The sequence below is a fragment of the Helianthus annuus genome, chromosome 13, assembly GCF_002127325.2.
Source record: "Helianthus annuus cultivar XRQ/B chromosome 13, HanXRQr2.0-SUNRISE, whole genome shotgun sequence".
In the NCBI taxonomy this organism is placed as follows: Eukaryota; Viridiplantae; Streptophyta; class Magnoliopsida; order Asterales; family Asteraceae; genus Helianthus; species Helianthus annuus.
The window spans coordinates 153,840,800-153,912,888 of record NC_035445.2 but is presented as its reverse complement, the minus strand read 5'-3'; the positions used below and the strand labels follow the sequence as shown (position 1 = coordinate 153,912,888).

Below are 72,089 nucleotides of genomic sequence, written 5' to 3'. Positions count from 1 at the left end.
GGGATTTCCCAAGAATAATCAAGGTTTTCATATCAGATCTATACACAAAAATGGTAGAAACAGAGCTTAGACCGACCTTCTACTCATTCTTAGTGTCGTGTTGGTCAGGGATCTGATTCCTACCGAAGAGACGACCAATTTCGGGTTAAACACGGAAAAACCGCCAAGAACGGCCAGTTCTGATGGAACGGGGGTGATTCCCGGCCGATAGGACAGGTCGGAATTGATGGAATTTCAGTTGTTCAACGCGTCACAACAACGTCTTGACCAAAAACACCGAAGAACACTCGAAAATCATCGAAAACAGCTGGACAGGCTGGCCGATCGAGCGGCCCAGTCGATCGAGCGGTCCATCCGAATGGGCCAGCTCAATCTAACTTTTCGTCCAATTGCACGTAATTCGATACCGTTTAACGCGTGACCCAATACTTATGTAATTAGTCTGAAATCAGGACATTCTCAGGCACCATCCCGTCAATCCAACCGAATACGCACTGTGAGTATACTTGACCCCTTTTATCGAATTTTGGGTGTAACATACGTTCCTTATAAATCGAACTTATCAAACGAATGATTCAAATTGTTAATCTATCACTTGCGAATAACTGGTTGCATAGATATACGTGATGCTAGTTGCATGTATGCTAGGACTTATACTCGTGACGTCCCACCCAAACTAGTATAGTACTATTGCGCCCGACGGGGTCTAGTTATGCCATCGAAGAGTCGAGCATCGAGGACTTAGCTGGTTGTATCAGTTTTGTGAGTATATATGTCGTGTATTACGTTTATGCATGTGGAAATTCGCAGCACTTTTAATCTATTATACTATTACATATCAAACCTGTATACTCGCCAATACTTTCGTATTGACAATATTTTAACGTATGTTGCAGGATTAGTCGAAGTCTACATCAAATCAAGCTAGGAAGTCTAGAAACACACCTAAATTCTAAGTTGACGGATTTGTATTGTTCGGGAGGATAAGAAATCTGTGATAACTTATGTGATTGTATTGTTTGTTAGTATGGGATGACAAATGTAATGGATATTATCGCAATATAGTTGTTATGGATTCTTTTGAGCAATCTGATTTGCCTAGTACCGCGCCCCGATGATTCCGCCATCGGTTGAGGTGTGATACAAGTGGTTCGTCAATGATCCAAATTTACATTTAAAAAAGTATAAATTTCACTACATATGTGTTTCCTAGATGTATAGCTACTAGATACAATCCATAACGCGAGTAATCAGGATAATTCATTTTGCTCTTCAATACACACAAAGAATAAAAATATTTATAAGTATTTAAAAAAACTAAACTAGTGAAGGGTCAATCTAAGTATAGTTTTATTTAAGTGTTATATATTTTGGAATTTGGATAATATTTTAAATGTTGATTATACGTCTACGCAACTAGCTTTTGTTGCAACGTTACAGATTGACTTATACCATTAGTGATTTAGTGCCGGTCAAACAATGCACTCCGATATTCTATCATTATTTGTGTTAGTTAATTACTACAATAGACTCCGATATACTTCATCTTGCAACTTCAGTCCTTTAGGAATTTGCATGTACTTTTACTTTAATTTTTGACTATTTCGTGACAATTAAGTATTTCATACTACTTAAAATTAAAATTTAAAAAAGTAATGTATATTAATAACACGAGAATACATTAAAACAATCTCAACTTAAATCCCCTATGATTCATATCTATTTTTTATGTTTTGAACGGCGCTTTTAAAAGGGTTTAAACACAAATTTTGATTGAAGAATACTATAACTTTTCTTATTAGTAGTATTAGAAAAAGGAACTAAAAATACCTAAACATAATTTAAGCATATACAATATAGTAAACCATAGGTCTAGGGTTGTTCACGCGATGAGTTTAGCTTAGTCAAGGTCAACTCGGTTCAAACTCGAAAAAACAATCTACTCGGCTCAAAACACTCAACCTAGTTAAAAACTTGAGCTTGAACTCAACTCGCATACACTCAACCTACCGAACCGAACCGTTGCTAAAATCGAAATAACCGAAACCATGCGGTTTTCAAAAACTGAAAACCGAAATTTCGATTACGGTTTTACCCAAAAAGAGAACGGAACCGTGCACACCCCTAGTGTCTGCTTACAACTCACCTTTATTTTTTCGCCCCTTTCGCCTATTAAATCAGAACTTTTTTGCTTACATCTGTTATTAAATAACAATAATATTAGATCATAATTTTCCCGCTTCTTTCCTATATATTTAGACTAAAGACCCCCTACAAAGTATCTTATCGTACAAAACTTACGAATGACATAGAAAAGTAAAAAAAAAGCGATGACATTTTCATAATTATTTTTAATCAAAATTACCCTAAAAGATCAAAATTACCCAATAAAATCACTTGTAGAGTAATAAAGATACTCTACAAAATTACCTTATAAGATCAAAATTACCCTACAACATCATTTTACAAAATTACCTTACAAGGTCAAAATTACCCTATAAAATCATTTGTAGGGTATAATGATAATTACCCTACGAGTAAAATAATTAAGAAAATGTCACCGTGTTTTTTTACTTTTTCACTCCATTCATACGTTTTGTCTATTTATTTAATAGTTCCTTATTTGTATTTGATCTTTTGTCTATTTACATTTAATATTTCATCAATCTAAGTATCTAACCCTTTTCATACACAGGTTTCTAACTTAGTTGTAAGGCTACTTGGTGTGGGAAATGGATGATGGGCCTCCACGTCAGTGCCACGTAGGATGGGTGTGAGGATGAGGCAAAGAGGATGGACTTAAGAAAATAGAGGATGGACCTAAATATATATATGTGTAGTATGTATATGTGTGTGTGTGAGAGGGGTTTTGTCATCCTCTGACCGTCCTCTTCGTCTACTCCCCCCCCCCCCCATCTTGACAACGACATGCCACCCGAAATGGTGTTTGGGGGCGTCGTCGGGCCTGGACGGCCCGCACCGAGTGGCCTAATATATATTTGATAGTTATGAGGAAAAGTACAACAAAACTTCTTAAAAGACTACGATTGTGCAGGGACCATTTTGTAATTCACTTATAAAGTCATCATCCGTATCTTTATGCTCTCAGTCCCTCACTTCTGGAGAAAGGAAAACAGAATCCTGCACAATTAAAAAATTTTAATTCACAGATTGAATCTCCAGTTCGAATATGATGCATATGCGATCGCTGATACTCCTCCTTTCAATCTCACTATCCCCCTTGTTTGGACTGAGTCAGGTGCTGTTTAATCTGATCCTTCAATTTCTATTTTATGCATAAATTACTGAACTTTTGCTCAATTCCTAGTTTATTTATTTATTTTACTAACATAAGTAATTGATTCTGAACAATAAACAAAATAATAATAATAACAATAATAATAATAATAATAATAATAATAATAATAATAATAATAATAATAATAATAATAATAATAATAATAATAATAATAATAATAATAATAATAATAATAATAATAATAATAATATTGGGTTATTGATTTAAGATGGGTTGGGATTTTAGGATTTGAAAATGGAGAAATGAGGTCAAGATATTGAGTTTTTGAATTTTTTTTTTATGATATTGAATTAATGATAATTGAATATGACAGATTTGTGAGTCTGGGATCGGGTATTGTGATTCGGAGAGTGTGTTATCGTCGAAGATATTGATCGCGGGTGGGACGGTTGTAAATGCTGATCATCAGGAGGTTGCTGATGTTTATGTAGAGGATGGAGTTATTGTTGATGTTAGACCTAATATTAAGGTATATAATCTTGGTTATCTATTTTTTCTGTAAGACCTTTGGATTGTTTAAAAAAAAGGAATTTTCATGCTATTTGAAGCATACTGATTCTCTTTCACAAAAATTAATAAGAACACGATTAACGTATTATTCCATACTTTGGGTATGTTTGGTGTAGAGCTTTTAGGAGCTTCTAGCTTTAAGCTTTTAAGAAAAAGCTCCTACTCAATAAAAAGCCTTGTTTGGTTGAAGGAGCTTGAAGCTTTTAGATTAGGAACTTGAAGCTTTTGGTTGAACGCTCCTACTAGTAGCGTTTAGAAGGAGCTACAAGCTTTTAGGGAAAAAATGACTATTTTAACCTCTAAAGATAATGAACTTTTTAATGCACAAACTTTTTAAATTTTAATTATGTCCATTTTTTTTTATACATTTTATTAAAAGCTCCAGTTACTCTGCCAAACACCAAATATATCTAAAAAGCTACAGCTACTAGCTACCAGACCAGCTTCCAGCCACCAGCCACCAGCTACTTTTGCCAAACATACCCTTTATCAGTCAGATTAGTTTATATACGTGGCATACGGTTTTGAATTTAACTTTGCTACATGGTCGGTTTAACCTTTTTGAGGGCCTAAAAGGAATTCCCAAATCGTAGCCCTTTCTGTAGAAATAATATATTTTTCGCTTAGGATCCTAACACGTGGAAATATGATGACACATATTTTTTATATACGATTTCTAAAAGGCACAAAGTCTATGTTACATACTTATGTATACTCAGTGTGACCATAAAAGGCACAAAATCTATGTTACATACTTATGTATACTCCGGGGTTAAGTTATTCTACAAAGACTCCTAAAAATAAGAAGTGTAAGAGGACACGGGGCGGGTGTGGTATAACGCGTTATACTAATTTTCAACGCGTGGATGTCGACCGCCGCCATAACGAAAACGCGTTATATCATCACGGTTTGATGATTCCGTGATATTTTCAACGGCGTGATGGTGTTTAATTGTGAGGGTAATTGTTGGTTGGGGGGAAATTGTTGGGTGTGGTGGTGAGTGATGACCACCCCCACTAAAAAAGCTTGTGAGTGATGGAAAAATGGTTCATGACATGGCGGAACTTGATTGGTGCTTATGAGTGATAAATTCTATCACTAGTGAACCACCCCTAGTCCCCTAAGAAGACATTATAGACTATAGAGTGACAAGTGTCAAAGAACCTAAAACCTAAACCCACTAAACCACCACCCAAAACCTAAACACCCCCCCCCCCCCCCCCCAACACACACACACAAAAAAAAAAAAAAAAAAAAAACTAAATGCTAAAAACTAAACCATAAAGCTAAAACCCACAACTAAATGCTAAAAAAATCTATTTTTTTTTTAATATTTTTGTTTAAAAAAATCGCTACTTTTCGTCACCCAATTTTTTTTTTTGGGTAGGTGGGGGGTTTAGGTTTTTGGGTGGTGGTGGGTGTTTAGGTTTTTTTTTTTGGTGTAGTGGGTTTATTTTTATGAGCCTTTATACACTTCTTATTTTTAGGAGCCTTTGTATTTGATCCTAAACCGTATACTCAGTGTGACCATATTAGTCCAGTACCTGATAAAAAGTAACTTGTATACTTGTGGTTAAAACCGTACGTTGCTTCCAGTATTTGTATTTCAATACGAGTTTAATATCTGCAGGTTTCCGATGGCGTTAGAATTATTGATGCTACAGGAAAGTTTGTTATGCCAGGTAAAGATTGTTCATCGAATGTCATTGTTGGATGATTATCTTTTATAGTTGAAATTTACTTACGGAAAAATATTGCATAATAATATCACGACATTACTCATTACGGGTTGTGATACTGCAGGAGGAATTGATCCGCACACACATTTGGCGATGGAATTCATGGGTACTGAAACGATTGATAATTTTTTCAGCGGTCAAGCGGCGGCATTAGCTGGCGGGACGACAATGCATATAGATTTTGTTATTCCTGTACAGGGTAGCTTATCTAAAGGGTACGAGGCGTATGTCGAAAAAGCAAAGTTATCTTGCATGGATTACGGGTTTCACATGGCCATCACTAAATGGGACGATACCGTTTCCAAAGAGATGGAAATTATGGTCAAGGAAAAAGGTTTGTATCTTGCACTCGTAAATTTTAGAAACAATTTTTTTTTTTTTTTTTTTTTTTGTAACGGGATGATGTATATATTTTATCAAATCCATCTAACCGTTAAAACAAATCTAGTGGCCACCCAAATATCATTTCGGTTTTGTCTATGCAATCCTGCGAAAAAGTTATCGGAGAATTGTAAAACGACAAAATGCCCCTAAACTTGAAGTTTTCGACATTACAGAGCTGTAAAATGACAAACGTACCCCTGAATCTACTTGAAATATATTTTGAAAATCTATATTGAGATGATTCTTTCAAGTAGATTAAAGGGTATTTTTGTCATATTTGGAACTCTAGATGTGACAAAACGCCTCTAAACTTGACATTACGGAGTTGTGAAATGACAAAAGTACCCCTGAATCCACTCAAATATGTTTTGACAATCCATATAGAGATGATTGTTTCGATAGACTCAGGGGCATTTTTGTCATATTTGGAACTCTAGATGTGACAAAACGCCTCGAAACTTGAAGTTTTTGACATCATAGAGTTGTAAAATTACAAAAGTACCCCTGAATCTACTTAAAATATATTTTGAAAATCTATATATAGAAGATTATTTCAAGTTGATTCAGGGGCATATCTGTCATATTTGGAACTCTGGATGTGACAAAATGCCCCTAAACTCGAAGTTTTTGACATCATAGAGTTGTAAAATTACAAAAGTACCCCTGAATCTACTTAAAAAGATTTTGAAAATCTACATAGAGATGATTCTTTCAAGTAGATTCAGGGGCATATTTGTCATACTTGCAACTCTAGATGCAACAGAAGCTTCAAAATTTTAAGCGCGTTTTGTCGTCTTATAAATTTTCTGGCAAGTTTCAGAATCCGCATTAATGACACGAAACTCATACTTCGGTGGCATTTGTATACAATATCCCCTTTTCGCATTACTAAAGTATTTGTTTGTCTCATAACCTACAGGAATAAACTCGTTTAAGTTTTTCATGGCCTACAAGGGCTCTCTAATGATCAGCGATGAGCTTTTGTTAGAGGGCCTTAAACAATGCAAGTCTCTTGGTGCATTAGCAATGGTTCATGCAGAAAACGGAGATGCGGTTTTCGAAGGACAAAAAAGAATGATTGAACTTGGTATTACTGGTCCAGAAGGACATGCTTTATCAAGACCCCCGGTGGTACGTGATTGATTATATATTATCTAAGTTAATATAGATCGTATTCACATATGTGATGCATATGTATTCTTGCAGCTTGAAGGGGAGGCTACAGCTCGAGCAATCCGATTGGCTGCTTTTGTGAATACGCCTTTGTACGTTGTTCATGTCATGAGCATTGATGCCATGGAGGAAATAGCTAGAGCTCAAAAATCAGGTTTGTGACTTAGAACTCGAAAAATCATAAACAAGCTCAAAAAAATAGGTGCGCCTCGCTGCGCCCGGGCGCCTATACACGCGCTTTTTGCGCTTTTGACAACATAGGGGAGTTAATTACTGTTTTCGTCCCTGTGGTTTGTCAAAAATCACTATTTCAGTCCATTAGTTTAAAAATTGCGGTTTCAGTCCCTGTGGTTTCACTTTCGTAACCATTTCAGTCCCTGTGGTTTCACTTTCATAACCATTTCAATCCATTATTCTGTTAAGTACAGGGACTGAAATGGTTACAAGGAGGACTGAAATGGTTGCGAAAGTGAAACCACAGGGACTGAAATAGTGATTTTTGACAAACCACAGGGACGAAAACAGTAATTAACTCCAAAATATAGGATGTATCTATGACTTACTAATCTTGATATCAAAAAATCTGATATGACAAGTTTATATGTCAATTAATTTTTTTTTGTTTTTTGTAATCTGTCATGTGATAAAAGTCCGCTATTATAAGCCTTGTAAAATATGAAAGTTTTTTTTTTATTTTTTTTATATATAAATAGCTCATTTAACAAACATAAAGCAGCATACCGGTTATGGAAATTTATTGCGTTGTGTATATTCATAGCGGGAGATTTGATGAATAGTTTGATCTTTTCTTCTGAACTACAGGGCAAAAAGTTATTGGAGAGCCTGTGGTTTCTGGCTTAGTTCTTGATGATTCCGTCCTATGGGATCCTGATTTTATCACAGCAGCAAAGCAAGTGACTATCTTTTTGTTCTTTTTCTATATAATTTTACGTTTCCTTATCAAATTATCTTTCTTTAAGTTGGTACGTTAAATAACTAATTTTTCTTCAGGTTCGTTATGAGCCCCCCGATAAGAGCACCGGGGCATGGTAAAGCACTTCAAGCAGCATTATCAACTGGAATCCTAAAGGTTCATTCACATAAATTGCTTAATGTCTGTATCTATATTTTTTTTTTCTTCTCTGGAGTGACCTTTTACTGGAGCTGGTAATTCAAATGGGTCAAAATGAATCAAATCAAAATATAGCTAAATCCTCTAAATCGTTATATTCAAATACTTTGACTATTTCGGCAATGATATTGCTTTTGGAATCATCACTAAAGTGTTTTCTGGTTCACCTAGCCTAGCCTGTTTCAATGCGCACATAAAGGACCCGTTACAGCCGAACACATCTTGACCCGACCGAAAGAACATATATATAATATAATCCTATATATATATAGGATTCGGTTCACCTGAGAACCACAGTGAGTTGCGAGAACTTGTGAACCACTGGTGGAAATCCTACGTCCCGTGCGAGTTTTTCCACCTTTTTTTTGCACAAACGTAGATGAACATGTAACTAACACATCTGTATAAAAAATGCAGAGCCAGCATATATTCGTCATTTACACTAACGTAAAAAATATTTACAACAGCACCTGATGTCAGCATTTACACACATGTAAATTTGTTTTACGTTGACGTAAGTCCACGCAGACGATTTGTTTTAACAGTTGATTTTATTAAAAAAAACCTTTTTAGCCTTGTTCTCTTGGTTCTCACTTCCATATATATATATATATATGTATATATATATATATGTATATATATATTCTTAGACCATGTTTGTCTGTGGTTAAACTTGTGTTCTATTTTTCCAGCTTGTAGGAACAGATCACTGCACTTTCAATTCTACACAGAAGTCTTTTGGAATCGATGATTTTCGGAAAATACCAAATGGGGTCAACGGTAAATATACATGTTCTACAACCTTGGTATACCAGCCTTTTCACATAGCTTCAAGATGCAAATCTATGTTACAATTTCGTTCATGTTTACACAGGGCTTGAAGAAAGGATGCATCTTGTTTGGGACACAATGGTGGTATGATAATATTAATATCAACTTTGTAGTTTGAAAAATAGTTTTTGAGTTCATTATCCACATTAATTGCTTTTCTAAGTCATAATTCAATTTGGTGATTACAGGAATCTGGTCAATTATCCGTAACCGACTTTGTCCGTGTAACAAGTACAGAATGGTAAAATATTTCCCTCCGATATGTAGTGTATCGACAATTTTTAACAAAGATGCCATTTTTCGTCCCTGAGGTTTGGCTACTTTTGCGACTTTCGTCCAAAGGTTTGTTTTTCCACATCTGGATCCAGAAGGTTTAAAATCTTGCCATTTTCATCCGACTCGTTAACTCCATTCGTTTTTTTTTTAACTTTAAGTGAAGGGTATTTTCATCCTTTTACCTGTTTGGGTGGGGAGAAAGTCAACAGAGGTGGATCTTTGTTTCTTATAGTGTTTGTTTTTTATTTTAATAAAAAATGTCTAAAAAGACGGAAATGCCCCTCATTTAACGGAGAAAAATGGATGGAGTTAACCAGTCGGATGAAAAAGGCAAGATTTCAAACCTTTTGGATCCAGATGCAAAAAAAACAAGCCTTTGGACAAAAATTGCAAAAGTGGCCAAACTGGTAAAACCAAAAGTATCTGAAAAGAAAGCGGGTTGATAGTTACCCGACCCAAACCAAAAGTAACCCGTTTTGACCTATTATTCAACTTGTCCATTTTGCCACCTCTATTTTTTTTTTTTTTTTATTTATCTACCTATTCGGTAACTTTTATAGTCTAGAAGATGCATTTGGGAGTAGAACCCGGTCAAGTCAACTCCATATAATTCTATTTTTTTTCAGTGCGAAATTGTTCAATATATATCCAAGAAAAGGAGCTATACGTGCTGGATCTGATGCGGATATAATCATATTCAATCCAAATTCAACTTTTCACATTAGTGCCAGTTCTCACCATTCTAGATCAGACACAAATGTATATGAGGGAAGAAATGGGAAGGTAATTCATTTGGACTTTTTTTTTAGAGTTAACTTTCGTTTTGCTCCCTGTGGTTTGGTCACTTTAACGGTTTTGCTCCAAACCTTTAAAAATATCCATTTTACTCTCTGATGTTTCGTTTTTTTTGCCAGTTTGCTCCCCGCCTCTAACACCATTCAAATTGTTTGTTTTTCCATTTTGCTCCCCGCAGGGAGCAAACTGGCAACAAAACCAAAACATCAGGGAGTAAAATGGCTATTTTTAAAGGTTTGGGGCAAAACCGTTAAAGTGACCAAACCACAGGGAGCAAAACGGAAGTTTACTCTTTTTTTTAATTGCAGTTTGGATAGTATTATATACAATATCTACTCATTAAATAATGACCATTTTTTTTATATCTTTAAATTTGACATTTTGACCTAGAATTATTTTTGTTATATGGATAATGACCCAAAACGAATAATTTTATATACGGGTCGAAACATAACTCAATTATTGAGATAAAATATAACTCAAGTTTTTTAGTTTGTAGGTAACATGTTATATTTTTAAAGTTTAGCACAATTATTGTGCAGGTGTTAGCTACATGTTTTATTTCAGTTTTATATGTAATTTTTGGTTCTAAAACATTCACTTGTTGTGCATTCAGGGGAAAGTTGAAGTAACAATTGCTGGCGGAAAAATTGTATGGGAAAATGACGAATTAAAGGTTGTTCCCGGATCTGGCAAGTATATATCAATGCCGCCATTCAATTATCTTTATAACGGTATTGATAAAGCAGATGAAAACTACCTTACATCCCTTAAAGCTCCGGTCAATCGCATCAAACCATCTCTATAAATTGCAAGGAAAAGATACACACTTTGACTAGTTTAGGTCAAACCTACCACCTGTAAACCTTAAAAACCTACGCGAAACCTATTTTTAACACCATTGTGAAAAAAAATATAATGTTGGTGTCATTCTTGCGAGATAGTGTATTTGTCTCGTTATCGCATCTTGAAAATCCTGGGGTTGACTTTAAAGTCAACATGTTCGTTTTTTTTTCTTTTTCTGAAACCATGTAATGCGCGCAGTTGCGTCATACATTATAAGTTAGCCTTTTAGACTGTTTTTTAGCAAGGTTTTAGAATGTTTAGTAAACTTGATTTGTATATAAGTTCTCTCTATCTATCTCTATCTATGTCTACTAATTCGACCATGTTAGTTGTTGACCATGCACCTTATTTTTCAATAACAAACAAGTTGCACAACTTAAAAATCTGAGTTGAAATAAATCTTTTGAGCCCAAATATCATTTTTGAAATGATCACTTGCAGTAAACAGTTTTTGATGGGCCAATATGCATTTTAGTATTAATTTTTTTATTAGGTGTAAATGTGTAATATACTAACTTCAAGTCTCCTACTAGGCTGACAAGGTTGCACTTGAGTTAACTGAATGATGAGGTGTTTTTAGGTATATAAGGCCCATTAGCTACGTTTAGAATTTAGGTTTCGGGTTTAGTTTTTAGCTTTTTTTTTGGAGGCGCGCGGTGGGGGGGGGGATGGGGGTTGGTCGGTTTAGGTTTTTGGTAGTGTTGCACATGTGTAATACAATTTTTTTTTTATTTTTTTCAATATTTTTTTGTATTTTAAAAATGCTAGATTTACAGGTAAAAATATTTTAAAAATAAATAAAACATTTTGATGTGTTTTTAAGTTTTTTTAGGAGTTTTTGAGTTTTTATAATAAAAGGAGTTTTCGCTTGAACCCTATAAATGATAAAATGAAAATCCACTTGAGTTGAAAAAACTCAAGAAACGCTTGTATAAACCCTATGTAACATTTTTATTTTTTTTTAAAAAATATGGAATGTAACATACATATATTTGAACATTTTTGAAAAAAACAAAAAAGCGTCAAGTAGTTTTTAAAAAAATGTTAAAAATTCAATGTTACATAATATATATGTCCAAAAAATGTAACATACAATTTTTTAACATTTAAAAAGAAAAAACTAGTTGGCGCTTTTTACATTTTTTTTATAAAAATGTTCAAATATATGTATGTTACGTTCCCTGTTTTTTTAGGAAAAATAAAAAATGTTACATAGGGTTTTCTTGAGTTTTTTAAACTCAAGTGAGTTTTCTTTCTATACTTCACCTAACAATTGGCCTTAACGTATGATGCGTACGCTGTGAAATATATTATGCGGAATTGAACAAACCCGGATGATTCATCATGCGGCTTCACAAACTCGGACGATTACAACACGCGGATTTCACAAACTCAGACACTTCTTCATAAACTCTAACAAATTTCCAACATGCGTCTAAATTTTCACAGACTCAGACACTTCTTCATAAACTCTGACAAAATTCCAACATGCGTCTAAATTTTTTTAACATGTAGGATTTTGTTTTTTCTCCCATCCAGAAAACCGCATGTTGTATACTCAGAATCCACATGTTATAATTCCACAGCGTACATTGAACCTAATTCTATTTTACACTTTATATATATATATATATATATATATATATATATATATATATATATATATATATATATAGGAGCAGGATTTAGAAAAAAACGCCTATAAGTGTGAAAACGGTGGGAACGCCCTTGTCACACCCTCAATTTTCACATGCGGAGTAACACAGCGAGGCATGTGACTGACCAAGATCAAGCCACCAATCATATTGACCAATATATAACAAAACCGTTTTCATCACAACCAATACGATTAGTGACTAACGTCCAAAGTTCATAGTTTAAAAGTAGTAGCAAAGTCAACAACGGAAACATAAGTTTAACAGTTTAAAACACCAGTTTCAAAGTTCATAATCATTAAAGGAAAACACGGGTTAAAGCAACTACTACACTCCCCAGCTGCAAGCTCCTGATCCATTACTGATTACTTGCAAAGCATGCAGTAGGGTGTCAACATAAAGTTGGCGAGTTCACGAGTTGTCCAATTTTAGTTCCAAAAACGTAAGTTGTTCGATAATGTATTTATAATCATGTCATGGGAGCTACTAGGGGTGAGCAAATTAACCGCCATAACCGAACCATAACCGACTTAACCAAACCGATTTTAACCGATAACCAACATAACCAATGGTTATGGTTATGAAACTTTGGTTAACCGACCAGTCGGTTATGGTTATGGTTATGAAGCTTTGGTTAACCGACGTAACCAAAACCGAACCGAACTTGTTATGTTAAGTCTATAATTCTAATAATGGATTTATGTTTTACAATAACCATGTAGAGGTTTTTTTAATATTATTTAACTAAATGATATTGATGTAAAAGTCTTTTATTTTGATGAAGAACTGAGGTGTTATGATCGTATGAATCTTCTGTATAACACCGACTACATAATTACTTTATTAAAATAGATCCCACATCGGTAGTTTAACCAAAAAGTATAGTTTTGGTTGTCTTATAAAAAACTGCCCAAACTAAGTCCAACATAGTGGGTTTCATTCTTATTTTGTAGGACCATTGTCATATAATTTTTAACTTTAGCCGAAAAGTTAGTTTTAGTTAAAGTTTATGGTTAATAACCGAAATTAACCAAAACCGAACCATAACCGACTTAATAACCGATTAACCATAACCGAAGTTTGGTTATGGTTATGGTTAAGAAAATCCATAACCAAAGTTAGCGGTTATGGTTATGATTAATGGTAAAAACCGAACCAAACCGACCCATGCACACCCCTAGGAGCTACCCCATCTGTAAGCTTACTAAACTGTATGATACCGAATACTGGTGACTGTCAAGTTGTTGTGCCCCAAGTCAATGTCTATCATCATTGACCAAGTAGCAAGGCATAATAGTTCATGCCCGACCCCCCGATCACGGTGTGAGGTTTGTCAAACCTAATAGCGCTATCAACTAATATCCCGTTCGCCCCCGACGATTAATCGGTATTGTAAGTGGAGACTTAACGATAGAGTTTCGCTTAGTTTTCTAAGTCATGATTAATAAATAGTATTCAACCGTATTCTCCTCGAGAATAGTAGTTTAAAAGTATCCTTCCCAAGGATAGTAGTTTGTCCGTGTCCCCCCGGGACACATGCTTTTAGTGTGTGTGAACTCACCTTGGTTTGCTCGGTAGATAGTTTACTTGTTTTAGTGTTTTGGGCAACCACGTCCTATTATGGTTACCGATAATAGTCAGGTTTGTATGCAAGTATTATCACGTACTTATACACGTATCAAGTAACACCTAAACTTTATGTATTATATAAGAAACATACGGTCATACATACATACATACATACATACAATAATACCAGCAAATGAACAATATGCATAATCACTATCACTAAAACCTACCAGTTTCCCTTTACTCCATTTAGAGTACACTATTCCATGATTTAATGTTCCTTTTATATATCTTAGAATCCTTTTTCCAGCTTCCCAGTGACTTTTCTTTGGTCTTTCCATGAATCGACTTATCTTACTAACTGCAAGCATAATATCAGAGATCTGGTATTTGTTAGATACATGAGGCATCCAACTAATCTTCTATATAGATTCTGATCTACTTCATCTTCTGGATCTTCTTTTGACAAGATTAGTCCATACTCCATTGGGGTTGAGATCGCATCACAGTTTCCCATCTTAAACTTGCTTAGCAGATTCCTTGCATATTTTTGTTTGATAGTGTAATGTTCCCATCGTTATAGTTTACCTCCATGCCCAGAAAATAATGTAAAGTTCCCAGATCCGTCATCTCAAATTCTGTTTTCATTGAGTCCTTCAACTGATTGATCATGTCTAACGAATCACTGGCTATAATAAGATCATCCACGTACAGACAGATTACTATCTTTGTGTTCTTAAAGATTTTAATGAACAACGTATGTTCATATACACATCTCTCATAACCATGCGATTTAAAATACCCGTATATTCTGCTATACCACGCCCTCGGGGCTTGTTTTAAACCGTATAAGGCCTTCTTAAGATGACATACTTTGCATTCTTCTCCTTTTACGATATATCCTTCTGGTTGTTCAGTATACACTTGTTCATTTAACTTACCATTCAAGAAGGCCGTCTTCACATCCATTTGATGTAGATGCCCCCCGTAGTGTGCAGCCAGAGCTAATACAAGTCTAACGGTGTCGAATCTAATCACTGGAGCAAAGACATCTTGATAATCAATCCCATATTTATGTTTGTACCCTTTTGCTACTAAACGTGTCTTATATTTACTTACATTTCCATGTTCATCATACTTTGTTTTGAATATCCACTTCACCCCGATAGGCTTTTGATCTCTTGGAGGGTCTACTAATTCCCAAGTTTCATTTTTTTGTATTGATTCCATTTCTTTATCCATTACTTCTCTCCACTTTATGTCTTTGCATTCCTCGCTATATGTAGTGGGATCAGCATCAGCATAAAGAACAAAATTTGCAACATTGTTATACATGGCTTGATTTCTTTGGTATAGTTCATCAACTTGTGCTTTAGTAAGAGCTTGTGACTCTTGATACACATCCGTAATGCTTCGTGTTCTTAATTCCTCATTCTCCGATGAGGATGATGATTCTACATCTTCGTGGTTATTAGTATGCATTTCAACCTCTTCATCGCTTGAGTGATTATTTCCTTCAGATGTTGCTGTATTGCTTTGATCATCTATAGGCATCCCTTGAATGTCATCGTTTGTGTCATTTAATTGAATATACAGTACTCGTTCGTTTGCATTGTTAGCATTCCAAACTTGACTTTCATCAAACACAACATCTCTGCTGATAATGATTTTGTTTGTTATTGGATTATATAGTTTGCAGGCCTTGCTGTTCTCACTATAACCAACGAAGATGATTTTTTTCTGTCTTGTCATCCAACTTGCTACGATGTTGTTTTGGAATGTGAGCATACGCGATGCATCCGAAAACTTTAAGGTGCCCTGCACTTGGTTTCCTTCCACTCCATGCTTCTTGGGGTGTTACGTTTGGTACACTTTTGGTGATGGCTCGATTTAATAAATAAGCCACACATGCCACTGCCTCAGCCCAATATGAATTTGATAGATTCTTCATCTTCAGTATGCTTCTACTTAATTTCATGAGCGTTCTATTTTTTCGTTCGGCTACCCCATTCTGTTGGGGGGTATAACTTGTGGTGAGTTGATGATCAATTCCATTTTCCTTGAGAAAGTCTTGGAACTCACGGCTGCAGTATTCACCCCCTCTATCTGTGCGTATACTTTTTATCTTGTGATTCACTTGATTTTCAACAAGTCTTTTGAAGGTTTTAAAATAACTCAAAGTCTCCGATTTGAACTTTAAGAAATATACCCCTGTTTTCCTTGAAAAATCATCTATGAAAGTAATAAAGTACCTACAATCTCCAATAGATAAAGTCCTCATAGGACCACAGATGTCTGAGTGAATGAGTTGTAGAGGTTTACCCGCATGCCACGTTGCCTGCTTTGGAAATGGTTTTCTGGCATGCTTGCCGAAGATGCATCCTTCACATACATTTTGTTGTAGCTTGGGGATTTTAGGTAATCCTTTGACGATCTCGTTTATTACCATAACATACAGTGTCAGTGTGTCAAAGTTCAAATGTACATATCGTTGGTGCCATAATACGGACGTATCTTGTGTCATCATACTGCAAACTCATGGTGTTACATCGTGATTCAGGTTTAGTGGAAACATCTTGTTTTCGGTTATTTTAACCGTGCCTATACATTCTCCCGCTGGGTCTTTAATTACACATTCTTGATTGCAGAATTTTACTTCATGCCCTTTTTGAACCAGTTGTCCAACGCTTAATAGATTATGCTTTAATCCTTCTACATAAAACACATTCGGTACTCGCTTTTCTGATCCCTTCACTTTGATGGCGACGTCGCACATCCCAAAACTTCGAGTCTTTTCTTATCCCCTGTTCTTACTTCTCTTCTTTCGGATTCATTCAGAATGATGAACAGACTCTTATCTCCAATCATGTGGTTGCTACATCCACTATCTAGATACCAGCAATCATTCTTTGTTACCTCTTCCACATTAAATATCATATATCATGAACATTGTATCATCATTTCTTTCTTCTGTTTCGTCTTCATGCACAAGAGCATTTCCAGTTTTTTCATTTTCATCTTTTCTTTGACAGAACCGTGCCGTGTGTCCCAGTTTTTGACAATTGTAACACCGAATTTGTCCATTGAATCTTCCTTTTCCTCTACCTCGTCCTCTTCTTGCGTATTCTGATCTGGATTGTCTTGACCGCTCATAATTGTTACTTTATACTTGGAAGGCTTGTTCCATCGGCGCATCATCATACTGTTTCAGTCTTTATTCATGTGACTGAAGGATACCAAGTAATTCTTCGGTGGAGACTGTGTTTAAATCCTTGGATTCTTCAATGGCTACTACTACTGATTCATATTTATGTGTCAAACTTCGGAGGATTTTTTCTACGTACGTTGTTCTGCTATGCTTTCTTCATTTAAGCGTAACTGGTTTACTATAATCGTTGTTCTATTAATATAATCTTCTATTGATTCACTCTCTTTCATTCTTAAGGCATCAAATTCACATCTTAGGGTTTGAAGTTTTACCGTTTTTACTCTTTGTTCGCCTCTGTACGCTTTGTGCAAAACATCCCATGCTTCTTTAGAAGTTTTACACGTAGCAATTCGTTCGAAGACCGTTTCATTAACTGCCTGAAAAATGATGTGCAGTGCCTTTTTATCCCTCTTGATCTTTTCTTTATGAGTGTTTTGATCACTCTCAGATGCCCCGGACGCGAGTTCGCTGTATCCTTCTTCCACAATTGTCCATAAGTCTTGTGATTCCAACAACACTTTCATTTGTATATGCCAGTCATAATAGTTTTGCCCCAATAATTTTGGAATCTGGGTTTGAATGCATCCGTTTGTCGTCATGTTTAACGCTGTCGGGATTGTAGGATTGTGAGAATTTTGATGATTTTCGAATAAATTTAAGGATTTGTAAACATAGATCGTTGTGGCTCTGGTACCCCTTTGTTGAGATTGATATCGTTCGTTTAGGGTTTTGAATTGAAAGAGAATAAAGAAATGTTGTTGAATAGAATTGATAATTCTAAATGTTGATGCATAGAATACATATATACATGACGGTTTATATGAGATAACCGTCGCTACCTATGTTAACGAATAATAATAATAATGTTACATAAACTATAATTAAACTATATATTACATCTAAACTAATATAGTATCTAGCTTATAATTCTTCTTCTAATAATTTTTTCTGAATAAAAAGTAAACTGGATTTATATAAATGATAGAGTATATAATAAACATTTAAGTAATGGCCGGCACAGTGTCGGAGTTATTAGCAAAAGCTGCAGACTGGAGGGGAAATAATGACTCTTCTAATCTTGGTTATGCAATTACGTATACATCTCTTTGGTCTATTTGGCTGGCTCGGAATGAAGCTTTGTTTCGAGGCATTAGGAGCTCGATTGACGACATTATGGCTTTGATTGTCTCTCAACTCTTCTCTTGGATTAAGAACAGAACCAAGCATCGTTCGATCAGGTGGACTACTTGGTGCGGGTGCCCGGACAATTGTTTTCAGTAGCGTTGTAGCTTCGTGTTGTTTTCTGTCTCTTTTCGGTTTCCTGTTCTGATGTACTCTTTTCCAGCTGCACGCTGGGTTTTTTTTAATATATCTTTGCTTCTTGCTGGTCAAAAAAAAAAAAAAAAGTAATAATCACCAGCTTAATAATTCTTTGACAAAAAGTGTGTATATATGGTTTGTGACGATAAATATAGTATATTAAGTCGACGTTTAATTTATGACATACTCCTAATAAACAATTTTGATAATGATTACAAAATTGTTTTCGTAAAGTGTATTACTTAGTCCAATAGTTGGAGGTAGTTCATAATTTATAAAGACAATTCATAGATATATATTAAGGTAAAACTCTCCTTTCAAAGAGTAAACGTTTTTGTATATGGTTTCGTAAAGCAAAAGAAACTAATAATATATGATTAGGCACTAATTTATCAGATAACTATAATTTGTTGAATACATTGTGAACTTAGATATATTTATTTAATGTTATACATACCTACTCTTTGTTTTATTATCCACCCAAAGTTCATATAAATAGCTTGCATTTCATCTCCTTTTCAAATCATACATAAACACAAAACATCAAGCTTACACTAAACAACCTTAAGTTCTTGATAAACGTAGTGTTAGATGTATTGTTGTCAACGTACCATAATGGTTTATAGTTCATGGAGAAAGATTGCTACTCTCGTTACCATTCTTCTCTTACTAGATTTTGGTATTGCCGAGTTAGGTATGCATGTTTTGTTTTTGCAACAAGTTGTCTTTATGATAAAACCAGTGTTCTTAGAATCGGATCAGGCCAGCTTGCTACATCACTGGTCTGGCTAAGGCTTTCAACCGCTTTCATTTGACAGTTGGTTGGTTACTAGTCGGATGTGCGGGTTGTTAGACTATATTTCAAAATTTTGAATATTTTTATTTCAAATTCTAATTTATTAGATTTATTTACCATTTTAGACTTCATATTTAATTTGTTAACATTGTAGATCTCTACAAAAACATAAACCATTTACATTTTTGTTTAAAATTAGTTTTTATATATGTACCTTCGGAATAAATATCATGTTATCTGGTTTCTGAAACATATATTTGGACCACTAACTTTCATTTGGTACCATTTTATAACCAAGAATAATAATGCTTTTATATAGCTCCAAACTATACCTTCATGCATGAAGCAACAAAAGCTCCTAGGGTTTCTTTCTTTGACTACATCGTTATCGGAGGAGGTACCACCGGTATCCCAATAGCCACCACCCTATCCGCCAACTACTCGGTTTTATTACTCGAACGCGGTGGCTCACCTTACAACGATGCCAACATCACCAACGCAAAAAATTTCGGTCTCTACTTCCTTGACACATCACCAGAATCACCCGTTCAACAGTTTGTAGTTGAAGGTGTTGCGAATGGACGAGCTCGTGTGTTGGGTGGTGGAACATCAATCAATGCTGGTTTTTACTCTCGCGGTGAGGAACAATTCAACATGGAAGCCGGATTAACAGATGAAGCTTTGATCCAAGATTCCTACAAGTGGACCGAAAAAGTTATGGTATTTGACCAGGATGTGCAAAACTGGCAATCGGCAATTAAAGCTGGTCTTGTGGAAGCTGGGGTCACACCGGACAATGGGTTTACTTATGATCATCTAGTTGGTACTAAAGTGGGCGGGGCTATTTTTGATAAAAATGGTACCCGACATACGGCTGCTGATTTGCTACAATATGCAAATCCAGAAGGGTTGTCTCTGTTTCTACACGCAACTGTTCAGAAAATCTTGTTTAAGCATAAAGGTACGAATTATCAGATATGATAACACCACAACATGTGTAATTGAATTAGCGGTTTTGGGAAAATATATTATTAGAAAAGATCATGAAAATGAGCAGTTTTTAAGAATGGTATTTGTGGTCATTTGGAAAATGATTTCATCAGTTTTAGAGCTCGTCGCTTTTGAGCACTTCACGCTTTCTAAAACCAAGTGTAAAATAAGCTTAGGCGAAATTTAGCTTCATATACGACGATGAAGTCATTCTAGCATTACTATAGGGGTATTACAATCTCGCAAAAATGCTTGTTTTCCTGATTTTTTCTATGCAATATTTATAATTCCGCTTTTAAAAGTTAAGAGAAAAGTCCAATCCTATCCCCAGTTCTTCATAGTCGTTGGTCACTATTGAGAAAAGTCAACTTTTGGTTTATTCGAAGTGTCGTCAGTACATATAATATATTCCTCTATTTTTATAATTGTCAACAACTTGATACCCATTTGCACATCTGTCTACAAATAAATATTTATCTTGAAACATTATGCACGCCATTGTATGTCGGTGCAATTTTTTTCCTATTAATATTTAAATATTATTCCATATATAAGTTTACAACTTTTTTGTGCATCATCACTTGTATATTGTGCTTTGGGTGTTTTTCAAAAAAAAAACTTGATTTTTTACTTTTAACCCAAATGTTTTTATCTTTTACAATTTTAACCCTACATAATTTGTTTTTTAACTTTAACCCAAAACTTTTAATTATTTGCAATTTAACTTCACAACTTTTGTCACTTATACTTTTCATCTTTCCCAAATTTTCGTTTTACGTATAGTTCTAAATTTTTCGAGTTAATACGACGCAACGTGCATGTGTAGTTCAACGTTTTTGCCTCTATTTTTCCATGTTTGACAGGTTCGTCGCAACACGCATATCCTAGGTCGAGTCAGTGTTGGTGGTCGATGACGGTTGTGTGACATTAGTACTATTTGACACCGTTTTACGCCCCGCTGCAACGCGAGGTGTGCTTTGGGGGGTTTTTCAAAGAAAAAATGGTTATGCATATGATTGTCGTAACGTTGGCTTTGGTGGTTTTCCAAAAAAAAAATTTTTTTTTTACTTTTCACCGAAAAATATTTCATAAATTACTTTTAACCCAAAACTATTTGTTTTTTTACTTTTAACCCAAAACTTATTATCTTTTGCACTCTATCCTCGTAACTTTTTTTACTTTCAACTTTGGTCCTTTATAGTTTTCATTTTCCGCAAATTTTTCGCTTTATGCTTGGTTCTAAATTTTGTAACTTAACACATCGCAACGTGTGTCTTTGGCTTAACGTTTACGTTTCGTTCTAAATTTTGCGAGTTAACACGATGCAACGTGCGTGTGTGGGTGAACGTTTTACATCGTCTATTTTTTCCCCGTTTGACAGGTTTTACATAACGTGCGGGTCCTAGATCGACTTAGTTATAGCCGCATTGCGGCGGGTCGCAATCCTAGTTATTATTATAATTACTTTTAAACCTATTATATTTTTCTCTTATTATAAAATTTTGAGTATGTTATTGTGATGTGCTTATTTTTATTTAGGTACGATATAGATTTAGTTGAAAACGAGTTGTAAATAGTAATATATAAGTGATCAAAGCATAAATATACATGTCGTCAATGATACAGCGTAGTTCAGGATTTTTTTATGTACATGTCATAAAAGGTACTTTGTGGTTTAGTTATATATATATATATATAAATATATATATATATATAAATAAAGTGACACTCGTTTTTGTAGTTTTCTAGTCAATTTAAACACGTGTCAATATACCTTTTGGCATATCTCTTTCGGTTGTTGTACCGAGTGTCGATGTCATACAAAAAATGTAACAAACTAAACCAGACTTTAACGAATCGAACAGATACCGACCGAAGCCCATCACAGAGCAAATGCCACTAGCTATAATTATTTATTCATTGCTTAGTTTTTAATCTTGCACAGGAAGCTCAAAGCCAAGGGCTTATGGAGTAATATTTGAAGATACCCTGGGGAAAAAACATGTTGCATACTTAAAACGTAGAAAGAATAACGAGATCATACTGTCTGCTGGAGCTCTTGGAAGCCCACAACTTTTGATGTTGAGTGGCATAGGTCCAAAAGACCAACTTGATGCCCTTAACATCAATATTGTTCTCGAACAACCCTTTGTTGGTCAAGATATTGCAGATAATCCACTAAATGCACTCTTCATCCCTTCTCCTATTGGCATTGAGCGATCTTTAGTTCAAGTTGTGGGTATTACTCCATTTGGTAGCTATATTGAAGCAGTTGGTGGATTTAATGCTGTTTTCGTGAATCTTTCGGACTATCAGGGGTATACACCTGAGGTATGATTTATAAGATTAAAAGAACACATCACTTAAAACTGTAATAAAATTTGGTTGCGACAGATTTACTACCGAGATTGTTGTGCAAAATATCTGTGGTTATTTGAGGATAATGTGGGGTAACTTACTTGGTAGAGACACATGACTCAGGTCTTAGGTTCAAACCTGGGCAAGAAAGTAATTACTTAGTGTAAAGTCGATGAATAACATTTTCCGTAAAAAAATTAATTTTGTGAGTGGTTTAAAATCATTTTATTTCACAAATTTTTGATTTGTCTGGGACTAACATTTAATTTTTGTTTTATAGTCTTTTCCTTTTTGCTACCAGTTAATTTTTAGTTTATTACCTTTTTCTTATTTTCAACCGGTTTGCAAGAAAACGGTCTTTAGTTTTGTGACTGTTGCGACCAATATTCATTTTGTGACGATCGGCGAGTATGGGTATGGTCGCTAATTATGCGACTTGTGTTGTTTGGTCACAAGTCAGATGCTAAACTTGTGTTATTTGGTCACAAGTCAGATGCTAAATTTAATGACGATTTTTTTCGCTTCTGTCCCAAATATTTATGTATACATGTTTAAGTTGTAACCTGTTTATGCAAAAAATGACGGGATCGATCCTCTAAATTGATATGAAAACGATTAGAACTTGAAAGCATGGCCGGCCATGGGGGTGGGCGGGAAGGACCACCGGCCAGGGCCAGATAGTTCGAGGGGCACGTTTTTTTATGAAAAAAACCCGATATGTATATGTAAAATATTTTTTTATTGAGTACACCCATACAAACACAACATAGGCCACCTTACAAAACTATTCTTATGGTTTATATTAGTTATTAACCCCTTTGACATTAGGTTTAGACCTTTAGTGAGTCCAATACCCAATTTCGTTAAGGCCTAAGGGCACATTTTTCAAGCTCGAACAGGGTACACGAATTCTCAGGGCCGGCCCTGCTTGAAAGATGGTAATAAAAGCTGTTGTATAAACTGGTAAAAGCTGAAATTACTTGCATTTTGTAATCATTTGGGCATAATTTAAGACCTGACCTCTTTTTTTTTTCCTTGCAGAAAGGGGGTTTCATATATGAAAAGATTAATGGCCCTTTATCTAAGGGTCACCTAACGATTGTAAATCGTAATGCATCTGACAACCCATCAGTAACATTTAACTACTTTACCAAACCTGAAGACTTGCAGAAATGCGTTAAGGGGATCGAAACCATCATTAAAACAGTTAATTCAGAAGCATTCTCAAACTACAAGCTAGCCAATATGACAGACCAAGATATTCTTGATCTTAACATGAAAATACCCTATAACTTTATTGCACATGGTAATACAAGTACCTCCTTAGAACAACATTGCAAGGACACTGTAAGAACTGTATGGCATTATCACGGCGGGTGTCATATCGGGAAGGTTGTTGATGACGAATATAAGGTTCTTGGTGTTGATTCTCTTCGTGTCATTGACGGGTCGACTTTACTTAACTCTCCGGGAACTAATCCTCAAGCCAGCTTGTTGATGCTTGGAAGGTACCTTATTTTGAAAAAAACAAAACATAACAACGTTTACGACCAATCTTTTCTTTGGAAGTTCATAGGAAACGGCCATTTTAGACGGAATTCTGACAAAACTTTTTTTGAACAACTAACGACGACAACTTTTATTGCCAAAAGGAGGGCAAGCTAGTATTGGCGGACCCAAGCCTTGGCTTGGGTGGGTGGGCGCCCCCCTTGAAAAAAAAAATTAGTGTATTTTCGAAGTAAAAATCCCGACTGCACCCCTTGAAAATTTGGTTAAACCCTTCGTTTGCACCCCCAAAAAAATAATTTCTGGGTCCGCCACTGCCAGCTAGACGCTGGAAGTCCCAAAGTACAAGAAACGGAAAATAGAAAGGGAGTCTCTACATTAAAATTACACCAACAATCCCAGTTTAGATCCCCAAACTTAGACCTGTTTTTAATTTACACAAAGGAGTCTTCTTTAATGCTATCCACCACCTTTAAAATCATCTCCCTTTTGTCTTCGAATATCAACTTGTTTCTAAATTTCCATATTTTCCAAAACGTAGAAAATAAGACAGCTAACAATCAGTTTTTTCCAATCATTAGAACCCTTTATTTTTCTGACCGATTGTGTAGCAACAACCCTCATACATGAAGGATTGGGCCCATGAAGTTTGGATTTTCGAAATGGTTGTAATTTACGACCAAATATTTTTTATTCGAAATTTCGGTAGGACAATGTCTTTCTAGTAGTGATACCGATCATGCAATGTCTATTAATTAACTAAATACGTAGTAATGCGTTATGATGATCTAGTTTCATTTAATGCAGATACATGGGAGTTACTATACTGTCCCAAAGAATCACATGGGAGAAGCAATTTGCAAATTGATCGGACTTTGTGTTTCTATATTAAATATTTGTGTTTAATTTTTATATTTGTTGTCGTTTTGATGGTGGTATACATATTTTGTTTTGGTAAGAATAGTTGTAGATTAATTTTAAAACATTTGTAACTAGAAGGATTTACCTGTACTACGTGCGGAGAGTTAAGTCGGTATTGATTATGTTAATTACAATAAGAGTCACTCACTATAGCTACCGACAAAAAGACTCCAAAGGCCCAAAATAGGCTAGCATATGTTTGGGATTAAAATATAAATAAAAGAAATGGAAATTTAAAAGAAGAAAAAAATACTAAATTTTATACTAAGTTCAATATGTACATATTATCTTCCATTTTTTTAGTGTCTCCATGCATAAAACACAATGTTTTCACAAATAAACTAACATGGCATGAGAAAAATATGGTCTAGTAAAATGGAAATGGGTACGGTCTCATGCATAAAAAAAATGTTCTCACAAATAAATTAACATGGCATGAGAAAAATATGGTCTAGTAAAATGGAAATGGGTCCCATGAGTAACTTGGATAAATTAAAATGGGCTAGGCTCCTCTCTAGATTTTGCAACGGTTCTAGAATAAAAAAATTATTAGCAGCACTGCAGCAGCAGCACATGTTAGAATGTCCTAAGCAATACTCTAAATGTTATATAAATAATGGGTCAATTGGTGTACTTATGGTTATTAGGGTAATTATGTTTTGAAACCAGAACCGTTAAAGAACAATGATTTTGTGAAAACAATTAGATATACATACGATTACAATACATTTCCTAAAATATATAGGGTTATAATTCACTAATTAACAAAAAAAAAAAAAAAAAAAAAAAAAAAAAAAAACACAATCCCAAATGTTGAATAACTTACTTTTGAACATATAGATTAAAAGCTACACATTTGGTTATTTGTATTAGATAAAGTTTAGTACTATTCTGATATGAAAGTTGTGGGTCCCTGAAATTGATTCAAAACAACCTATTCCTTGTTGTTAATACATAAACAAGTGTCGAATCCAAATTTGCATACAAACCAAGCAAGAACACAATCAATACTAGAAAGATATCACTTCAAACATTCATTTATATGGATTTCAGCAGAGTAACATTACAAAGTTCACCAAAATACTCTCCTACTCTTTGAGTGTGCTCTCTGCTGAAATAGAGAATATCTGTTGGTATTATAGCACATACCAGCAGACTTATATCAATGTAATACACATCCTATCGAAAATACATCTAAATAGACTAAGTACATCGAAATACCTTCATTAGAATCGAAATAGACTATTTTGATAAGAGGAGAACTACAGAACACCACATGCTTCTATTTCGATATATCACTTCTATTTCGATATCAATCACAATCGAAATAAGAACTTATCACTTAATAAAGTAAAAAACAAATCAACAGTGAACACACACACACACACATATATATATATACTTATAAATTATTTACCCTGAGATACTTATATAAGGCATTCTTCTCGCCAGCGGAAACATATTTCCAACCAGTTTTATCAATGACCCGCCACACACACACACACACACACACATATATATATATATCCTCACTTCGCGAGTGAATAGATCATTATGCTTTCCAACGAGGGTAAACGTAGTCAATCTATCAATCAGAAGAGTCAAAGGCCCCTTATTTTGGCCGTCTGCTGTCGAAGTTTGAAGTTTTTAGCCTTCCCCCTTGTCTTTTTCTATGGTATAACTACAATTATAACTAAAAAATATTAGTCGTAATATTATAAAAAATGAAGTAAAATAGTAAATAAATAGTTTATAATAACACTTAGGGTCCTCTTCATGTGACCTCGCCAAAAAACCTCGAGATGTGGTGGATCCTTGGCTCCATCGCCTCTATGTCCTCAGCCTATCACATCGGCCATTGTATAAACACACATAATACACAGTGAATACATTTCCCGAAACTTAACAAATAGATATTACAACATTTGTCACTTATATACAAATAAAAATTACAACAATCACTTCTCAAATACAAATTAATAGATATTACAATAACTTTTCATGGAGAAGTTGTATGATTTCTTAGTTAATTGATTAATTATATTTTGTATCTGTAGTGTGCATAGGGAATCTGAATAAATCTAAATAACATTCTAACAAACTTAAAATTTGATCTTATTCAATATATATATATATATATATACTAGCCATTTACCCGCGCGATGCAGCGGGAGTGGCGATAATTTTCAACACGGTACTCATTTTCTGTTAGTTTATCAGTTCTCTCACGATATATTGTATCGTATGTTGTCTGTGGTCTAATAGTTTTCTTATTCGTAGCATCGATGTGGTCTACCTATACTTTAGGTAACTCATTTAAATTATACCAAACCCACATGGTGCTTTAAAAATGGTGCTTTTGACATGCTAAAGCACAACTTAATACCCAATTCCCTGTTGTTATAATCATTATTGAGTAAATACGGTTATAATGGTTATAAAATGTATTTTATGAAAAAAGAAATACAGTATTAAGGTAGTACAAAAACAAAGTTTACAACTTGATTAGTGTTTGTAAATTTATAGTTTTGAGGTGTTAACATGAAAACATAAACAAATAGTTACACGAACGGTGTTCATGTCTACTCAATACATATGTGGCGTTTTGGTTCATATGTACGCACGACGCAAAGTGATTATGTATTTTATTTTATATATCCATAGGTTTTTAGCATCCCTCACCTATGTGATTTAGCTATAATTAAGCTTTATCTATTTTTTAAAATGAAACAAAAAAAAACATAAGTGTACAACAAAAAAAACCTGTTGTACAACACTCAGCTGCAAAAAAAAAAAGCCATATACAATGGGCGCTCGCCTCACCTGCGCCTGGTCAAATTTTACCCTAGAAAACTCACCTGCGCCTTTTGTACATTGTTCGCCATACGTCGTCAGGGCGCTTTTTAACCAGGTATAGTATAGTAGTTTTGTTAAATTTCTTACTTTTTCTTCATGGTTTTTTTAAATTACGTCAAGCTCATTCAATTTTTCAACTTTGAACTTCACAATCTCATAAATAAAAAACACGGTAAAGTTATATACTTGATTTTTTTTAATTTTTTTTACAAATAATGAACCATTTTCCATAATTTTCTAGGATACATTTTCTTGTCAACATTGCTCTTGCTATTGCTATTATTTGCTTTCGACCACCCGAAAATTGTAATCCTCTCACCCCAGCGTGTGCATAACCTTTTGATAAGTTTGACCCGACCCGAATGGGTACCAGCATTTTTATATTGGTTATTTTCGTAGTCAAGTTTAGAACATTTTAAAACTATGATTATCACATAAAAGGTTGAATCATGAAATGCCCATTAAAAAATAAGATGAATCATCACCAGCTTTAAAACTCAAGTGGGCTCATGCTACAAATGACATGGGTCAGGCTTTAATGATCAAAATTGACCAAAATGCCCTTATGTTAGGATGCTAAAAGGCTAGATTTTGATAACGACATAATATAAATAAGATTATCAAAAGAAACAAACAACATTAGCCAAAGTCAACATATACGAAAACGTAAACGACCACGAAATACATTTTAGTACATCTTTCAAAAAAGGATAAGTCAATAACAATGTACATCTATTACAAAAGAAGAGACTATAACATCTATTACATCTGCTCCTCGCTAACAAAAATAGCATCCGCAAGAAAAAAACTGCATTGCTTACAAAATGGCAGCATTATAGCATTATAACTGATTCAAAGGTCACCAGAACTTACCACATTTGCTGTAAGCGACCCAGCAACCTTCAAGTAACACCATCATCATCATCCACCGCAACTGCTCACCGTTGTTTGGCAACCAGAGATGGTCTCCCCAATTGGTAAGCATCTCCGTAACGGTGTAACCCACTAAACCTGTCAAAGCAGCTTTTAGGACCCACAACAGTAGCCGGAAAAGCGACCCAAAAGTTGGAATTTAAATCAAAAACCCGAAACCACTCGTCCGCATTTTCCACAAAATGTATATAAATTATTCCTTCCAAATCGCCGTTACGATGCCCTCCATTCATATCTGTTCATCATAAACATATGAACGCTTGAAATCAATACTATAGGATTAAATATTTATAGATAAAAAATAACTACAAACCAAGACCTGGTCTAAGCCTTCCTTATAATAATGAACCAAGCCCACACCGCTATTCAAACCTGTTGTATAGATCACATATTCCACTTAAATTGAGTTTAAATTCAGAAAGAATGACACAGAATGCAAATTTTTTTCACAGGCTAAGCGTTTCGAAACAATTCAGAGTAACCATGTGACTTGATGAAAAAAATTAAACTTAAAAAGGTAATAAACCTTTGAGTAATCGAACCATTTCCAGATCTGAAGCAGTTCTGAAGCGGATCTCATGTTGTCCACAGCAGAGGCATCAAATGGCGCCTATACATCAAGCAATTAAAAAACACTAATAACTAATTCAATGTTTATATAGAATTGTCAACAGTATTGTCAAAGGTTGTTCTTTTTTGGCGTCCATTTACAACGAAATATCTTACCGGAGACCACTGATTTGTGATTGGATCGGGCATGTCCGTGCCGCCACTTGCTGCAATCCATATTAGCTTAGATCCACTCCTAATTATGAACAAACAAGATTGATAAGATAATGCGATGACACCATTTAGTACGGCAAAGCGTGTAGAGTAACTTTAGAAGTATCAATACGAGATAAAGTCCGGCCTCTAGGAGGGTAAAACAAGTAAAAGGGTGCTTCAAATATAAAGAAAAATGCCATTTTGGTCCTTGAGGTTTGGCCAATTTTGCGACTTTCGTCCGAAGGTTTGTTTTTTCGCATCCGGATACAAAAGGTTTGAAATCTTGTCATTTTAATCCGGCTTGTTTGTTAACTCCATCCGTTTTCTCCGTTAAGTCAGGGGTATTTTCGTCTTTTTTGTTAACCTAAAGGGCAATTCGGTCTTTTTCACTTTATGTACAAGCATTTAGCATAATGTAAAAGTATTCAAAATACCCTTCCTAAAGTGAAAAAGACCGAATTGCCCATTAAAGTTAACAAAAAAGACGAAATACACGTGGCTCAACGGAGAAAAATGGATGGATTCAACGAGCCAGATGAAAATGGCAAGATCACAAACCTTTTGGATCCTGATGCGGAAAAACAAACCTTTAGACGAAAGTCGCAAAACTGGCCAAATCTCAGGGACGAAAATGGCATTTTACTCATTGAGCTATAATAGCATGATACCTCAAAAGCAAAGCCATCTCCTTTAAACTTCTTGTGTTTGCTCTCCTTTTCATCTCAGCAAGCTCAGGAACGTCATTCATATGTTTTTTTAATACACATAACAAATTCCTAAAAAAACATAAGATTAAAAGTGTGAATTACATTAAAAATTTAGGGGGGAAAGTGCAGAAAAGAATTGTTATAACCGGAAAAAAAAAGTATATACCTGTCCATGCAGAAGTTTATGAACTAACTTGAAGATTAAAGGCGTGAGGCGCACTATTTGTTGGGCCCGGGGCTTTATTTGCGCCTGGGCGCTCGCTTTAAGAACTATGATTTTATATGTATCTGCAAGCAACTGTGATCATCACCATGTATTCTATAAAACAAAGACGCATATCAAAATTTGCATGCAGATTGCCAAATAAAGGGACTTGAGATTAAAAATAACCTTAGCTGTCAGAAAGTAGTTCTTGAGACAAATGAGGTATTGCCACTGCCAACATAATATAAATATTAAATTAATAAAACTGATCATTGGGAGAGGGACCCTAGAGTACAGAAAAGCTTTATGATTGATAAAATGGCTTCTCTTACGATATTGTCCGGCCAACCAAAGCCTCAGTTTATTACCGGCAATCTAATTTCTTAAGTAAAACTGATATACTTTGGGTAACTTTTGACCAAATTGACCTCTTTCTAATTTCGATAGATTTTCAAAAAGTTAGCCATTTAACCCATCGCAAATAAAATAAAGTTACATAACTCATGAATATTGTAGATACCTGGAGAAAAAAAGCAACTGTATAGGCGCGTTAATCACCTTATCTAATCATTCAGGCTGCAAGAAACACAGCTATATTATCCGTAGTTTCCGTGCAAAAAATTCAACCCAAGGTCCGAGTGAGTCACTTTGACAAAAGGTCAAACAGGTTCATATTAACATTGACGATTACTTCTTTCTATCTATGTATGAAATTTATATTAAAACTTAATATGTATCAGAGGTTATTAAGTTTTGGATGATACTATAGGTTGATTGTCACACTCATGATCAAGTTATAACCCTAATTCAATTGGTACATACATTCAAGTATTCAACTCCATCTAATTGCAACATTTTCGGAAATCCAAATCAATAAAATCTCTTTTGTTTAGTCGTGGACCTAATTTAATTACATGTCAGGTTAGTCCAAAATATATAGATTAAAAGAACAGTATCTCAACTGGATTAACAAGGACATGACCAGCATCATACAACCATATACAACACCCACATCAACAATTTTAAAATAGTTCTCGTTTGATTGTTCCAATGAAACCACAAGATGATCTGAAGTGGAGAATGTGACAACTTCAGACAGCTTAGATACATTCAATTTTCAAATTAAGTGGGTGTTTGGCATTCCTTCTCAAAGTGACTTATTAACTTATATAAGTCAAAAGTGAGAAGTTAGAAATTCTAACTTCTCAAGTAATGACTTCTCAAGACACAAACTCCTTCAAAATAAGTTAACCCAAACACTCAAAAAATAACTTATTAACTTTTATAAGTCAATAAGTCATAAGTTGCTCCAAAATAAGCTAACCCAAACAACCCCTAAGTATCGAAAAATAGTATTAACCTAATCGTAGTTCAGACAACATTCAAAGGTTATACCAAAATAACACTATAGCGACATGCCGACATCAATGTAAAAGAAAATTTTGAAAATTTGTTAATTAAAGAAATAGGTCTTACCTTTTAAAAGGCCGCTAGAAATAGCTGTTCGAGCACATGTACCATCTGCTAGAGTGGTATCCACCTACAATACATAAATTAGCATCCGAATTATAGGAAAAGAATATTATCAGTTATCATACTTTAAATCAACACAAAACACCATTTCTAGGTATAAGTTAATTTGAAACTCAACCCAGTTTTGGTCTAATCTGTACACAAAAACAATCAACCCAGTTTTGGGTATTTGTACACACCTTCCTATAACGTCAGGCAAGAACCATTGACTCAAGGATTGCAGTATACTTCTTCCGGGTGCTATAGAACAAGGGGTTTTATAAATACACAGATTCGACATATAAAATAAGACAAACAACAAATATCATACTACAATCTGTCTACAAGCACAATCTAATCTACTACATTCAAATCAGAAACAGCTAGCATCAAATCATCATAAAACCTAAAACTTCAAATCCATCTATCACTTTAATTAACTGAAAAACCAATTGAATCACAAAAAATGAATATTGAATAAGTATATAATCACAGCTACAACTCAAGTAGAGTTCACTAAACTTTAATGCAAGCACAACAATTACATATTACTGTTTATCATAAATTAAAGTCTAATATATATAACATTTACAGCCCGTATGCAAAAATACATAACATATTAAATCAAATCACTCCTAAAACACCGTGAATAATTAGATAACATCACAACTGGTAACTTGAAATCACAAAAACCGAACCTGATGAGAGAAAATCAGCCGAATCTCAAAATGTTGCAAAGTTTTCCCCAAAGTGAAAACCCTAATTCATTGTCACACTAAGTGCACAGATTAAGACCAAACAATATGAAATACAAAAGCATAATCAGTTATAAAGAACATATACGCACCTGTGATGGTATGAGGTGAAGAGAAAGGAGGTGAAAAAAAGATTTCGTAACCCTAGATCTGGCGATGTGCATCTTAAAAACCCTAAAATCGAATTCGAACCCTTCACCACCTTCAAACTCAGTCAATTTGGTGTCGTATAGAAAGAGATTCATTGATCTGGTGTCATTGAGAAAGCCCGATCTTGCTTCGCCAAGAGAAACCCTAGATCTCCTTTTGAATCGCCTGGAGAGAAAGCAGCTCTATGGGGGGCGGATAAAATGCTACGAGAATGAGAAACCCTAAAATTGATTTGTGCACCGTGTGTTTTTTTGAGTGAAGGGTATAATTGAGATTGTAAATTGTATTGTGTTTTAGAGGGTTGTACATTATGCTTTAAAAGTGTTTTAAAGAAATTTCAGTGACATTAAGAAGTCTTTTGGATATGTATATTATATATAGTATAGATATATATATATATATATAGGGAGCCGCTAGAATGAAAACCACACTGAGTTGTAAGAACCGCAAGAACTACACCCTACGGGTGGGCGTTCACCATGATTTTTTTTTACAACTAGATGTGTGTATTATAAACACAGCCGTAAAAAAAAAATTTTAAACGACGCGGCCGAGGGGGTAGTTTTTTACACCACAAGTTTGGTGAAAAAAAAAGAAAAAAGAAAAAAAATTAAAAACACCAAACTTGTGGTGTAAAAAACTACCCCCTCGGCCGCGGCGTTTAAAATTTATTTTTTACGGCGGTGTTTATAATACACACATCTAGTTGTAAAAAAAAATCACGGTGAATGCCCACCCGTGGGGTGTAGTTCTCGCGGTTCTTACAACTCGAGGTGGTTCTCATTCTAGCGGCCCCCTATATATATATATATATAGGGGGCCGCTAGAATGAGAACCACCTCGAGTTGTAAGAACCGCGAGAACTACACCCCACGGAGCGCCGTTCGCCATGATTTTTTTTTACAAGTAGATGTGTATATTATAAATACAGCCGTAAAAAATCATGGCGAACGGCGCTCCGTGGGGTGTAGTTTTTTACACCACAAGTTTGGTGAAAAAAAAAGAAAAAAGAAAAAAAATTAAAAAACACCAAACTTGTGGTGTAAAAAACTACACCCCACGGAGCGCCGTTCGCCATGATTTTTTACGGCTGTGTTTATAATACACACATCTACTTGTAAAAAAAAATCATGGCGAACGGCGCTCCGTGGGGTGTAGTTCTCGCGGTTCTTACAACTCAGGGTAGTTCTCATTCTAGCAGCCCCCTATATATATATATATATAAATATATGTGTGTGTGATTATATTCTATGTGATTATCTTACCATTACCAAAATTACCAGCCCTTAAGAAGTCCTCACCCCACGAGCATCATCTCTAAGAGACCATTGCCAACAAACAAACGAAGCTACAACATCAACAAAGAAGCCTGCAAATTGCAAATAAACAAATCAATAATCAAAATAAACATGCACCGCAAATAATTCACATCAAGACCCTAAACCACAAAAAGACCCGAATAATAAGCAAAAGAATAACCATAAACCCCAAATCCAACAATCAACTGAACGAAACAACAAACTACCCACCAGATTCAACACTTTCGACATAAAAAAAGCAAATAACAATAGCAACACGAAAAACTGAAGCGTACTGCATAAATTATGCGCAGATTAACAGTTACCTAAAAAGTTACACCAACTTGAGACAACAACAAAAAAAGTCAGATATTAAATAACACAAAAAGGTAAATTGAAAAAAAAAAAAAGAATAGAAAAGAAATGAATGTAATTTCAGCAAAAATAAACCCGAATATAGAGAAATGCCGATGAGTTCTAGTGTAACCACTCGCACAAAAATGTCCTAAAACGCTCCGTAAGTAAAAACCCGGACACCTGAAACCCCAATCCATATCAAGAATCAAGAAAATCAGATATTTAGTCTTCTCGCGGGCCGCGTAAAGAATAGCTAGAAGGTCACGCGGGCCGCGACAGCTCGTGGGTCTCCGGATATGCATGAAGGCCATGTGTCATCACACGTGTCGCGACCACCAGTGACTCAGCAACCTCCGATCTGATCCATACTTCCACTCGGGCCGCGTAAGGTTTGTCCTGTGGTTCACGCGGGCCGAGACAACCTCAGAAATCAGCTATAAATAGTTTGGACATGAGCACTTCGTCTATGTTCGACCAATTCTCTCAAAATGAAGAATTACTGCATAAAATCATAATTTTCATTAGTGGGGTGCTGCTATGATACCGGGTATTAACTCAATCGCTGCTACGATTCAATATCCGATCGATTGAAACTATCCGACAAGATGTTTAAATGCTATACTTTGTCATTAATCGTGATTCCGACAGGATGTTTGAGTGCCACCCGAACTCGGGGTGTACTCTGTCATTCGTTGCGAATCCGATGGATGTTTAAGTATTGCACTTTGTCATTCGTTGTGAGGGTATTAATCTCGTGAGTTATCGTAAATGTTGTATTAGTTACTGACCTAGTTCGTGTGCATTATTATTAAATTAGGTTATCAGGCTTATCAGTAGACTAAACTCTACCCCATACACTTACAATCAAAGTAGATGCTAATTCTCAGAAGAACTTGAATCAGGAAACTTGTTAAATCAATACTGCATGCTTATAATGTGAGTCATTCTCTTTTTACCAAACTTGCTTTCAAAATCATGTTTGTTTTCAAAGTTATAATTACAGGGATTAAGTCTTTGTAGTCTTCATTACAGCCGATATGTGGGGTTTTGTATACATTACTTGTTAAATCCATCACTATTGGACAACGAGATAGCCAAGGGGTGGTCGAGTGACAAATACCGTGGGTATATGGTTGACATGTAGAAAAATTGTAATCGCTCTTAATACTGTAAATTATAACTATGGGTCATTTTGTGCAAACTGAATGAACTCACTCAGTATTTCCTGTTGACAAAACCTTTTTAAAACGCGTTTCAGGTAATTACAGTGGATTGTAGTAAGAGTTGGATACGGCACTGAAAGGCTTCAAGAAGTGGCTTATTTTATTAATTAAATCAAATTAAGAAATATTGTTTTATGTAATTGGGTTATCCCTTATTAAAGCTACCTTTGTAAACCATGGATTTATCCCATCTATTTAATAAATAAAATCCGGTGTTTTCTAAACTCTGATATTTTTCCTAACTCACGGTCCTGATGAAATTTCCGCTGCAATATTTTTCAAAATAATCACCGGTACCACTTGGCTGTTCGCGGCTCCCGATTCCGTTCAGGGTGGGTCGGGGGTCGTGACATCTAGGTTATTGGTCAGAGGCGTTGTAGATCGGATTATACGATGAATAGCCACAATACGAATTAGGATGAGAGATCGAAGTGTTAGAGTCAGCTTCAAATCGAAATTGGTGAAATCCGTCTACAATCTTCGATCTCAGTACTTTTTTTTCAGGCTAATGTCCGAACCAGAAAATGACCTTGAAAATAAACCCTAAACCCTAGAAAGATTGACTTTGTGTGGTATTGCAATGATTCTGATCATCATTGCCTGGTATAGTGAAAGAAATGGAGATAGATGAGAATTGCTAAATATGAATCATGGATAGATATTAGGGTTTATGAATGGTGCAGCTGAAAAAGAACGCAATGAAAAAAGGAAAGGATCTCATAATTTTGGGAAGATTGGTTTGATTGAAGAGAGAGGGCGAGTAGAGGAGAAAATAATGACCGCTCAAAGGAGAATTGAGAATTGGAGGAAACAAATTGTGGCTCAAACAACTATTCTCTGGCTTAAAAGCATGTCTACATCATCAAAGTGGTGGCCTAAAAATATAATATGTGGCTAAGTTGTATTTTTAATATACGAGATATATTTACAAAATTAGTTTCCTAAATATTATTAAGTTAAAATATTTAACTTGTATTATTTAATCCGAGGTGTTCTAATTAATAAACACTATTTATAGATATGTAATGTATATGGTAATTGTTAAAACAACAAGAGTATGTCAGGGGGAATGTCCAAGATCAACTCCAAAAGACAGTCCCTTGATCAGAATCTGCAACCAAAGAACACCGTTAGCCTTAACGCGAGAGGGGGCCTCCCGCGTTTGGACTCCAGCGTGAGAATCTATAGAATTTTCTTTGAGAGTCTTAGCAAAAGAAAGGATAAGAGATTAGAGTGTGAGAGAGAGAATAACTTAACTTTTGGCTAGGACAAGACTCTTCTTATATAGGCAGACTGGTCTGCCCAAGGAGCCTTATGCTAGTAGTACACCGTCTAGTCCAGGTAAGCTTATCCATCCTGATGTTGCTTGCAGGTTTGGCCTTTACCTCTTTAGGTATGTTTCAGGTTTTGTGTGTCTCGAGGACACTTTATGCTTTATAGAAAGTTTGTCTTTTCATCTTGACTTATTAAATTCAAGTCCCGAGGTTGTACAGTAATTTTGCCCTCCTATCATCAGTTGTAGGCGCATCAGCTCCAGGTCAGGAGCTTGACCCGGAGCTTCTAGCTTCTTGCTTTGTGCTTTAACGTTGTTTATTTACTTTTACTATTACCATTGACTTTGACTTTACTGACTGGGATCTCCGAGTACCCACGTCATCAGCCCCCCAGTCATGAGTATTGGTATTGTAAATAGCAGCACTTATGACTCTAAGCTTAGGGGTCTTTAATTTTGTCCTTTTCAGCAAAAGGTTTTTTAGCTATGCTTCATTGATGTGTTCAATAAAATGTGAGTTTTTTGTTAAGAAAAAAGATGCATTTTATCGAACTGATGTTCTAGAAGCATTAGCGTTTTCGAGCTTCTCTTCGCTAGGTGTAGTTTAATCATTAGGGCCCATTACCCCACTTGTGGATTTGGGCAACCCGGATATGACTGATGTGACAGTTCCATCAGTTTTCTCCTTGATTACCCTAGCCTTCTAGCCCTGAGGGTTTAATCCCACCCCTCTACTTGTCGGTTTTTTATACAAGTTTGAATTTTGAAATCCTTATTCACTTTATATAACCGTCATCATTGTCCTTCCATTTCTCATCTTCAACATCTCATTTTCTTGTTTTTATCCAGTGGTTACCTTGACGGTTTTCCGATCGTTCTCCTTATAATCTCGGTGAGTTACTGTTCTTCTTCCTTTATTTTTCTTATGGCGTCAAACAAAAATGACACACTTGTTCAGTTTTCAAAACTCACTCAGTCGGACATTGATCAATTTTGTGCCGATTATGGTATCGATCCTACCCTTGAAACACAGGTTCCGGGGGATAGGACCGCGAATCAATGTCCGCCTGGTTTTGTTGTGTTCTATACCTGAATCATTGATCAACCTAACTTGCGATACCCTTTTACCAACTTTTTTCTTGAGGTCTTGAAATATTACCGTCTCTATTTGGGTCAGTTGGCCCCTGTTGGTGTTGCCCGGATTATGCACTCTGGAATCCTGTGTCGGGCTCTTACTTATGAGCCTTCTCTTCTGATGTTCCACTGCTTTTTCCGGGTTGCCCGGAATGGCAACTGGTATACCATCGAGAAGACTCAATGTGAGGCTCCCCTCCTTTCTCACACTGTTGGTCATACCTATGCTTGGAAGAACCAATTCTTTTTTATCTCTGAGCGGTTACTTCCTTTTACAGTTGTCTCTCAAAAGTTTACCGATGTTTTGAATGAGAAGGAACTGGGGGTTAATGAGCTTGAACAGAAGTTACTCCTTAGGCTTCGTGCCTATCGTTCCAAGTTGAGGGCTTACCCGGGCTTACCCGGAGGAGCTTCTTGTTATGTTGGGTATCAATCAAGACTGAGTTGAGTCTGGTTTTGAAACAGTGTTGTATTTAAATGAGAAGGGTATGCAGTTTTTATGTTTTCCTTACCTTTTATAGGTTTGTCTGATGCTTATGTTTTGTTTCTTTGTTTTTCAGAAATGAGTGCCCTGGACTAAATTATGCTTAATGACCCTTCTAATGTGGAAATCGGTCAGAAGGAGGTTCCTGAGGGTGCTCCTTCTGTGGTTCGTCATAATGAGCATGTCCGGACTGGTGGGGATTTTGAAAGTGTTCCCGTTCAGCCCCTTGTTGATAGCTCTTCTACTAAGAAGCAACCTGCCCCTCCTCGCGGTCTACCAGGTCTACTGCTTCTCCTGCTGTTGCTTCACAATCTTCTGATCCTATCTATGTTGATATTGGTGATGAAAATGATGCCAATGTCATCACATCCATTATTGTTGTGAAGCCTGTTAAAAAGGAGATTCCAGAGGTTTCCAGTGAGGCAGGTGATGCTCCTGACCAGCAGATATCTGCTATTTTGAAAAAGTTGAATGAGTCCAAGAGGACTGTTCCTGAGAGGTTTGTTCCAGCTGTTGATGAGGTTAAAAAATCAAAAAATTTTTGGAAGAAGGAGGTTAAGGGTGGTACTTCTAAAACTGCTTCCTCTAGGGGAGGGGTTTCTGTTGGGGGTGTTGAGGAAGCTGCCTCCTCTGTGTTTATTGATGAGAAGAAGAAGAAGGTTGAGGTGGTTTTGAAAGAAAAACCGGAGGTTGTTAAGGGGAAGATGCCTGTAAAGGCTAATTTTCCCGTGTTTGTTCCTTAATGGAACGTTCGTGTTTGTGATACTATTACCAGTAACGAGACTTGCCATGATATGCTAAGGAATATGGCCACTCCTGTTGAAAAAGAGCTCTTATCAAAGTTATCCGATGAGGATTCTGCCTATCAAGCTATTACCGATGCTGCCTGACTTGTCACCTCCCTTCCTGATTGCATTGAACGTTGGGCTTCCACTGCTAACAGAGTTGATGAGGTTACCGCTTCTTTGAAGAAGAAAGGAGCAGAACTCAAGATTTCTCAGGAGGATTTGGCAGCCTTCCAGGTAAAGGTAACTAAGCTTGAGGGTCAATTGCTTTCTTCCCAGGCCAAAATGAACGAAGAAACGAAAAAGGTTAAAGTCTATGCTGGGCAACTTTCAGACTTCAATAATTAGTTGGCTAAGGGGAGGGCGGACTTTGGTATTGAGAGGGCTAAATTCAGGCAGGAGCGTGTTGCCGATGAAGCAGCTACGGAAGAGCTAAGGCAACAGGTGAAGCAGTTGGAAGATGATAGGAAATGGTTGATTGGTTCCGGTCTTCGTCGTTCTATAACTTACCTTCTTCATAGCCAGGAGTTAAATTAGAATCTTGCAGTTATTTACTCTAAAGCGATGGCTCATGGTCGTCATACAGGTCTTGTTGCAAGGTTTGATGCTGCTTCAAAGGGGGAGCTATAGAGAAGCTTCATGCCTTCAAGCCAAATTCGCTTCCTGATTTTGTTGATACTGTGAAGAAGATGGACGCCCTTTCCTATCCTTATGTGGAAGCCTTGTCTCGTATGGTTGACTGTCCCATAGCTGAACTGGAGGCTTTGGAACCAGCATGTTCGAACAAGGAGCTATGCGATCAACTGCTTTCGGTGGCTTCCATTAAGCAAGCCTTGTTTGAGACCAGTGATGAGGAGGGTGATGATGTTGGTCCTTCTTCAAAGAAATTGAAGGTATTTCCAGATCCTGAGCTACTTTCTACCATGTCAATCCTTATTGATGCTCCCCCTTTGTCTTCTGTAAGGGTTGAGACAACTTTCGTTGCTTCTGGTGATGATGAAGAAGATGACCTGGATGGTTTGTACGACAATCTCTCCTTGGGTAATGATCCCCTCTTCACTGGTGCTGGTTGTAATATGAACAGTGTTTAACTTTTTGTGGTTGTATGTTGTGCCCCTATGAGGGCTTATGATGTTTTGAACTTTACGGTTTTAATTGAATGGAAGCTACCCCTAGGGGTACTTAGGTTTTAGTATTTCATACTTTGTGCACTTTTATTGGTTTTTTCTTGCTATTATTTTGTTGTCAAACTTGTGTTTAGCTTATGTCATGGAAAATTTTGTGCCTTAATTTTCCTTTTATCAGTTGTGTTTCTGCAATGTCCTTTTCCGTAAAGGTTTCAAACTAAGTGTTGCAGTCACCTGGTTCGAGTCTTTTTGGAGAGAATTAATGCAAGTTGTTATGGTTCTATCTCTTTTCTAGTCCACCTTTTATTCTGTTATTGTGGTATATTGGACATAAGCTTATTGTGTTTTATAATGTTAGCTTATGGAGCAGAGTTGGTGTGAGGTGCTCACTCTCTTTCATGGACTTACTTTGATTTCCTAATGTTTGATTTGTTTATATACTTGTAACTTTGTGTTTACTTGCATTTTTGCAAATAAACAAGTTTGTAGTTTTTTGTGTGTACTTATACTTATTATAAATGAATTTGGAAGAATCTTCCTTGAGTCCATGGAGTTGTATTATTTTAGGAACTTACCCTGTATACAGGAAGGTATAGCGCCTTGTTCCCTGTTGAGCGATATGGCCTAGGAGCTCATCCCCATTTCATGGGTAGATATAGCATCGGATCCCATGGAGCTTTATTTGGAGGAGCTCACCCTTAGTATAGAACAATGAAATAAGAATTAAAGATTTTTTAACAAAAGTGCTATCCTTGTTTTCATTAAACTGATCTAGGCAAGTACAAGTTTGCTTTTGTCATTACATTGGTTGTCTAGACTATGAATTTTTTGAGTTGCTTTCCATTCCAATGCCTTGGTACCTTACTGCCCTCAGGTGTTTCAAGCTTGTAGGAACCTCCTTTGTGCACCTCGCTAATAATGTATGGGCCTTCCCATTTCGGGCCCATTTTTCCAAGGTCTTCTTGCCTACTTGCCTCGTTGTTCCTGAGTATGAAGTCACTAGGTTTGAAGGCTTCCTTTTTGACCCTTGCATTGTAGTAGGCCTCCATTCTTTGTTTGTACCTTGCTTCTCGGATCAAGGCAGCTTCCCTGGCTTCCTCAAGTAGGTCAAGGTTTAAGAGTATCTCTGAATTATTTCCGGTGTTGTTTTTCTTCGAACTTCTCAGCGTTCTAACTCCAATCTCGGCGGGTCTCACAGCTTTTGAGCCATATACAAGGCTGTATGTGGTCTTTTGATGGCTTGTCTTCTCTAGGGTACAAATGGACCATAATACACTGGGGAGCTCCTCTACCCACTGTTTACTATATCTCCCTAGCCGAGTCTTCAACCCCTCTACAATGCTGCGATTCATTCGTTCTACTTGCCCTTTGATTGTGGATAACAGCAGAGCTGAAGACTTGCTTGATTTGAAGTTCCTTGCACCAGGTGCTAAATGGTTTTCCTGCGAACTACTTTCCATTGTCGGTTACTATCTCCCCTGGTAGCCCGAACCTGCATATTATCTGCTCCCAGACGAAGTTGACAACATATTTTCCTGAGACTTTCGCTAATGGCTTAACTTCTGGCCATTTTGTGAAATAGTCTACTACCACCAGGAGGAATTTTACTTGTCCAACTACCTGGGGGAAGGGTCCTACGATATCCATTACCCACTTATAGAATGGCCAGGCAGCCAATATCGGGACAAGGTCATGCTTTGGACTTGCTTTGACTGGGGCATGTAGTTGGCATGCTTCACATTTGTAAATGACTTCAGCCGTGTCTTTATGCATCATGGGCCAAAAGTAACTCATATTCATTAGCTTTGCCACGACTGTTCTTACTCCCGCGTGTGATCCGTAGGTGCCCTCGTGGACTTCTTTTATCAAGTAGTTGCTTTGGTTTGGGCCCACACATCGTAGCAAAGGGGAGAGGTAACCTTTCATGTAAAGCTTTCCTTCTTCTAGGACATATTGCTTGGCTTTCGTCTTTATCTTGGCGGCTTCTAATTCTATGGGGGGGGGGGGAGGGAGCTTCCCTTCTTGCAGGAACTGTTGGATATGTGTCATCCATGTATTTTCATTTTCTATCACCACATCTTCGATTTCAGCTTCTTCGATAGATCTTGCTTTGAGCACTTCCACGAGCACCTTCTTGGTGAGGTATGCGAATGTCAAGGAAGCTAGCTTACTAAAGGCATCTGCCTGCTTGTTCTTTGTTCTTGATACTTGAGTTAATGAGCAAGATTTGAAGTTACCCATCAGCTCCTTAACTTTTTCTTTGTATTTTACCATGGATGGCTCCCTTGCTATGTATTCTCCCCCACTTGACTTGCTACCAATCTTGAATCGGTGAAGGCGTGCAGCTCCTTGACCTTCATTGTTTTTGCTAATTGCAACCCAGCTAACAAGGCTTCGTATTCAGATTCATTATTTGTGTAGGGAAAATCAAGACGAAGTGCATAAGTATATTCGGTTCCGTGGGGGTCTGTTATGATGAGACCTGCCCCGGAACCTTCTATACAAGAAGCTCCGTCAGAGAACAATGTCCACTTCCCTGGGATTATAGTTTGACATCTTTCTTCTTCTATCTCATTTACCTCCTTGATTACCGACATTTCTATCAAGAAATCTGCCAATACTTGTCCTTTGTAAGCTTTCCTTGGTACATACTCAATCTTGTGTTCCCCCAACCCTATGGCCCACTTAGCTAACCTTCCCGAGTCTTTAGGTTTTTCTAGTATGAACCTTAGTGGTTGATCAGTGAGGACCTGAATTGGATGAGCCTGAAAGTATCTCCTTAGTCTTTTAGCCATGTGTACTAATGCTAGTACCAGCTTCTCGATTGGAGAGTAATTGACTTCGGCTGCCTTTAGAACCTTGCTCACAAAGTACACTGGTATCTGCTCCTTCTCTCTTTCCACCACAAGCACAGAGCTTATTGCTTCTTGTCCTGTGGAAAATCATTTTTAAGAAGCTGTTAGCTTAAATAATCATGGGCATAGGGCGCATGGATCACAAAGTAAATGAGATGTTTATAGTCTGCGAACCTGCCGACAGGTAGACTATGATTATTTCTTCTTTCCTGGGTGCTGCCATGGTCGGCAGGGAAGCTAAAAGCTCCGTGAGTGCTATGAAGGCCACTTGTTCTTCCTCCGTCGATATAAAGTTTTTCTTATCAGCACAGTTTTTCAACGTCTTGAAGAATGGTTATGATCTTTTTGCTGACTTGGGGAGGAAGCGCTTGAGAGCTGCTATTTTTCCATTAAGGCTTTCAACTTCTTTTTTGGTCCTGGGGGACTTCATTTCTATGACCGCTCGGACCTTTTCCGGATTCTCTTTTATTCTTTGTTTCCCCACAATGTGACCGAGGAACTTTCGTTCTTCAAACCCAAAGGTGCATTTATTTGGGTTTAATTTCATGTTGGTTGCTTTAAGATTGTGGAACGTTTCCTTGATGTCTTGGAGCATGTCTTCTCCCGTGTGATTCTTTATTACAAAATCATCAACGTATGCTTCCATATTTCTTCCAATTTTTCGGAGAAGGCCTTGTCCACAAGACATTGATATGTTGCCCCGACGTTCTTCAATCCAAAAGGCATCTTTTTGTAACAGAAGATCCGCTTATCAGTATGGAGCGTTGTCTTCTCTTCATCTTCCTTCACCATTTTGATCTGGTGATACCCTTTATAGGCATCTAGGAAGCACATGTATTCAAAATCAGTGAGCGAGTCCACCTTCGAGTCGATCTTGGGAAACAGGTAGCAGTCTTTGGGATATGCTTTTTTGAGATCTTTGAAGTCAACACACATTCTCCAAGAGCCATCTGGCTTCCTTACCATGACGGGGTTTGCTAGCCAAGAGTGATACTTTACATCCCTTAAGATACCAGCTTCCACAAGTCTTTCTACCCCTTGATAGGCAGCTAGACTATGTTCAGGTGCTATGCTTCTTTTCTTTTGTGTGACAGGCTGGTAGGTGGGAACTGTGTTCAATGCATGCTCTGCTACTTCCCTTGGTAACCCTACCATATCTCCCGAACACTAAGCGAACACGTCCATGTTCCCTCGGAGGAGGTCGATCAACCTTTTCTTGATTATATCAGGGAGGTGATTGTTGATTCTTATCTTTTGTTCCGGGTAGGAATCATTGATGCTTATCTCTTCAACTGGACTTTTATTTGTTTTACTACATTCCCATTCTTCTATTTCCATGGATGCGATCAAGAGGGCTTCTTGTGTAGGTACCAATGAAGCGATACCCTTATCCGTTGGAAACTTCATCATTCCATGTGTTGTCGTTACTACAACATCGAATGCTGCTAGCCCCGGCCTTCCTATCAACATGTTATAGTTTGAAGGGGAACTTTCAATAATGAAGGTGAGCTCCTCTGTTCTTCATAAGTCTCCATCCCTGAAACATAGGTTCAGTGTTATCTTCCCTAAGGGTTGTACCTTTTCCTAAGTGAAGCCAGAGGGACGTCTCAGTAGCTTGTAGACGAGCTTTTGTTTCACTTCAGAGTAAGTCAAAGCATCTTTGATACATAATATTGGAGGCCGCTCTCGAATCCATGTACACTATGTCGAGGGAAGCCCCTTCTATCTCAGCTTCCACGATGATTGGATACTCCTACTTATCGTTTGGATCTGTAGGGGGGAAGCAAATGAAATGTTGATTCCATGGTATGGTCCTCCTCCTTTTCCCTTCTTTTTTGCTTTCTGAACAAACCATGTTTATGCTAACCGCTTTCTTCCCCTCCTTCTTGTCTTTTAATCCTTCACCAAGTGAGCAAGCCCCCACCCCCCGACTTAACAACTTCTTCTATTCTCTTTTTCAACTGATAGCAATCATTGTGTGGTGTCATGTGTCATTGTGGAAGGCACAAAATTTACTTGCATCTCTTTTGCTAGCTGCTTTGGACAGAGGTCGGGAGTTGTACTTGACCTCTTCAGTTGACAAGATTTCTTGGGGCGTCTTGGTGAGGAGGGTGAAGATCTGCTTGTCTTTGTCCTAATTACGATTCAGACGAAGGGCACTTCTTCTATCTTCGAACCTTCTTCCTTCGTAGGACCTGAAAGGCCGTCAATCGATGAAGGGTTGGAACCTTGCCCTTTTGGATGGAGGAGGTAGCTCCCTCCAGCTTCCCTGTTCCCTCTTCTTTGATGCTTGTTTTTCTAATGCTTCGTCACCCTTCAAGAATGATTCTGCCCTTTCATAGGCTTCATCCATTGTCTGAGGGTTGTTTTCATGGAACCTTCTGAGAAGCTTCTTGGGTTTTATAGCGTTCATGAATGCAGATACCCTCATTTTCTCAGTTGCCCTGCTGTACACCAGTCCTTCCCTCTTAAATCTTTCTATGAACGCACGGAGGTCTTAATGATCTTTTTGTTGGATCTGATGCATGACGGTAGCATCTCTGGTACATCTCTTTTGAGGGGTAAAGTTGGCAAGGAAGCTTTTATAAAGGTTACAAAGGATTTTATGCTTCTGGTGGGGAGCCCACAGAACCATAATCTAGTTGGCCCAATGAGGGTTTGCATGAACATATGGCAACATTTGGCATTATTCCAATGCTCGACCGTAATAGCTCCTGTGAAGACTTGAAGATGGTCCTCGGGATCTTCCAGACCATCGTATGTCTTAACGTTAGATGGCATCTTTATCTTTTATCTTTGTTTGGAAGACATAGTTGGCTATCTCTTCGGAGAAGCATGACAATGAGCTAGGTTTATAAGGCCTGGATGGTATATAAAGGTTCACCCCTACTCCACTAGTGTTAACACCTGCTTGGATGTTGGGTTGGGTTTAAGCTTGCGACCCAACCTGGAAAGCTTGCCACATTTGACTTCCCACGAGCTGTTGGCTTAGTTGGGCCAAGAGAGCTGCCATTTGAGGATATTAAGCACCATACAAGGGGAAACCTAGTTGAAGACCAGGAAGTGGCGATAAACTCACAGCTACGGCTCTGCTAGCCAATGGTAACGATCGAAGGGCTTCTTCGAAGGTAGTTGGTGGAGACGGGGTACCTGCTTGAGCCTTTTGGAGGAGCTGTTCAACGGTATATTCTGGGCTTCTTGGGAGCATAATAGGTGAGCTAGTAGGGTAGCTCCCCGGCCCAAGTGAACCATCGGGCATAAGGTATGGATGTGAGTAAGAACTGGGTCCTGCTCGAGTAACACTTGGAGATGTAGTAGTGCACAATGGAGAGGGCATAGGGGAGAGTGCAACTTTAGGTTCATCATAAGAAAAACGTACTCTGACCCCTTTTGTCCGTTCTTCTCGAACATACCCATTCAAGAGTTCTCTTAACACTATGAAATTATTTTTTACTCCATCTGGGGTAATTTCCATGGTTTCAACTGGGAAGAGAACTTCACTCGGTGAAGATGGATTAACTCGTGTAGAGGGAGGAGTTTGGAATTGTTGTGCGTCTTGTGTCATCGGTGCGACATGGAGTCTGTCCGGGTTGGTGGAACAACTATCTACCCCCGGAGTAGCAGGAGGGCTAGACCGAGGCCTAGAACTGCTTAAAACTTCTTTTGGATGAGGATCCCTTCGGGCCATAAAGGAAAGTAACTTCGGAACAGGGCTGTACTACTGGAAAACTGTTCTAAGTAGCGTAGCCCCACAGTGGGCGCCACTTGTCAAAACAACAAGAGTATGGCAGGGGGAAGGTCCATGATCAACTCCAAAAGACAGCTCCTTGATCAGAATCTACAACCAAAGAACACCGTTAGCCATAACGCGAGAGGGGGGCTCCGGCGTTTAGATCCGACGTGAGGAATCAGTACAAGTTCTTTGAGAGTCTTAGCAAAAGAAATGATAAGAGTTTAGAGAGTGAGAGTGAGAGAATAACTTAACTTTTGGCTGGGACAAGACTCTTCTTTTATAGGCAGACTGGTCTGCCCAAGGAGCCTTATGCCAACTGTACACCGTATAGTCCAGGTAAGCTTATCCATCCTGATGTTGCTTGCAGGTTTGGCCTTTACCTCTTTGGGTATGTTTCTGGTTTTGTGTGTCTGGAGGACACTTTATGCTTTATAGAAAGTTTGTCTTTTCATCTTGACTTATTAAGTCCCGAGGTTGTACAGTAATTTTGCCCTCCTATCATCAGTTGTTGGCGCATCAGCTTAGTTCAGGTAAGCTTATCCATCCTGATGTTGCTTGCAGGTTTGGCCTTTACCTCTTTGGGTATGTTTCAGGTTTTGTGTGTCTCGCGGACACTTTATGTTCTATAGAAAGTTTGTCTTTTCATCTTGACTTATTAAATTCAAGTTCCGAGGTTGTACAGTAATTTTGCCTTCCTGTCGTCAGCTGTAGGCGCATCAGCTCTGGGTCAGGAGCTTCTAGCTTCTGACTTTCAGCTTCTTGCTTTGTGTTTCAGCGTTGTTTATTTACTTTTACTATTACCATTGACTTTGACTTTGTTGACTGGAATCTTCGAGTACCCACGTCATAAGTAATGTCAAGAAAAAGAGAAGAAAAAAATTATGACAAGGTATTAATTTACTAGAAATATATAATATAATTTGTTGAATACATTCTGAACTTAGCAATAAATTCTTTCTTTCCTACATAAAGTCTTTCTTTAGTGTTATGGCATACCTACTCTTGTTTTTATAATCTAAATAAATTCTTTCTTTCCTACATAAATTCTTTCTTTAGTGTTATGGCATACCTACTCTTGTTTTTATCATCTACCCAATGTCATATAAATAGCTTGCAATTCATCTCCTTTTCAAATCACACATAAGCAAAAAGCATCAAGACACTTTAACAATCTTAAGTTCTTGATAAACGTATTGATAGATGTGTTGTCCTCAACGTAACATAATGGTTTACAGTTCATGGAGAATGAGTACCACTCTTGTTACCATTCTTTTCTTATTTAATTTTGGTGTCGCTGAATTAGGTATGCATGTTTTGTCTTAATTTCTGATAAGTCGTCTTTATGATATAACCAACATTCTCAGAATCGGAATAGAGCAGCCGGCCACATAACTGGTCTGGCTGATGCTATTTATACCGCTTTCATTTGACAGTTGGTTGCTAGTCGGATGTGCGGACCGGACGGGGTTGTTGGATCATGTTTCAATTTTTTTTATCCTTTTTTATTTCAAATTCTAATTTATTGGATTTATTTACCAGTTAAGACTCCATATTTAATTTGTTAACATTATAAATCTCCACAAAAGATAAAACATTTACATATTATGTTTATAATTAAGTTTTATATGTATGCATACGTATATATTATTTTCAGAATATATATGACGTTATCTGGTTTCCGAAACTCTAAAGTTGACCGATAATGTTGCTGGCTCATGTTTTCTTATAACTTACCATTCATTTTCATTTTGTACCATTTTATAACCAAGAATAAAAATGATTACAACCGTGGTTAATAACTTAGTTTTGTGCCTATTACATTTTTACAGCTCCAAACTATACCTTCATGCATGAAGCAACAAAAGCCCCTAGGGTTTCTTTCTTTGACTACATCGTTATCGGAGGAGGTACCACCGGTATCCCCATAGCCACCACCCTATCTGCGAACTACTCGGTTTTATTACTCGAACGCGGTGGCTCACCTTACAACGATGCCAACATCACCAAGGCCGAAAATTTCGGTCTCTACTTCCTTGACACATCACAAGATTCACCCGTTCAACAGTTTGTAGTTGAAGGTGTTGCGAATGGACGAGCTCGTGTGTTGGGTGGTGGAACATCAATCAACGCTGGTTTTTACTCTCGTGGTGAAAAACAATTCAACAAAGAGGCCAGATTAAAGGATGAAGATTTGATCCAAGATTCCTACGAGTGGACCGAAAAAGTTATGGTTTTTGACCAGGATGTGCAAAATTGGCAATCGGCAGTTGGAGCTGGTCTTGTGGAAGCTGGGGTCACACCGGACAATGGGTTTACTTATGATCACCTTGTTGGGACTAAAGTGGGTGGGGCTATTTTTGATAAAAATGGTACCCGACATACGGCTGCCGATTTGCTACAATATGCAAATCCAGAAGGGTTGTCTCTTTTTCTACACGCAACGGTTCACAAAGTCTTGTTTAAGCATAAAGGTACGTTATTTAGATGTCATGATAACACTACAACATAAGCACAATTGGGAAAATATATAAATCTTTTATAGCCATGAGTTACAATTATAATTATAAACATATAATAGATAGAAATGAGTGACAATTATAATTATAAACATATAATAGATAAGACCACGAAATAGATAGACATGAGTTACAATTATAATTATAAACATATAATAGATAAGACGACGAAAATAAGCATCTCTAAAGAATGTTAAATATTTGGGGTCATATTGATAATCATTACATCATTCATGATTTATGTGAAAATTTAGAAAAAGTCCATGTCTGTCCCTATCCCCAATTCCCTGTAGTTGTTGTTTACTACAGAAACAAGTCTACTTTGGTTATGGTTTGTCCTAATTGGCATTCTCCTGTTAATTAGTCATGAAAAATATAATACATATCCCTTTGTTTATATATAAATGTCGACAACTTGATACAGATTTACACAAATGTCTACAAATATATATTTGGAATATAGTGACATAATAATTATTTACTCATTTCTTACATTTCAATCTTGCATAGGAAGCTCAAAGCCAAGGGCTTATGGAGTAGTGTTCGAAGATACGCTAGGGACAAAGCACGTTGCATATTTGAAACGTGAAAAGAATAACGAAATCATATTGTCTGCTGGAGCTCTTGGAAGCCCACAACTTTTGATGTTGAGTGGCATAGGTCCAAAAGACCAACTTGACGCCCTTAACATAAAAATTGTTCTTGAACAACCCTTTGTTGGTCAAGATATGGCAGATAACCCACTAAATGTACTCTTCATTCCTTCTCCTATCGGCGTTGAGCGATCTTTAGTCCAAGTTGCGGGTATTACTCCATTCGGTAGCTATATTGAAGCAATTGGTGGCTTTAACGTTATCTTCGTGAATCTTTCGGACTATCAGGGTTATACACCAGAGGTATGATTTATAAGATTAAAGAGCTCATAAATATGTTGGTTGTGACAAATTTAGGACCGAAATTGTTGTACAAAATGTTTGTGGTTAATCAATTTTGTGACGGTTTAAGATCCTTTTGTTGCACAAATTTATGATCTGTCTGGGATTGACGTTTAATTTTGTTATATAGTCTTTTCCTCTTTGTGACTGATTTATGATCGACATTTATTTCTTTTTTTAATATATATATATATATTTTTTTCTGATTTTCAAATGTTTTGCAAGAAAACGGTCTCTAGTTATGAGATCCGGATGTAGTAGTGAACAAAGTGATTTTTTTTTCAGTTTATGTGTATACATGTTTTATGTTGTACCCGCTTTATACAAAAATTGTTGGTGCACTTGTGTCTGTACTTTGTCTGTATTCGGTCTGTATGTAAACGATGTCCTAAGTCAGTCTGTAAGTTGACCAAGTAAACTATCCTCCTAGTTTGACTTGGACAACATAATGTTGTCTGGATCGAAGGATAGCCTCGAAGGATCCAACTGATCCTTCGAGGTGCTCGAAAGATATGGTTCGACCATGGTTCGACCATTAGGCATCGAAGGATGATCCTTCGATGTCCATGCTGATCTTTCGGACACATTGTCATCGACAGATGATCCTTCGGACCATCTATCGATCCTTCGACCAAGACCTGCTGTGTATGGGTATAAATACCCATGCAGTGTGTTAGTGTTTGATAGATGCACATTTGGAGAGTTATAGAAACTCTGCTGGAAAACACACACACACACATCTTAGAGAGTTTGCAAACAAGATTGTAAACATTGTGCTTGTAACCGTAAACCTTCATACGTATTAATACAGTGGTGTTAATCGGTGAACTTTGTGTGTTCTTGTGTTTGTTCTTGCATCATCCCGGTTTGCCCGCTAGCTTGGATTCCGCACTCGCTAGTGGGTTAGTATAACAAGGTTTAGGTTTGTTCTCGATCCTCCGAGAAAAGGGACCTACAAGTGGTATCAGAGCCTCGCTCTTTACCTTGTTTAAAACCGGTTTGTTCGAGTTCTTTGGTGTGTTTGAACACTAGGTTTAGGACCCGTTTTGGTGGTTTTTCTTGCTTTTCTAAACTGAAAAACGGATACTAAACCTTTCGGGAGTGTTCGGGGTCGGTTTGGGTAACATAAAAATCGTGTTTGTGAAACCTTGATTTTTCCGGCCATATTCCGATTTGTTTCCGGTGACCAGATCTTGAAGATAAGGTTGCTTATTTTGGCAAAAATTTTTGAAAGTCAAAAGTTTGGTGAAAAAGTTGTTGGCAGACCATCCTTTCTGCCGAAAGTACTTCACCAACCTATCACACTTTTCACCAACCTGTCAAGTCAGTGTCAGTGTGTCAGTCAGCCACCGAAGGATATCTTTCGATTTCGAAAGATCATCTTTCGATTGGAGACAGCTCGAAAGATTAGCATCCTTCGAGTAGTCTTTCGAAGTATACAATCATCCTTCGTATTTGGAATCTTTTTGAAAGATAATTGTCCGAAAGATACAAATTCATCTCGAAAGATAAGGATCATTCATAGTGAATCCTTCGAGACCAGAATTCGAAAGATAAAGATCTTTCGAACTGTGAATCTTTCGTGACAATCAGTCGAAAGATAAGGATCTTTCAATTGTGAATCTTCCGAAGACTTTGCTCGAAACTCAACAGTCATCTTTCGATCACTGTTGATCCTTCGAACAAGTCTTGATCTTTCGACCAGATTGGATCTTTCAATTGTTGTCTGTTTGTTGTTAACAGTTTGTGGTGTGTAGGTGATTTGTTAATTTTTGATCAAGATGAGCTGTACAAGTCCTTGGGATTGGAGTACGGATCCACAACCAGATCTGAAACAGATGTCGATGGCTGAATATATGACGAGTGCCATTCCAAAACAACAACAATCAATAAGTTCGTGTCAATGGGCTTTGGTATCCAATCAAAGTCAAAGTCTTCAGAATCTTCTGATTAGTGAAAGTGAAACAGGCAGTAACAATCGTCCACCAAAGCTGAACCACATGAACGATTTTCCGTCATGGAAAGGCCGCTTTCACACATATGTTCAAGGTCAAAGCACCGACCTTTGGATGTGTTTTGTCAATGCATTCAATGAAAGTCTTGAAAGTAGAGCATCCACTTCAGAAGGTTACGCCAACATGCTTGAAAATGACAAGAAGGCTTATGAATTGGAGAAAAAGGCCTATGCAATACTTACTCAAGCACTCAACAAAGACATCTACCATCAGTTTTCATATTGCAAGACCACGAAAGCATTGTGGGATGCCTTAGTTGCTAGAGGAGAAGGCAATGCAGCTGCTCGAAAATCTAGGCATGATTTGTTGAAGAAAGAATTTGAATCCTTTCAGTTTTTGGAAAACGAGACTCTGAATGATATGACCACACGTTTCTATCATTTGATTAGTGAAATGTGTGCTTATGGGGTGGCAGCTACTCAACAAGACATGGTGAATAGGTTTGCTGACGCCCTACCCCCAAAGTGGAGCTCGTTTATTGAGTTGTTGAAGCATACTAAAGCTCTAGATGAGATTAACATCTATGAGTTCATTCAGAAGCTGGAACATAAAAATGATGAAGAAATTAGGAAAGCAAGGCGTGCTCCAGCTCCTCAGAATACAGAAATGTATTTGCCTGGTTTTGGTCCTTCAGCTAGTTCTGTTCAGCAACCGAAGCTTCAAACTGCTTTTGTGTCCAATACGAGTTCCTTTCCATTTCCTCAATCAACAGCTGCTCCACCACAACCTCAATTCGATCCGAGGTCCTATATTCCTGTTCCAACACAGCCACAACCACAACCTCAACAACAACAACAGCAAGCTCACTATACAAGCAATCCTCAACCTCAGCCTCAAAGTCATCACACAATCCGAGTCGACAACTCAAATCTTTCACACCTTAGCATTGAAGTTGCTAAGGAACATATGGAAATTATCAACACCATGGTCAGTGCTTACTGTGGTTTGGTAGCTGGTCAGCTTGGAAACATCAACATGACCAATGAAGATTATGATCAGATCGACAAGGAAGAAATGGAGTTGATGGATATTAAATGGGCTTTTGCTAGTGCGGTTAGAAGGGCAAAAGATTTCATGGCACGAACTGGAAGAACTTCGTTGGAAGGAAAGAAAAACACGAAGTATGGGTTTGATATTAATGCCGTCACGTGCTTTAACTGTGGCGAGAAAGGGCACTTTAAACGTGAGTGCACTCGACCAACAAAACACGGCAATCACAACCCGTTCAGAAACCAGACTAATGTGAATGCCCAACAAGAAAACCGTGAACGGAGGATGGTGGCAGTGAACAACAATCAGGGACAGCCTGGAGCTACCAATCACAATCGGGCTTTGGCTGTTCAAGCTGATGAAGGATGTGACTGGTCAGTTCAGTTTGGTGATGGTGATCAGGGAAGTGGAACTGCATTGTATGCTAAGGTCATCGAGCAGGTTCAAAAAGAAGAATCTTCTGGGAGCGATGACAGTTCTGGTTATTCGGGCAGTTCGGATGAAGAAGGCTCTGTTTCTGGGGATAATCACTCAGAGCCTGATGTGAATGAAGAAGGAGATGATGATATACAGGAGCTACTGAATGAAGCTGATGAGCTTAAATGTCAGAAATCAATTCTGATTAGGAAGGCTGCTGCTACATCAACGGAAATGGAAAAGCTATTCTCTGAAGATGGAGCTTTTTCTTTTCAAACTGCCTTTATGGCAAATGGTTCAGCCTCTACTAGTCAGGTAAGTTCTGAATCTCCTGCTCCTAGTATGTGTAAATCATGTGCAGATATGAAGCTTGAATCAGAAAAGCTTCATAGTCATAATCAGAATTTGGTTATTGAATTGTCAAAATGCCAAGAGGCAAACATGGCTTTAACTCGGAATGAAAAAGAATTTAAATCTGTAATAGAAACATTAAAGAAAAATGTGTCCGAGGTTAACAAAGTAGTTTACCACAAACAAGTAAGTATAAATGAATACATTAATCTTGTGGAGGAAACTAAGAAGCAATTAGCCATTGCCCAATGCAAGCATGATGCGATCAAACAGAAATTGGATAGTTATTCTAACTCCCGATTTGTGCTTGATCACATCATAGACGTTCAACAACTGAAAGGTAACGTGAAAGGTGTAGGGTATAAGGCGTGTCCACCCCCTTTGATGGACAACTATACCAAGATGCCCGATGAAGAGGAAATGCCCCGGTATGAACCCAGTGTGCCTTTGAACTTTGAGGAATTTTCTACTGGCTTAGGGTTCAAACCGGAGAATTCTGAAAATACATCCACAGAGCAACAGGAAGCTTCAACATCCATGAAACAAAGTCCTCCAATCATCGAGGACTGTGAGTCATCGGATGATGAACCAGAAGTGGATGTGAGTGAACAGGATAACTCACTTAACAAGATGAAAGGAGTTGTCATTCCCATTGAGAATCACATCCTTTGTGATCCTGATACTCCTGATGTTCCATCTGTTAAGGAGCAAGTGATTGATTCTGTCAAGGTTGATGAGACAGGTGTGTCTACTGTTAAAAGCAGTAATGTGTTGTACACTTTGGTTGGAGATAATAAAATCTACTCAGATCATGTTTTTCCAATTAAGAATGTAAATAAATCTTTGATTGACAAAGTCTTTGAAGACAATACAAACAGATTTTTGGGAAAAACACTTCCAGGAATTGTGGTAACACAATGTGATCCAATTCCTAAGGCTGAGATTAGGAAACAATTTGGTAATCAAAAATCTCCAACCACTCGACAACCTACTGCTTCTAAGGGTAAACAACCTCAACAAGCTCCAAAGCCAAAGGCTAAAGTTGAATCAAAAGGAGCTCGTTACATGAAGAAAGGAAAAGATGTTAAGTTTGTAGCATCAAAAGGTACAGATAAAATTGAGACTTTTGAAAACAAATCAAACACTGATTTTGTACAACAAGTCAAAATTTTGAAACGTAACAGTGATAACAATTACACCCAACATACAAACGGGTGTGATGAAAAAGCAAGTACCTCAGGTTCTACAAGCTCAACATCTGGTAGTCGATCAAGTTCTCCTAAGTCTGTTGAAAGGAGAACTTGTTTCAAATGTGGAGAAATTGGGCACATTATCAGAAATTGCCCAAATGCTCCAAAGAAGAAGTTGGTTGAAAAGGCTCCACCTGAAGCAGTTCACCCTCAACGTCGGTCAGTTTCACCTAAACAAGATAAACGAACTGTAAAAGAACAAGAAACTAAACAACGACGTAAGAACATAAAAACTGTTGAAAAAGCTTTAAAATCTGAAGTTAAAACAGTTCAAAAGGAACCAAGAGTGTCACAACCTGTAAAACCAGAATCTTCAAAAACTGGTAGGCAAAGACAAACTTGGTTACCTAAGTCGGGTGACAATTCAGGGGGAGCAGTTGTTCTTGAAAACCATCAAGAGATAGAGCTTACGTATCGTGATGCCAAGGGACGACCCAAGACCACTAAGGCTTGGGTCCCCATTCTCAACTGATGTGTTTATTTGACATGTGCAGGATGTTCTAGGAGGAACTATTAATAGTCATTGGATTGTTGATAGTGGAGCATCCAGGCACATGACTGGCGACTTACGGCTCCTATACGACGTGAGAAATATCAGAGGAGGGTATGTTGCTTTTGCGGGTGATAAAGGCGGGTACATCACTGGAGAAGGAAGTATCTCCAATGGTATCGTGTGCTTTGACAAGATCAATTATGTGAAGCAAATTGATCACAATCTTCTCAGTGTGTCGCAAATCTGCGATAAAAAGTTCTCAGTGATTTTTGATGACGCTGGCTGCTATGTGCTGAAACCTGGATTCAAAATTCCACAAGAATGGATTCTCTTATCGGCTCCGAGAGTTAATGATCTTTATATTCTCGACATGAGCCAAGCGATTACAACATCTGCACAAGTTACTTGTTTTGTCTCAAAAGCCACGGAAAAGGAGTCAATATCTTGGCACAGAAGAATGGGACACATTCACTTGAGAAAGATGAACCATTTGGTGAAAAATAATCTTGTGAATGGTGTGCCTGTGAGAAGTTTTCATCTACAAGATATCTGTGTCTCATGCCAAAAAGGGAAGCAAACAAAGAAGTCTCACCCTTTGAAGAAAATCAACACTGTTAGCATGCCTCTCGAACGTCTTCATATGGACCTTTTTGGACCTATGAAACACAAGACAACGTTTGGTGATGCCTATTGTTTAGTAGTTACTGATGACTACTCTAGATTTTCTTGGGTATCCTTTATGGCACACAAAAGTGAAACTCCTGGCATCCTCAAGGATCTTCTTACAATGTTGGAGAATCTCTATACGTTGAAAGTGAAAAGGATCCGAAGCGACAATGGAACTGAATTCAAGAATCAAGTTATGGATGAGTTTTGTACTTCTAAAGGCATTCTTCATGAGTACAGTTCTCGTTATACTCCACAACAAAATGGTGTCGCTGAGAGGAAGAATCGAACTATTATTGAAACTGCAAGAACAATGTTAGTAGAGTCGGAACTCCCTATTCAATTCTGGGGAGAGGCTGTATCGGCTGCATGCTACACGTTGAACAGAGTTCTTACAGTTAAGAGACATGGCAAGACTTGCTTCGAACTCCTTCAGAGAAGGAAACCGGATCTTTCTTACCTTGAACCGTTTGGTGCTCCTTGTACTATGATTGAGCCGGATGGAAAGTTTGGTGCACGAGCTATCGAGGGTTTCTTCCTCGGATATGCTACTCCGAATTTTCGTGTTTGGAATCTAGCTACCAAGAAAATTGAGCTATGGAGCGAAGTTAGGGTTCAAAGGTACACGAGTCCTGTTAGGGCTCCGGGTGATCCGTGGATGTTCGATTATGATGGGCTATTTGACTCCTTTAAACTGCCAACCTTTGACGAAGAATCAGCAGCGGCTCGAATGTTGTTGGAAAGTGACAACGCTGCTGTCTCGCCATTGGTTAGACCTATTGTTGTTGACCCTCAAGCTTCTTCGTCAGTCAACAATATGGTTCAAAATGAGGTTTATGAAGATGCTGCTGATTATAATGACTCTTCTGAAGATGATGAATATCATGATGCAGCCGAAGGATCTTCAGCTCCAGCTGCTCCTGTTCAAGGTGCCTCTGGTGATACACCTCATACGCAGAATATCGATACTGCTGAAGGGAATGCATCCACCTCTAACCACATTCCTGGCGTGGAGTTGGTTGTTGATCTTAATTTGAATAATTTGGGTATCAATGCTCGTGTACCGGATAATCCTGAAATGAGGATTCACGATACCCATCCACAGCAGAATATCATAGGAGATGTCCATCGCGGAGTGCAGACGCGTAATCAGCTGAGAAACAACCGGAATGCTGGTTTGTATTCAGCTATAAGAGAATCTGGCCAACAGAATGACTGGTCCTTCGCGTGCTACGTGTCACAAGAAGAACCAAAGTCGTGGAAAGAAGCATTGAAAGACAGTGCTTGGGTTGAAGCCATGCAGGAAGAATTACAGCAATTTCACAAGCTGGGTGTTTGGAAGCTTGTTGAAAAACCTGAGAACTACAAGAAGATTGGCACTCGATGGGTCTTCAAATGCAAGAAAGACGACCGTGGAGTAGTTATTCGAAACAAAGCTCGTTTAGTCGTTCAAGGTTTTCGTCAGATTGAGGGGATCGACTACAACGAAGTCTATGCACCAGTTGCACGTCTGGAAGCTATTCGGATCTTTCTGGCTTATGCGTCATTCAAAGGATTCAAGGTTTACCAGATGGACGTCAAAAGTGCATTTCTACATGGTGTGGTTGAAGAAGAGGTATATGTCGAACAGCCTCCTGGTTTTGAAGATCCTGTCCATCCCGATCGGGTTTGGTTGCTCAACAAAGCTCTCTATGGTCTTCATCAAGCGCCACGAGCTTGGTATGCAACCTTATCTACATATCTGCTGGAGAACGGTTTTCGAAGAGGTCTTATCGATTGTACTCTCTTCATCAAAGAACAAGATGGAGATCTTCTTCTGGTACAGGTATATGTTGATGATATTATATTTGGTTCTACTAATGATGTTTTGTGTAGGAATTTCGAGCGCATCATGCAGGATAAGTTCGAGATGAGTGCTATGGGGGAAATGAATTTCTTTTTGGGCCTACAAGTACAACAAACGGAGTCTGGGATATTCATCCATCAGACTAAATATGTTGGAGACATCTTGAGCCGGTTCCAGATGTCCGATGCAACGCCCATTGGTACCCCACTGCCAACTAATCATGGAATTACTCCTGACCTGAAGGGTGAACCTGTTAGTCCTTCATACTATCGCGCGATGATCGGATCCCTTATGTACCTCACAGCATCAAGGCCAGATATAATGTACCCAACGTGCCTGCTCGCCAGATATCAAGTTAACCCGAAGGCCTCACATCTTGCAGCTGTCAAAAGGATTTTTCGTTATTTGAAGGCTTATCCAGACACCGGTCTGTGGTATCCTAGGGATAATAACTTTGACTTGGTCGCATTCAGTGATTCTGATTTTGGCGGATGTAAAATCGACGGCAAATCCACAACGGCTGGATGTCAGTTTTTAGGAAATCGCTTAGTCACCTGGCAGTGCAAGAAGCAGACGTGTGTCGCTACATCAACATGCGAAGCTGAATACATTGCTGCCTCAAGTTGTTGTTCACAAGTTCTTTGGATCCAACAACAATTGCGGGACTACGGTTTTGAATTCCTAACTACTCCTATTTACGTTGATAATTCTGCTGCTTTAGATATCACTAAAAATCCTGTGCAGCATTCAAAGACCAAACACATCGAAATCAAATATCACTTCATACGTGATTGCTTTGAGAAAAGGCTAATCGATGTTGTTAAGGTCCACACCGATGACCAACGTGCCGACTTATTTACCAAAGCTTTTGACAAATCTAGATTTGACTTCTTATTATTGGTAAATGGCATTAAGGTCAAGCAAGAGTAAACCAACATCGGAAAATCATTTTTGTAAATATCTTTGTGTGTTTTTAAATTTATCTTAGTTTGTTGATTTTAGGGGGAGTAAATCCAAAAATCGAAAAATACAAAAACATCGAAAAATTCAAAAACACAAAAACAATAGAAAATCAAAAATGAGTTTCCTGGCGAGCAAAAGAGAAAATGATAGTACATCAGTGGTCTATCCAAACCTCTTTAAACCTTAAATGAAAAACGATAAGCAGCTCTATATAAGATGTATCGGTAGGCTCACAATCATTTTAAAGTGTGCAGGGTGATATAAATCTTAATCGACTGAAGACCAGGTGGGAACCATTCATTGGCATATGGTCTTAGTACCGAAATTTCGTTTGATAGATTGCCGAGGTTCTGAGATATTCGGTCTTTATGCTGCTTATCATCTGGGTATCATGGGTGTATCTTTTACCGAAAAATAACGGGGACGCAAGTCTAGATCTTCCATGATACTATACATACGTGTACATATTGCATACTGCATTCGACCTCAATAAGTGATAAACAATCACATGTCCAAAACAAATAAGTGATAAAATATCACATTTATCCGGGTGTCAAGTTCGTCTCTCTGCTGTACGGAAGTACTGACCTGTTCACGGACTTGCACCTGTGCCCTCATGCATACGAAAATCAAGTTCCTCATCAATAAGTGATTATATCACATAGGACTTGTTTTCAAATCAAAATAAGTGAGTATCTCACAATTTATACGGTCAAACAGATGATAATCGGTATACTCACCGGTAAGATGAACTCTCGTGCATACCTTGATACGGGAATGTGTCGTGATGTGGATGAACACCGGTCGGTAAGTATAAATCATACCTTAACGTATCCCCTCGCCATGATTACATCTGATAAGTTGAGTTTAAGTGGACAACAATACCGATAATTGTTATAGGATGCTTATCTTAATGTTAACTAACTGAACAACAAGAGTGTTTTGGCATGACCGTACACTGATATGATTCTCTTACCCTCGAAACTCGCAAAAAGAATGTTTGTATATATTTATTTACTGTTTAACTTTTATTTGTTTTCTTTTTAAACAGTTTCGTCGTTTGGTGCATATCAGCACGACATTAGCGGTGATGTCGTTTGATAACACTCAAAGGATTTTAAATTGTTGTCTTTTACTTTCAAAAATACCAAAAAGATTTTAGGAGTGTTTTAATATAAACTTTATAAAAGCCAAAAAGATTTTCTTTCTACTTTATTTTCGATCGTACGATGTTGGAGCTCGAGTCTTCGTTACCTGAAACCTGAACGAAAACCGAATTGACTAAATCTTCATAAACGGTCGAAAATTTGCATGTTTTGAAAGTTAAAGACTTAAATTGACAAATTTATTAAACTTTCAAACTGTCGGACGGTGTTTGATTGTGACATGGTCATTCGTGTGTCATTTGCTTATACTATGTTCCAAGCAGTTGTTCTCATTACGCGTTTAGATTTCTTGCATGTGCAGATTCTAAAGGCTAGGAGAACATGGTCGACGACAAGCTTTGGAATGAAGACACGACGAGAAGGCGCTCAACTGATGAAGATGATCGAGTAGCCGCTGACCATCCTCAACACCACAAGGATCTCACTTCATAAAGTTAAAGTATTTCACGAGCATAACTCAAGGGGGAGCTTATGTTAAGGGGGAGTTTGTCAACACACTTCCTACACAATACGGGTAGTTTGTTGGTACACTCTCTGCTTTCAAGACGTGAAGACTTTGAAGATCCTCCGACAATGAAGACTTTAAAGGACATCAGAGTTTTGGAAACTCGAAGACCAAAGACCGTCGAAGTTCAAGACAGGTCTACATCTATAGAAGATCAAGACAAGATCAAGACAAAGCTACAACCAAGGGGGAGTTTGTTGGTGCACTTGTGTCTGTACTTTGTCTGTATCCGGTCTGTATGTAAACGATGTCCTAAGTCAGTCTGTAAGTTGACCAAGTAAACTATCCTCCTAGTTTGACTTGGACAACATAATGTTGTCTGGATCGAAGGATAGCCTCGAAGGATCCAACTGATCCTTCGAGGTGCTCGAAAGATATGGTTCGACCATGGTTCGACCATTAGGCATCGAAGGATGATCCTTCGATGTCCATGCTGATCTTTCGGACACATTGTCATCGACAGATGATCCTTCGGACCATCTATCGATCCTTCGACCAAGACCTGCTGTGTATGGGTATAAATACCCATGCAGTGTGTTAGTGTTTGATAGATGCACATTTGGAGAGTTATAGAAACTCTGCTGGAAAACACACACACACACATCTTAGAGAGTTTGCAAACAAGATTGTAAACATTGTGCTTGTAACCGTAAACCTTCATACGTATTAATACAGTGGTGTTAATCGGTGAACTTTGTGTGTTCTTGTGTTTGTTCTTGCATCATCCCGGTTTGCCCGCTAGCTTGGATTCCGCACTCGCTAGTGGGTTAGTATAACAAGGTTTAGGTTTGTTCTCGATCCTCCGAGAAAAGGGACCTACAAAAATGTCTGGACCAATCCACTAAATTGATATAAAAACGATTAGAACTTTAAAGATGAATACATTGAAGCTAATAAAAACCACATAGTTGCATAAAATGGTAAAAGCTGAAATTTCTTGCATTTAGATATCATTTGGCCTTAATTAAAGATCTGACCTCTTTTTTTTGTGTTTGTTTTTTTTAATTATTTGGCCTTAATTAAAGATCTCACCTCTTTTATTTTGTTTTTTGTTTTTGTTTTTAATTTCTTGCAGGAGGGCGGTTTCATATATGAAAAGACTAATGGCCCTTTATCTAAGGGTAACCTAACGATTGTAAATCGTAATGCATCTGACAACCCATCTGTAACATTTAACTACTTTAGCGAACCTGAAGACTTGCAGAAATGCGTGAAGGGGATCAAAACCATCCTAAAAACAGTTAATTCAGAAGCATTCTCAAACTACAAGCTCGCCAACATGACAACCCAGGATATTCTTGATCTTAACATGAAAATACCCTATAACATGAATGCACATGGTAATACAAGCACCTCCTTAGAACAACATTGCAAGGACACTGTAAGAACTATATGGCATTATCACGGCGGGTGTCATATCGGGAAGGTTGTTGATGATGAGTATAAGGTTCTTGGTGTCGATTCTCTTCGTGTTGTTGACGGGTCGACTTTACTTAACTCTCCGGGAACTAATCCTCAAGCTAGCTTGTTGATGCTTGGAAGGTATCTTTATTTTGATATTCAAAACATACAAGGCTCTTTCCGACGAATTTCCATCAACACTTGTTTCGTTTGAAAAACTAGTGGGAAATATTTTCCGACCAATTTTCCAACAAAACATTTATTAACAACTTTTCGACAAAAATACTAAAATCCCCCACAAAAAAATACTTCCATTTCCAACCAATTTTCGACAAAAATATTTCCTACAAATTTCCAACCAAATCTAATTTTATTAATAAAAAAACAAGATAAAAACCCGACGAATTTCCAATCTTTATCATGTCGGAATTTTTGGCGTAGGAAAATGGTTGAAATTTATGACCAAATTTTTTGAATTGGAAACTTTTGTTGGAAAATTTGGTTATCTCTAGTGGTATATTGATCATGACATCATGTATTGTTGTGTGTTAATTAACTAACAATAAGGCGTTATGGTTATCTGGTTTTCATTTATTGCAGATACATGGGAGTTACTATACTGTCCCAAAGGATCGCAGGGGAGAAGCGATTTGCAAATTGACCGGGCATTCTATTTCTTAAATACTGGTTTTATTTTTAATATTTTGTTTTGTCGGTTTTAATGGTGGTATACTCATTTTGTTTTGGTGTGAATGATTTAGATTTCAATAAGTTTGTAATGTAAGGATACATGGAATAAGGCTATATTGCGCCACTTTAGCATGACGTCTGTGTAACGTAGACAAGAGGCTCTATTGCCTTTTTCTAATAACACCCATGCAATAGAATAAAGCCCTCAATTTATCACTCAACCATTTTCTTTTGTTTTTTATATCATATTTAAACTAATTAAAAAAATTGATTACAAAATAAAATAGCAAGTTAAAAAAATAGCATAACATTTCAAATAAAAACTAAAGGTACGAATTTTAAACAAAAACGACAACACATTGTTCTCAAAATTATACAAGCCGGGTTCTCAAATTCTCCAAGTTGCAACGTTAGCAAACTGGGTGTTGTAGATGATCTGGTACTCACTACAGGCCGTAACAATCGCTTCATCCTCAAGTATGCCTTCTTCGCCGTTCAACGCATTCATAAAGCACCTTCTCTGTAACCCTCGTTCCCATTTATACCGAATATCTTAAATATTCGGATGATTTAATCCCAGATTTTTTTTATAAAATAGAACTTACTAGTTTAGGTTAACTGCAAGCCCATACGGGTTATGTTAGGATATGAGTTTTAACTTGTATGTTTTAGGTGAACACAAAAATTTAGAAAGATATCAAACTTGTATTGATGATTATAATCAAAAGATTACAAGAATGATATTACACTCCCCTTCAACCTAATCACCCACAATCTGTTCATTCAATGCTTTGATGAAATAGATCACTATCAGGTGAGATCTATTTATACTATGTACAAACATGTGTTTGCAATCAAGGCTGACATCACCCTGATAGCGACATCTAACATTCCTAACAGGAAAGATTCACAGAGCTTATAAAAATCTGATTGAATTAATAACTGATTAAATATACTTAACATCCTTTTTTTCTAACACTGTTACATTAATAAAGTCTGTTCTCTAAACCTCTGTACATTAGTTCTAAACATTTGTTTAGGCCTAATTGATGTTTGGTCTTCACCATCAATGCTTTGTCTTCAATAGGGCTTTGGCCTTTGAACATATGTTTCTTCTTCTTCTTCAACAGTGTTTCCAGTCTTTGACTGTGCTTTGTAATCTTCAAACATATGTTATGTTAGTGTTCAAGATTCACTATCTTTGGGGAGAGCTGCAAATCATTACTCGTTTATTTCTTGATCAAAATAGTATGTTTTGGCTTTTGATACCATATGTTCTTTTGTAGGTCCAACAATCTCCCACTAGAATAGGAGATGCCAAAACTCAGCTTTATTGATCAACTTTTATTCCTCATCAACTTTTCTCTGATTTACCCTTTGAAATTGAGTTCAAACTTCATAGAGTAGTTGTCTTCCGGGTCCCTTTCAAGTTCAAGACCTAATAGGTCTTGTTGATATTCACCTTTAGCCCAAAAACACTATTCATAGAGATCTTTTGAACTTCTCCATTAGCCCCGAACAATGTCAATTCATGGCTTGTCTTATCACACTTCCATTTTAGAATTTTGAGCCTAGATGGGTTTCTTAGCCCAAAAGTTATTGGTGCTGTTTTGGTGAAGAAGGTCTGCCCAAGATTTTCCCAAAGAGATCTTCTAGATTTGTATCTCGGTGACCATAAATGAACTCATTCCTGATCCCTTCCTTCCTATATTCGTCTTGATATTTCTTTATATCTTCTGCTAACATCTCTTTTTGTCTTTTTAGATAACTTCTTGTGGCCGAGGAGATATTCTTTGCATTTGGAAGTTTTGAGGGATCAACAAGAGTCTTGATAGGGAAATTACCATTGTAGCCCTGGGAAAAAAATGGCCTGTACGCAGCCCACTTCAGGGGTATAATTGTAATTTCATTTTTATGTTAATCTTCAGGTTGTGTTTGGGGTGGGGGGGGGGATTTGACCGCGACGCACTGACGTAGTTTTTACTCGTTTATCAAGCTTTAAATTTATAAAACACGATATAACACTATCACTCTCTACAACACGATAGGGCAAGTGCACCCATCATTGGCGTAGTATAGTGATAATAAGATACCGAGGTCGTCCAAGGACACAAGCGCTTTTAATACCGGAATATCATCAATGTTTAGTCTAACCAAATTTTGAGAAAATATATTTAGATAAGTAAAATAAAGAAAGAAACTAAACAAGTAAAAGAAACAAATAGACAAAATAGGATCACTTGGTTCCGACTCATCTTTTATGTATCCTTTGATGATTTCTGCACTTTGGATTTTTTTAATAGATTATCTTAGTTATAGTGGCATGTCCCTCTTTTGGAGGCAACGCTACCCTCAGCATATTGGTCTGGGTCAGTAGGGATATATTCCTGCATGGCCGGAATATTGAAAGATAATTAAGTAAATTTTTAATGCAAAATGTGGCATATCCCTCTTTTGGAGGCAACGCTACCTCAGCAATATTGGTCTGAGTTAGCATGGATACAGTCCCGCAAGGCCGGTTTAAAGTTTTAATAGTAGTTTATTTATAAGAGATTCAAGTTGTTCTTACTTCCCCCGATTTGATGCTATTTACCTCAAATGAAGTCCTAATAAGCTTGAATCAAGTCCTCGCATGATCTATACATTGAACGAGGCAAGAACTTTACCCAACCACCATTCTAAAGCCCTTCTATGCAGTTAACGCACTTTATATATACCGTAAAGACATGAATGGGTGAATAAACAAAACATGAAGAGATGGTAGAATAAAGTTCGCTTTCAATATAGAAAAGCTAGTTATTAAAGTAATTAATACATACCTAATTAAAAAGTTAACCAAAGCTTGCAAATCAAAAGTAATACATAAATGACTTGTCTTCACCAAGTGATGTAAGAGATTAGCAGGCATGACCTTTGTTTGACAAAAACTCTTACGATCAATCTTGGATCCCAAGACTGCTACACACTCTAAAGATGGATGATGGATGATTGATGAAAGTGGTGGATGATGGTGGTATTGTGGTGGTGGAGTGGTGGCAGGTGTGTGAGAAGTGGTTTGCCAAGGGATGATTTTCAATTGAACCAAGCACCCCTATTTATCGATGGAAATAGAAGCTTTACACGGCTCCGTGCCTTCCTTCTTTATTGTCTTCGTTTAATGATGTCAGTCCGGATGCTCACATAGCCCCGTGTGTCAACGGCACGACCTCGTAGCCATTGTACATGCTGTACTATCCAAGATTTGAAAATCTGGGAGTTGGCCACGACCCGTTTGGGACACGAACCTGTGTCTCTTGTCTTCTTCTGTTTGTTTTTTTCTTGCTGGAATCTTAAGAGGGGCACGACCCCATGCCTTGGTGGCAGGACCTCGTGCTTGTATTCTAATCTGTTATTTTTGGTCTTGGAGTGAAGCTCGGAGGGTTGATATTATGTATCAACTTCCTTTCTTTTGTACTTATGCTGGTTTAATTTTTGCCGTTAATTTGTTCCTTTTGTACATTTAAGCTCTTTTAATCCTTAAAATCAAAAGTATACAAAGAAACACACTTTTTCCAACATTAGTACTAAAAAAAGTTGATTTTATACCTTATTTGATATAATTAATATGTTGAATTTAGTGCATATCACGCACATAAAGTGGCAAATTCCATTTTCACTCTCCTTTGGAGCTATACGCAACTCATTCCAGGGGCAGTTTGGTCATTTACCAAAATATATACGTCCCGTATAGTATTGTACGCGGCATATATTTTTTTAAAAATTATGTTATTAATAGTATATAATGCAACAATTTTTATAATAATAATAATAATAATAATAATATTAATAATAATAATAATAATAATAATAATAATAATAATAATAATAACAATAATAATAATAATAATATTAATAACAATTATAAAAAATTCGTTTAATCTTCGATAAGATTTACACTCGGGTCTGGGTGTGGTTTTCATTTCATTATTCATGCGTACCATTGTAGATGCGGCCTATACAAATCTCGCCATTGGTCGGAAATGGCTTTTCGGTTTAACAACCATAGATTGTTCACTAAAGTCATGGGATAATCCTCTTCTTGCTTAACATGTATGAAGTGGTTCCCGTGAACATGTAAGAGTGTTATCACTTGAGGTTCTGGAACATTAGGAAGATCCAATATTGGAAGGAAAGTAGAACTCCTGACGATGCTTAACATGTGTATGACAACATCATACCTTTGCGAAATGAGAAGCCCTGCTTGGGGCATTTCCATCCGGTGACTTGGCGGATAAGGTGCCACTGAATTCCAAGTTAGGCTATTACGTAGCCGGTTAAAACGTCATTCGACCCATGTTTCAAATATCACCCACCATATTGATAAGTTTTGATCCATCACTTTTACAAGATCTCTTCTAATGTGGGGCCACAGTTGTTTTCCCATACGTAAGGCCACAACCACAGACCGAAACCCACAATGAACATCTGGTTTTACATCTTGTATACACGAGATGTATTGGTGAAACACTGTTGAAATTAGTGGCTTAAACTGTTTGATGCTGAGCACGTGCTCGTCCCCCATGATTAATGGAAACCCATGATCACTTCTTTTCTTTTTAGAAGTCGTTGACCGGCTTCGTTGCAGTTTGGGTTTCTAAGACTTTACAATCGAACCTGTTCGACGAGTGCTCTGTGACAGTACAAGTTCTCGCCGCTTTGTCTATCCTTTGTTGTACTTTCTTTGATGTTGGCCGACTTCGGGTATCTTGTTGGAAAACCAATGGTTTTTTGGTAGATTTGGTTGGGGTTAAAACCACTTTAATCTTTGACAACAAGCTTTTCTTCTGAACAGGGGGTGCAACTCTAATTGTTGCCTTGCAATATTGAGCTCTTCTGCCACATTGACCTCCTCGTCCGTTAAATCTAAATAGGGGGTGCCACTCTAATTGTTGCTTTACACGGTAGTAAGTTAAGTTTCTACAAGAAGACATCTACGTCTTCGAGTTGAATCTTACCCCCTACATGGTTAAATCAATGTAGTGTTTAAGCTATAGATATCGTAGTAAATCAGAAAATGTTTGTATGCTTAACATTTATTAATTGCACATTTACACTTATCAAGGTGACAAGCATAAGCAACCCGCAACTAATCCACATCTGGAAACCACATGATATATTGTTTGTGCGAAACATCTAGCTTCATAAATAGCTCTCCTTCTAGAAAGTCAAGTGATTTATGGGAAACATTTCCACGTAGGTTGTCAAACAGCGATAGTTTGTGGTGGTTCGTCATTTTTTCTTCGATGCTTTCTTAGAAACTTTTTGTTATTTCTCTCAACTGTGTTTCAACTATATCTATGGCATATCCCACTATTCAGTCCAATGAGCTCTTACGTCGAACGTATCTCTTTAAAGGGGTGTGCTGGCGCTTAACTCTATTGGTGGTACTCTGATTACTCCACGCAAAGACAAACATTTCTTTCTAATCTTCCGGCCAGTTATCATACATATAGTTAAAGACCCCTGAAAAAATAGAATAATATATTACAATATACATTTGAGTAACATATTGGAAGGTGTGGATCATATGTTTTGAAAAAAATATACTTTCATGGTTGCTAGCTACAAGTTGCTGATACAGTTTGTGCAAGTTGGACTCATATATGGGTACCAAAGGAGACTCACACAATGTCCCCTAGAATAAAAGAAATTCTCCCGGTCTGCGTTATTGATGGCTTTGCAGTGTTTACAAATGTTCTGTTGTATGTGAAACCTGCAGAGATACCTAGAGGCCTTCAGGAATACTTTAGAACACGCGTTCATCAGGGCCAACTCTCTATCCATTACAATCACACATGGCTCCATACACTCATTCAACATTGACCTGATATTTCGAACACCCATACGAAGTTATCATTCCGTTCTTTAGAGATAACTGTGTGCGCGGCAGAAAACGACTTCTTGGTGGACGTCAAACCCACAACCTGGATAAATGGCATGTTGTTGATATTTGTTTGGTATGTCACGTCAATTTACAGCACGAGCGGGAATGCATGCCACATATTACTAGAGCGGGGATGAACATAGAAAAGCTCTGTTATGACATTAGTTACGGGTTCATGCCGGGTCTCATAAATGAAGTGGTTATTAAACAATATTGTTTTTCCAATGTCTGCAACTGAGTATGCTCGTCTCTCTTGATGCTCTAAGATTCAGCACCTCATTTTGTACGTCTATCTGAACATGGAGGCTGTCGGGGAACTGCTTCCATATGGTTTGAAAAATGTCACGTGGCACCATGTTTTGAGTTCTCGGCTGCTCTATGAACTTGTGTTCGCTGGGAGAAAATCTTCACACAAATGCGTGGGCAGACAGATCGAAAGCAGGTTCGTGGTTATGTTCTAGGTTTCCCACTACTATCTCCCAGATGGTTGTCAGCCAGCACCGCTATTACTGAAAACGGGCAATCGAGTTTTTGTTGCCGACTTTTAACACCGTTGCTTAAGTTTGGCGCTCACCACAACAGTCGCATTCAATCTATACCCTCCCAAACTTCGATCGACACGTCACAATAACATAACCATTCTCGTGTGCCCTTTTATGTACCCATTCGTTTTGTCCTTTTAGAGACTTGATAAGCTCTTACACCCATATGGTTAACTTATATTTCATATTTAGGACTCTAAAATAATTTTTTATTATATATATACTAATTTTAACATATAACATTTAAATAAATAATTGTGATGCCCGCTTAGTTTGATAGGGATTTCCCGGGTTAGGGAATTGCTCATCGGACCCTTGCCAATCATCATACGGTAGTGTGTTCAGAGGCTTACCATCTTATCCTCCGCCGTCCGGATCGTCTTTTTGAACATATAAAGAGTGTGATGCACTTGTTACTTTCATAATATGGTTGCTCACCACCGTATCCTTCTTATCCATCCCGATGGTCTTGTTGCACGTAAAAAGAATGTGATGCATTGTTACTTTCGTAAGGGTTGCTCGAGTTAGGTAGTTGCTGATCATAATACGGTTGGTCACCACGATATCCTCTGTATCCAACCGAATAGTTCTCGTCCCAGATCGATGACATTTTAGCTTCATGATTGTTCAACAATTAATAAACCAGGGAAGAATCGAAGAACAAAGAGAGTTATGAAGAGTCTTATGAAGAAGCGTCTGCATGCCACTATCTGAAGAAACCAAATTCACATGTATACGCCTCGTACAACCCTATACTTGGTGTATACCTTTATCACGAGCCTAGACAATATTGGATCAAAGTCAAATCACTCAGGTATATACGCCTCCTATACATGGGCAAAGCTTTTAAGGGGGGGGGGGGTGCGGCCGACCACCAAACTTTTTGCTCGGTAGTGGAGAGTATATAATTTTCGTATAGAAATTTTTGGGTATATACGTTTTTGAACCCCCGGTTTTATAGAAACTTTTAGGTTCGGTGACTTTCGCCCATCCGGTCGTAAATCTCAAGCTTCACCACTGCTCGTATAGGCCACAGGCTTGCACGCCACGTACTGGCCTATCATATGGAAGCCTCGTACAGGCTTGTATGTGGCGTATGTGTAATTGATTTGACACTGTACTTTGTTTCACCCCCTAGTCGGAGACATAAACCCTATGCGCCACGAACAGGTAGGTCTTTACGTGGCGTATTTAGGGGTCCCATTTGTGGTATTTTGTCAAAGAAATAAACCCTATACGCCACGTTGTAGGTCCAGGTTTCGGGACCGAAACCGTGATTTTCATGTTCATGTTCAAAGATGGAAGAGATAAGAGAGGATAAACATAACAAACTTTGTATTAATCCGGTAATAAACATTACAAGTCGGCCCGGTTACATGACAACCGAACTAATACCAAAGAAGTATACATCCGGGGAGAAACCAAGTGGTGATTTCTCCCGGTGAGGTCTCAGACCTCCATTCACTCTCTAGCACACACTTGTGCTTTCACTCTTGTGTTGCAAATGACAAAGTGTTGGTATTTATACCAAAACAAACACTGCAGGTCGAAGGATCAGACTGACTGGTCGAAACATCATCCTTCGATCAGACAGTCTTCGAAAGATACTCACATACCTCGAATGATATCCTTCGATATCCTTCGAGGTCCATCCTTCGATGGGTATCTTTCGAGCTCATCGAAGGATATTCATAATCCTTCGATGCCTTATCCTTCGACACCAATGACAACACAACAACTTTGTCTAGCAACACACACACAGTCAAACCAACAACCCTCTCATTTGACCACTTCAAACGAGCGGGTCTATACACGTTCGTTTGACCGTTTCACTAACTATTACAAATTCAGCATAAAATAAAACTAATCTATTCGACAAGCATCGGACACAAAATCTGCATCAACAAATTCCCCCTTGTCCGTTGCTGTCGAATGCTGA

General features: G+C 37.5%; 4 protein-coding genes across 17 annotated transcripts; 3 read left to right on the top strand and 1 right to left on the bottom strand.

Moving 5' to 3' along the window:
- The first annotated feature begins 3,101 nt into the window (after positions 1-3,101).
- LOC110899773 (dihydropyrimidinase) lies at positions 3,102-11,287 on the top strand. The gene is made up of 13 exons (XM_022146662.2): positions 3,102-3,259; positions 3,633-3,788; positions 5,461-5,512; positions 5,634-5,903; positions 6,873-7,084; positions 7,160-7,280; positions 7,949-8,036; positions 8,138-8,216; positions 8,951-9,038; positions 9,133-9,173; positions 9,278-9,330; positions 9,992-10,148; positions 10,777-11,287. The coding sequence occupies exons 1-13, from the start codon at positions 3,191-3,193 to the stop codon at positions 10,966-10,968; spliced, it is 1,578 nt and encodes a 525-aa protein (XP_022002354.1). The 5' UTR covers positions 3,102-3,190; the 3' UTR covers positions 10,969-11,287.
- Positions 11,288-19,300: 8,013 nt separating this feature from the next.
- On the top strand, positions 19,301-25,457 carry LOC110899774 (protein HOTHEAD). The gene is made up of 5 exons (XM_022146663.2): positions 19,301-19,452; positions 19,874-20,515; positions 22,490-22,875; positions 23,944-24,410; positions 25,216-25,457. The coding sequence occupies exons 1-5, from the start codon at positions 19,350-19,352 to the stop codon at positions 25,274-25,276; spliced, it is 1,659 nt and encodes a 552-aa protein (XP_022002355.1). The 5' UTR covers positions 19,301-19,349; the 3' UTR covers positions 25,277-25,457.
- A 3,367-nt stretch (positions 25,458-28,824) lies between these two features.
- LOC110899775 (glycerol-3-phosphate acyltransferase, chloroplastic-like) lies at positions 28,825-33,452 on the bottom strand. 14 transcript variants are annotated; one of them, XR_002570526.2, is made up of 12 exons: positions 33,155-33,440; positions 33,006-33,066; positions 32,508-32,568; positions 32,272-32,335; positions 31,316-31,371; positions 30,982-31,026; positions 30,757-30,909; positions 30,552-30,659; positions 29,845-29,923; positions 29,645-29,728; positions 29,438-29,490; positions 28,825-29,353 (listed from the first exon to the last, which is right to left on the bottom strand). XR_002570526.2 is itself a non-coding variant. In XM_035981651.1 (11 exons), exons 6-11 carry the CDS (start codon positions 30,762-30,764, stop codon positions 29,332-29,334), a joined length of 312 nt encoding a protein of 103 aa, XP_035837544.1. In that variant the 5' UTR covers positions 30,765-30,878; positions 30,982-31,026; positions 31,316-31,371; positions 32,272-32,335; positions 33,006-33,066; positions 33,155-33,452; the 3' UTR covers positions 28,825-29,331. The 14 variants fall into 14 exon arrangements, 12 of the variants coding, with proteins under 12 accessions (XP_035837544.1, XP_035837555.1, XP_035837546.1 ...); XR_002570525.2 differs by having other exon boundaries at positions 30,757-30,878; positions 33,006-33,082; positions 33,155-33,438; XM_035981651.1 differs by lacking the exons at positions 29,438-29,490; positions 32,508-32,568 and adding an exon at positions 29,568-29,571 and having other exon boundaries at positions 28,825-29,360; positions 30,757-30,878; positions 33,155-33,452.
- Positions 33,453-48,509: 15,057 nt separating this feature from the next.
- On the top strand, positions 48,510-63,810 carry LOC110899759 (protein HOTHEAD). Its single transcript, XM_022146648.2, has 5 exons — positions 48,510-48,784; positions 49,311-49,952; positions 50,508-50,893; positions 62,670-63,136; positions 63,596-63,810. The coding sequence occupies exons 1-5, from the start codon at positions 48,682-48,684 to the stop codon at positions 63,654-63,656; spliced, it is 1,659 nt and encodes a 552-aa protein (XP_022002340.1). The 5' UTR covers positions 48,510-48,681; the 3' UTR covers positions 63,657-63,810.
- The last annotated feature ends 8,279 nt before the right edge of the window (positions 63,811-72,089 follow it).

Bases quoted from the DNA above. Each gene is read 5' to 3' on its own strand.
- LOC110899759 (XM_022146648.2), top strand. From the start codon at position 48,682: ATGTGTTGTCCTCAACGTAACATAATGGTTTACAGTTCATGGAGAATG. The intron at 48,785-49,310 runs GTATGCATGTTT...ACATTTTTACAG, and splicing joins TTTTGGTGTCGCTGAATTAG to CTCCAAACTATACCTTCATG. The intron at 63,137-63,595 runs GTATCTTTATTT...CATTTATTGCAG, and splicing joins AGCTTGTTGATGCTTGGAAG to ATACATGGGAGTTACTATAC.
- LOC110899774 (XM_022146663.2), top strand. From the start codon at position 19,350: ATGTATTGTTGTCAACGTACCATAATGGTTTATAGTTCATGGAGAAAG. The intron at 20,516-22,489 runs GTACGAATTATC...AATCTTGCACAG, and splicing joins AATCTTGTTTAAGCATAAAG to GAAGCTCAAAGCCAAGGGCT. The intron at 22,876-23,943 runs GTATGATTTATA...TTTTCCTTGCAG, and splicing joins ATCAGGGGTATACACCTGAG to AAAGGGGGTTTCATATATGA.
- LOC110899773 (XM_022146662.2), top strand. From the start codon at position 3,191: ATGATGCATATGCGATCGCTGATACTCCTCCTTTCAATCTCACTATCC. The intron at 7,281-7,948 runs GTTTGTGACTTA...TCTGAACTACAG, and splicing joins AGCTAGAGCTCAAAAATCAG to GGCAAAAAGTTATTGGAGAG. The intron at 8,217-8,950 runs GTTCATTCACAT...CTATTTTTCCAG, and splicing joins TATCAACTGGAATCCTAAAG to CTTGTAGGAACAGATCACTG.
- LOC110899775 (XM_035981651.1), bottom strand. The intron at 29,924-30,551 runs GTATCATGCTAT...GTTCATAATTAG, and splicing joins GAGATGGCTTTGCTTTTGAG to GAGTGGATCTAAGCTAATAT. The intron at 29,729-29,844 runs GTAAGATATTTC...CTTGATGTATAG, and splicing joins TCACAAATCAGTGGTCTCCG to GCGCCATTTGATGCCTCTGC.